We start from the raw sequence: 69,660 nt of genomic DNA on the forward strand, positions 1-69,660 counted from the left end.
GCAGTTTCATCCTTCGGGACATTCTGGGAGGTCGCACGGGGCTTCCCGAGGTGGGAGGGTCGGCCTAGGCAGAGGGAAGAGGTGTCTGCTGGGTTAGGGGAAATCCAGTCTTTCCCATCATACACGAATCGTGGAGGAACAAACAAGACAGCTTTGTGGGGCGGGAGGGGAAGTCGGAGAGAGGACGAGGCTCTCCTTCGCAGATGGGTGAAAAACCACAGCCCGCACTTGTCACCCACTTCCCCCCGCAGCTCCTGTGTCTCAGGGTCCCGGCAGGGCTGGCCCAAAGGACGGGTGTCTCACTGTATTCTCCATACCCCCCTCACCTGTCTTCCTGCTTTGGCTGGCAGCTGCTGGGCTCCAAAGCTTGGCATGCCCCTGCCTCTTTCCTTCCCTTACAGCGAGGCCTGTTTTCATGGGCAGCTGGATGGGCGCTGGTGGCATCCAAACCAGAGCCTGAGCGTCCTCTGCCCAGAGCTCTCCGCAGTTCCGGCCTTCATCAGGAGACTGGCCGAATGTCCTGACCCCCGACTCCGATCTCACCTCCTTGATATTCCTCTGCTTTCTCCCAGTCTGCCTTTGCACATGCCGTGGCCTCCGTCAGGAATGCGCTTCTTTGCTGTCTTACCTCTCTCTGATCACAGAGGCCCAGGTCTGAGGACCACCAGTAGCCTCCCCGGAATGGGGAGCCTCCAGAGGATACCCCTAGTGACAGGGTAACACCTTCGTTTTCGCTTTAGGAGAGTCATTTTATTTAAGCCACCAAGTTTGTGGTTATAAGTTACAGCAGAAACTCATGCACACCTCATTTTATTTATTTGTGTATGTGTGTGTGTGTGTGTGTGTGTGTGTGTGTGTGTGTTTTGCTTTGTATGCCAAAACACCCATGTGGAGGTCAGAGGAAAACTTTCAGGATTCAGTTCTCTCCTTCTACCAGGTAGGTTCTAGGGGTTGAACTCAGGTCCTTCGGCTTTTGCTGCAAGTACCTTCCTCAGCTGAGCCATTGTGCTAGCTCTTTTTAAAATTTATTCATTGTATTGAAGTGCTGGATATTGAACCCAGGGCCTCAAGAATACTAGGCAGGGGCTCTACCACTGAGCCAAGTCCCAAGCAAAAATGCATATATTTTTTAAAAGATTTATTTATTTATTTATTTATTTATTCTGTATACAGTGTTCTGCTTGCATGTGTCCCTGTAGGCCAGAAGAGGGCGCCAGATCTCATTACAGATAGTTGGGAGCCACCATGTGGTTGCTGGGAATTGAACTCAGGATCTCTGGAAAAACAGCCAGTGCTCTTAACCACTGAGCCACCTCTCCAGCCCCGCAAAATGCATATTTTGAGTGTCCCCGTCTGGGAGGCTGCCTCTCATCTTCTATCTAAATTCCGTTCCCTTGTGTTTGTTTGTTGTTTCCGGCTTCCAGGACACCACTTTAATGACTTGTCTATAGACTTTTCTTATTCTCTGCTTCCTGTCTGGGCTGCTGAAGTGGAGACCCTATTGCTTTCTTCAATACACACCTCTAAACTTTACCTGGCTCCTATACAGGCTTCATGGCCAACAGAGCAGAGTCCAAGGTTCTCACTCATTCATTCACTGGCCCATTTATCAAGTGTCTGTTAAGTACCAGTTGTTTGCCAGCACAGCCCTTGAAGCTGGGAGATACTGTGGGAAAAACACCTACTTCTCACCCCCATGTTCCAAAGCTCTAATTTCTTAAAGAAACTGTACTTAGAGACAGAGCCCAAAAGGGCATCGCTGAGGTCAAGTGGGGTCATAAAAGTGGGGTTCTGTTTGCATTGTGGCTCACACCCTTAATCCCAGCACTCGGGAGGCAGAGGTAGGCGAATCTCTGAGTTCAAAGTCAACCTGAGCTACAGAGTGAGTTCCAGGACAGCCAGGGCCACACAGAGAAACCTTGTCTTGAAGACCCCCAAATAAATAAATAAACACTAGACAAATAATCAAACTGAATAAAAGTGAGGCTGTGACCCAGTGGGGTTAGCATCTTTTTCAGAGAGCGTCGGCTCTTGTCCATCTTCTTTAGCCTCCCTGTCGATTTCAGAAGAGACCTCTGGGAGGCCAAAGCTTGACGGCGGCCCACGAGCCAGACAGGAGCCCTCACATGTGACCTCCCTCAGCAGCCCTTGGTCATGGACTTCTGGCATCCTGGACCCGGTCATGCATTTCAGTGCCTTGAAGTGCTCCAAGTCAGCCATCTTTGCCTGTGGGCATTCAAATGGTCAAAGAAAGCCCTGCCCCAGCCCTCTCGCCACGCTCTTGATTCTTGCTTTTTGGAGATAGGGTCTTTGGTAGCCCAGGCTGGCCTCAAACTTATTTTGTAGTCAAGGATGGACTTTGAATTTATGAGTCTCCTGCTTCACCACTGGAGTGCTGGGATTACAGGTGTGCACCATGACACCCAGCCAAAGAGACTGCTTCTTTTGTTTCATTGGGGTCACTCTGTAGCCCAGGTTGGCCTGAAACTTACTTGGAGCCTCCTGCCTCCTGGGACAACAGCTGTGCACCACCCTGTCTGTTTTATGTGGTGCTGGCTTTGTGTGTATGAGGCAGGCATTCTACAAACTGGGCCATATCCCCAATTCAGTTCTTGAACTTTATTTATTTGTGTGTGAGTGCGTGTGTGCGCGAGTATGTCACGGCATGTGGAAGACAGAGGACATCTCAGGTCAGTTCTCTCCTTCCACCATGTGGACCCCAGGGATGGACATCAGGATATCAGTCTTGACAGCATGTGTATTTACCCATGAGCCATCTGGCTGACCCCCCCCCCCCCCGCATTCTCCTATGTATGTATTTACTTTACTCCTCCGGGGTTCTGGAACATAGAGGAGGGCGTGGGGTGAGAGAAGATGGAGTATGAACAGTGGGGAAGCATTTTCGCCTTGGGAAGAATTCTGCAGCTGGGTGCGGCTGGGTGCGGCTGGGTGCCCCTGCCCTGCCAGCGCTCAGGAGACTGAGAAAGGAGGCCTGGGCTGTGTAGCAAAACCCTGCCCCCAAAGCCCAAAACAAACCAACTGAAACCCAAAGAAAGCCTCAGGCTGTCAATTGAAGAGAGAAGAAACCATACCTCTGGGGGCTTTGATCTCCTCCTGTGAGGAAAGAGCAGGCTGCCTCTAAAACACGCTGTGTGCGTGGGGCACTGGGAGCTCCCACCAGTGATTGGCAGCTGCTGCTGTGCAACCTCCTAAGGCCAGGACTCCCTCTCTGGGCAAGTGTGTCAGAATGAGATGACTTCTTTGGTTCTGAAAGGTGGAAAGAGGCAGCCTGGTACCAGTGCCAGGAACCCTCTGCTTCCCACCCCAGGTCTCTCCCCACACTGGCATTCCAACCCATAGAGAAATAATGAGGTTAGGCTTCCTTCCTTTCCTTGGCCAGGCTCCACAGGCTGCTGGGCCATTGTGTGTGTGGCCTCGAGGTCATTCCCTGTCCGGCCCAAGCCCCTACCTCTGGCAGCTACTTCAGAAAAGGCATCTGGAGATGGGGCTGAAGGAGGTAGAGGTATCTTGGAGGTGATTTCCATCTCTCCTTCTGGGCTGGTGGAATCTGAGGCTTCCAAGGGCCACCTAGGCTTGGCGGCTTCGGTGTGGGGAACCACTGAGCTCTCTGGGCAGTGGCTTCAGCCTGAGAGGTGTGAGCCTACTCCTATCAGGGCTAAAATCGGGACAATGGCCTCTCTGTCTCTCCCTCTCTGTCGCTGTCTCTCTCTGCTTTGGTTTCTGTGTTTTGCTTTCTTGGTTTGTTTTGCCTTAGTTTAGACAGACCTCATTGTGTAGCCCAGGCTGGCCTGGAACCCATCTAAGTAGACCAGGCTAGCATTGAACTCACAGAGATCCTCTTGCCTCTGCCTTCCGGGTTCTGAGATTAAAGGCATGCGTCACTGTACCCAGCCCAACACAGAGTCTTCTGTCCCTCAGGCTGACTTGGATCTTGATATATAGCTGACAATGACCTTGAACTTCGGACCCTCCTGCCTTCACCTCCAGAGTGTGTGTCACTAGGTTTATAAGGTGCTGGGGATCGAACCCAGGGCTTCATGCATGGTAGGCAAGCTTTCCACCACCACAGTACATCTCCAGCACTCCTCCCCCCCCTTGTTTCTCTGATACAGTTCTTGCTGTGTAGCCCTGGCTGGCCTCAAACTTAGAGCAATTCCGCTGCCTCAGCATCTTCAGGGTTGGGCTTACCCCATCACATCTAGCTATGATGTGTGCATTTCAAAAATATATTTATTTATTTATTTTTAATCTATGTGCATCAGTATTTTGCCTGCATGGATGTCTGTGTGAGGGTGTCAGATCTTAGAGTTACAGGCCTTGTAGTTGCTGGACATTGAACCCGGGTCCTCTGGATGAGCAGCCAGTACTCTTAACCACTGAACCGTCTCTCCAGCCCCAATGTGTGTGTATTTTTCAGTAAACATTTAGGAGCTTTGGGAAATGGAGCCCGTTTCAAACGGAAGCTTGTAGGGTAGAGTCAGAATCTTCATCAAGATCACAGGTCCTAGAAGCTGTTGGGAGTAAAATTGTGTTTCCAGGAGCTCACAGTAATTCAGGGTTGTTGCTGTTTTGGAAGGCAGAGTGGCTGGTTTTCATGACAAGTCCATTGAGTACTACACAAAATGAGGCAGACCTACATATATGGGAAGATGCAAGGCAGAAACACATATTATTATTGTTGTTTTCTCCCCCTCTACTGGGGATGGAACCCAGGGACTCATCCTGGGCAAGGTGCTCTACCACTGAGTCACACCCCAGCCCCTCACTGGGGGATTCTAGGCAGGTGCTCTACCACTGAGTCACACCCCAGCCCCTCACTGGGGGATTCTAGGCAGGGGCTCTACCACTGAGTCACACCCCAGCCCCTCACTGGGGGATTCTAGGCAGGGCTCTACCACTGAGCCACACCCCAGCCCCTCACTGGGGGATTCTAGACAGGGCTCTACCACTGAGCCACACCTCAGCCCCTCACTGGGGGACTCTAGGCAGGGGCTCCACCACTGAGTCACACCCCAGCCCCTCACTGGGGGGGTTCTAGGCAGGGGATCTACCACTAGGAGCTATACTCTGAGCCTTAGACAAATGTGTTTGCCTGTGGCTAAAGGTAAATACCTTCTTCCAGGTCATGAACGTCATTTGACAGTACTCGGGGAGGGTTTCTTTTTGTACATGTATAGCTTCTTCGGTCTTAGGAGGTAAGTGCTATGATGGTGCCTATTTTATGGATACAAAGAGCCTATTTCCCCAGCAGAGCTGAGTTTCAAGGTTTATATGTTTATTCCATTGCCCTGCACTGCCTCAGGAGGGACTGGAAACATTGACCTGCACCCCTGCCAGGAGTTGGGGGAACTACAAAAGCTGGTGCAAGGTTTATCATACTTCCAGCCCTGGGTTTCCATTGTGAGACAGAATTGACAGCAACCACGCATAAGGGATGTTACAGGAGCCGGTGAGGTAAAAGCACACCCTGTTCAGGTGGCACAAAAAAGCCAGAATCCCAGAACTTGGGAGATTGAGGTGGCAGGGTCAAAAGTCCTATACCATCGTGGTCTATATGGTAAGAACCTGCCTCAAGAAAAACAAATGAAATGGTGGGCTGTGTTGGCTGTGTGACTCAGTGGTAGAGCCCCTGCCTAGAACCCCCCAGTGAAGGGCTGGGGTGTGGCTCAGTGGTAGAGCCCCTGCCTAGAACCCCCCAGTGAAGGGCTGGGGTGTGGCTCAGGGGTAAAGACCTTGTCTAGTCTTCACAAGGTCTGAGGTTCATTCCTCAATAATGAAAAATAAAACTAATCCTATTATTCTCATTATTATTCTTTTGCAGGTTTGGAATCCAGAGCTAAGTGCCCTTCACCACAAAACCTGTCTCATGGTGACTGTCATTTATTTCGTGGACTGTGAATGAAGGACACTGTACTGGTTTGAGATGGCGCCTAGAGATGCCCAGAGGGATGTGTGACTTGGTCATGGGGACACCCGAGCCTCCTTGTACCAGGGATACAGAATCTAGCTTGACCTAGAAACTTTAGAGGTCTCCCTGTCCCTCTCTCCTTTCCTCCCTCTCCCGCTCCTGCTGGCCTAATTAGGCATCCACCCCTCACACAATGCCCGGTCCACCCAGCCTCAGCTGGCATCCCTGGTTGCCCAGGCTTTCGGGGTCCTGGTAATTGGCTGTGCTTCTGACCCTCTTGACTGTAGGTGAAAGGCAGAATTTTCAACACAGCATAGCAGAGGCTGCCAGCTTCCCACCTGACCAGCGATGAGATGACATCATTTGGAGGCATCAACACACCCAAGGGAAAGACTACACTTCCCAGAGACCCTTGCAACCAAGAAGCCTACAGCCATTTGGGCCCTTGAGATGACTGAGAAACGGAAGTCCTAAGCTAAGTAAGATGAAGCAGGAAAGTAGAAAGTTCTGTCGCTGAGGACTGTGTCGGGATTCCACTCAGCAGTGTGCTTCTGAGAATTTTTAAAATACGTGAGACAAATAATTCTATATCCATGTAACCAACTCCTAAAATATCAGCCCTCTTTTTTTTTTTTTAATCACTCTATCCTTTTTTTTTTGAATTTTGAGATATGGTCTCGTTGCATAGACTAGCCTGTTCCCTGAACTCCTGATCCTCCTGCCTCCAGCTCTGCTGGCATTACGAGCATGCACCACCATGATCATTGTGTTCTTGATGTGGCTGAAGTCTAGAAGGTACAGGATAGCCGCTTGAGAAATACTGTTCTCTGAGGGAAGCAGGCCTGTCTTAGGGCAAGGGTGAGGGCAGGAGTTACCCAGCGAAGAGGGTCTTCCCCTACTCCACACTTTTTGACTTTTTGTACCCAGAGAAGTCTGGTCCTTGTCCCTCCTGGGGAGCAGGACACCCCTCCATGTGACCTGCAGACTGTGCAAAAGCACCAGGCCCTGCCCTGGAACAGAGGGCGCATGGGCCAAATATCCCTAGGTGCACATGCTCCCATCTTGGGCATGCTCGGGGGTGGGAACCAAAGCAAGGGGCGGTAGCTGCACTTGACCCGGCTAGTGGCGGTGGAAGGAGAGGCGGACAACCATGTGCGATCATCCGGACGTTTATGGACTGGGCAGCTCTCCCACAGCTCGGCGCTAAATCTAGATGGAGACAGGATGGCGGGACTGCGGCCTGCATCCGTGCTGCAGGCGAGCGGTCCTGGGCTCAGGGGTGGATGCGGGAAGATGCTGCCAGAGCGCGTTCCTCCCCAGGTCTCTGCGGCCTGCGCTGTGGCGGCTGCGGCGGCGGCGGTGGCTACTCCAGGGCTGTGATGAAGGACCGGGGCGGGGACAAGGAGGTTGTCAGTCAGCAGGAGGACCCTCCCACTGCCCCGCCCACCGCGCCTCCCGCGGACCCCACCGGTCCCGCTCAGCCTGGGCCATGGTCTGGGGTCTGGTGGTGCAGGAAGGTAGACAGGTCCTCCAGCTGGACTGTGACAAAGGAGGCTGCAAAGGAATTCCCGGGTTCGGGATGAGCCTGAGCGAACCCAGACAGCCACTGGTCCTGGCTCAGGAACTTGATGTCTGAGTGTCTAGTCTGCTGCAACCGGCAAGACCACAGACTGTTATTCTCCATCTGGGAGTACCTGTCCAGAGCACCTGCCCTAGGGGCACGGACTTGGAGATCTCTGGGAATTCCTAGTATGATGGAGGAGACATGACCTTTGCGAGAGCTGGCTGGCAGCTCCGAGTCTGATGGAAGAGACAATGTCCCTGTCTCTGATGGAGGAGGCATGGTCTCTGACTCTGGGAACTCCCAGTCTGATGGAGGAGACATGGTCCCTGACTCTGGGAGCTCCCAGTCTGATGGAGGAGACACAGTCCCTAACTCTGATGGAGAAAATATGGCCTTTGATTCTGGGAACTCCCAGTCTGATGGAGGAGACATGGTCCCTGACTCTGGGAGTCCCAGGTCTGATGGAGGAGACATCTTTGAGTCTGATAAAAGAGGTTCTCTACTGTGGGAGCCCCCAGCCCGATGTGGGAGAGGTCGTTCCCAACAGAGAACCCTGTCTGATGGAGGAGACACACCTAGCAGCCTGCATCCTAGTGCACGTCATACATTTCAGGTTGGGGGAGCTGTAGTGTCTGAAGATGGAAACTTCTTGCCCTCACGCCAAGTCTCATGGGGGAGGAAAATACCTACATTCACCCCAACTCCCCAGTGTGGTGGAAGAGGCTGGATCCCCATGGCTTAGTTTTCCACTCACCTGAGGAGAAAAGATGCCCACCCTCACACGACACCCCTATTCCAACTGGTGTATACCTTATTTGAACAAGGAGGCCTCGGGTCTGTAGGAGGCCCCTCTACCCATCGTTTGAGAGGAAAAGCAAGGACCACATGGGGACACTCAGGTCAGACAGGAGAGGCACATGCCTGTGTCCCTCAGGCTTGTGAGGGAGGAGGAGGCCACCTTTGGGACCGCGTCTCCACCCCTCCCCCCATGCCGCTCACTCACGGGCCACCTGTAGCTCCACCTCCAATGTGTCGGTCTTGCCCTGCAGTGTGACGGTCTTGAGAGTGTAGCGTCCGGCATCCGTGAGGTTCAGCTTTTGCACCAGCAGCGAGCAATTGGCGAAGCCCACCTCCCGGCCCGTGTGCGCTGGGCCAGCGATCCAGTTCCCCGACGGCAGCTGGCTGAGCAGTCGGTTGGGCTCTGAGGCCGGTCCACGGTACCAGGCATAGACTAGCAGGTCCTTGGGGTAGCCCTGGACGGTCAGGGTCACGTCCTGGCCCTCCGTTGGTTTAGTTGGAACAGGTACAATCATCATGGCCACAACTGCGGCTGGAGAGAGAACCACCACCACTATCAGCCAGGTCTGCCCTGGGAGTAGAGTGGGGTCCTCCCCCTCCTTTGGCCAGCTCCTCCAGGGACAGTGCTCCCCATGAGGTGCTGTGAGACAGAGGATGGAGGTGACTTCCTGGGTGATCACGTAGACTTTCTTTCTCAGTGGTGCTTGGCAGGGGCACGTCTCCCCTATCTAGAGTTCAGCCTTGGGCGATGCTGCAGGTTGTCCCTCCTATGAAATTGGGAGACCCTAGAGAGTCTGGCCATGTCTCCTCCATCAGAGTGGAAGCTTCTAAACTCTAGGGGCCATGCCTCCCCTATCGGGTTAGAAATCCTAGAAAATGTGGCTGTGTCTCCCCCATCGGATGTCTGGGACTTCTATTCCCACAGCGTGTTATTTTCTGTGAGAGCAGCAGACCCAAGAATATGGGGATGCAACTCCTCCATCAGATCGGAAGACTCTAGAGGGGGAGCTGAGCATCCTGTACTACATTAAAAATTCTCACAAGGTGTGATGTATCTCCTCCATCAGATCGGGAAATTCTAGATTGTTTTTTTCAGGCAAGTTCAGGATTCTAGAGTCTAGGAAGATGATTCCATTGGTTTAAGAATCCCTCCAAGGTGGGAGCCTCTGTCTCCTCCATCAGACTAAGACATTGTGGGTTATTAGACTGGAACATTCTAATCAAGTTAGAGACCCCCAGAGTTGGGAATAACCATCTCAGAATTGCATCAGAAAATTTCCATAGAAAGTGGGGGGGCTCATACTCCCCCACCAGATTGGGAGTATTCCCAAAGTGGGACCTGTGTCTCCCCCATCAGACTAGGAAGTTTAAAGTAAAGTAGTATCATATCTCCTAATGACCTGGAAATTCTTCCCGGCTGTGCCTCCTCCCTTTGACTAGGGGTTTTTATGTCTCCTCCATCACTGCCTGGGAGCCCAAAGAAGGTGAGGCATTCTCTTCTCTTTGGCAGCTCCCTTGCTTCCCTGATCCCTCTGAGACCAGAGAAAGACCATGCCTCCTCCATCAGATCAGCTTGTTTCCCCGGGTGGGGTAATAGCCATCTCTCTGTCCTCCCTCTCTCTCCCAGCACCTGCCATAGGATTTCTGGCAGTTTGGGAGGAAGCAATCTTGGGGATGTTGCATCAGGTACACCCGCACATACCTGCAGGCCTTGGACACCCCCCACGTTGGCCCCGAGGTCATCTGGTCCACCCTGTCTCCAGCCAAGGCCCCTCACAGGTAAGACAGGAGGCACACTTACCTTTGGGGCGGCCATCTTTGCTCTGCGTGAAAGAGAGGTCCATCCCCACCCTTTGCATGAGACCCAGCCTGTTAGTGGAGGAAGAAGGGAGGGAGGAGGGACAGGACAATTCCCAGTGTCCCCAAGGGACAATGGACACTTGAGAAGAAACCCAGGTAGAATTATTAATGCTTTTTTTTTTTTTTTTTTGAGACAAGGTCTCATGTAGCCCAGACTGACTTCAAATGAGGGTCTCTAACTCCTGATCCTCCTGCCTCTCAAACACTGTGGGTACAGATGAATACCTGCATATCTCAAACACTGTGGGTACAGATGAACACCTGCATATCTGCTGTGGAATGAGGACTTGATGTTCAAAGTCACCATCCTTGAGGCATGAGCAGTGTTCCGTGGGGTCCCTCAATGCCCAGCCCCAGCACCTCCCACACACATAGAACAGAGGCGTGAAGACCGTGCCTCTGGTTGGGTTCCTTCATTAGCCAACAGCTACCCATGGCTTCCCAGCTGTGGTGCATGCGTGAGTGTGCGGTTCAGGTCTGTGTGTCTTGGGTTGGGCAGGACTCTCAGCGCCAGTGCCTTTTCTACCAACTGGGGTAATTACATGGAAGGGCATGGACCCTGGTGTTCCACTCTGCGCCCTCCCTCCCCCAAGAAGGAGACACGGGACTCACTTATCACCCAGTCTAACCTCAAGGCAGAGGATATGAGTCGCCGTTTGTTTTCTACCTGACAGGCTTTGCCTGCCTCGTTTTGCACCTAGACAAGAGAGGGGCAATCTGATATGTTTGCCACCTTGTCACAACCGGCCAATGAATCCAGTGCTGGGAATCCAGTTATCTTCTGGGAAAATGGTGACCCAGCAGAGGCCTGCCAGGCCTCTATAGAGAGCAGCTGGTCATCAGGCTGGGGCTGACTCACCAGACAGCTTGACCACCACAGAGGCAGAGCCGGACAGCAGGGTCTTGGAGTTCTTAGCAATACACGTGTATGTGCCCTCCTGGGCCACAGTCATGCTGCTGATGTTTAGGTGATCCTGACCATTCTTCAAGGCTTTCCCGTTGAAGGCCCACACGTACTCGGGCTCAGGGCAGGATCGGGACACACACCACAGGGTAAGGGAGGTGTTGAAGTCCACTTTAATGGTGCAGCCCGTCCGGGTGGTGGAATCTTGGAGGATAGCCACACGTTCAGGGCCAACTGTAGGGCAGGAGGGAGAGACACAGGACAGACAGGGGTGGGCTGGGAGGGGACAGAGGCATGCAACCTGGGTCTTCTTGTCTACCAGATTGGGTCCCTGGGGCTGGCGGGGCTGAGTACAGGGAGAAAGAACTGGAGACTGTCCTGATCACATCTTGATCTCTAACCCACTCTGTGATCTTGAGACTCACTTCCCCTCCTCCCCCAAGAACTCAAAACTCAGGGTTTTTTTTTTCATTTGTGAAAAGGAATGTGTGGATCCGGGCAGTGGCTTTTAATCCCAGTACTCAGGAGGCAGAGGCAGGTGAATCTCTGAGTTCAAGGCCAGCCTGGGCTACAGTGAGTTCCAGGACAGCCTGGGCTACACGGAGAGACCCTGTCTCAGAACAAAACAATCTATGTTCTATGTTTCAGGTTTCTCAGGTCCTAGAAATCTGTGTGTCTAAGATTCTAGAGCAGTGGTTCTCAACCTTCCTAAGGCTGCGATACTTTAACACAGATCCTCATGTTGTGGTGACCCCCAACATAAAATTATTTTCTTTGCTACTTCATAACTGTAATTTTGCTACTGTTATGAATCGTAATGAAGATCTGTGTTTCCTGATGGTCTTAGGCAGCCCCTGTGAAAGGGTTGTTGGACCCTAATGGGGTTGTGACCCACAAATTGAGAACCACTGATCTAGACTCTCCGGCGCTATAAATTGGTTCTAGGATACTGTTTCAGCTGGTGGTGTCATCTACATCGACCTGACATTATCAGCCATAATCTGTACTTCATGAAGTAACCGGTCAGGTGTATTTTAAGAGGGACCCTTGCTTCTTCCCCAGCCTGCTTGCTGTGTGACTGTGGACTCCTCCGCTTGGCCTCAGTCTCCCCATTTCTGAGATGCGATACCGGGTGCCTCGGAAGACTCACAGTAGACAGTCAGGTTCAGGGGCTCGCTGCGGCTGACGCTGACCGGGTTCCAGACCTCGCACTGGTAGGCGCCCGCCTCCTCCCTGCGGATGCCATGACGGGTCAGCATCCTGCCATCGGGGGACAGGCCCAGGCGGACAGCAACAGGCAGAGCGTCACCGTTGAAGAACCAGCGGACCTCAGCTGGGCTGGGGCTGCTGCACACGAGGCGAAGGGTGTCCCTGCGCTCCACCAGCGCAGTGTCGTTGGCCATGACCGTGGGAGGTGCCAGGATCTCTATTGGGGGAGCGAGAGACAGAGGGCGAGGGGAGGGCACCTCCTGTCCCCGGGGCAAGAAGCAGCGCCGGGCTGTGCTTCTGTACCCCAGCCATAGTGACAAAGAGTGGCTTTAGAAGACAGATATCATCCTGGAAGCCAGAATGGAGAAGGTGAGCAATTCAGTGTTATTTTAGGCACCCCCCCCCCAACACACACCCTGTTTAAAGAGGCTGGAAAGATGGCTCAGTGGGCAAAAGATCCCTGGGTCCCACATGGTGGGAGGAAAGAACTGACTCTCCAAAGTTGTCCTCTTACCGCCACATGTATTGAGTGTGTGTGTGTGTGTGTGTGTGTGTGTGTGTGTGTGTGTGTGTGTAGATATATATTTTGCTTCTGTTCATCAAAGGAGGGGTGAGGAAGAGGGTGGGAAGTCCCAGATGTGTTGCAAGGGTTGGCTCACCATAGACCTGCACGTGTCCGTAGCCCACCTCCGTCTGAAACTGCCTGTTAAGGGTCTGTATGATATAGGTGCCTGTGTGTCCAGGCAGGGCACCATGGATAGCAAGGCTGCCATCGGGGCGCACAGCTTCCCGCCCTGTGTGGGCCGGTCCAGGGGTCTCGTCACCAGTGCTGACGATGTAACTGGCCACCAGGAAGGTCAGGCTGAGCGTGGGCCCTGCATACCAATTGTAGGCAAGCAGTTCCCCAGAAAGCCCATGGACCACCAGCGTGACATTGTCCCCCTCTGCAGGTTGGGCAGGCTCAGGGGTGATGGAGATCTCAGCCCCGGTGTTCAGCATCCACACTGAGAAAGAACAGAAGGGGCAGGTTGGATTGGGTAGGATTGGCTTGTCACCTCATTTGACAGGAGTTGACTGGGTTGGAGGTGACATCCCCAGTGTCAACAAGGTCAGATACAAGCAAGATTTGTGCCTCCCATGCCCACACCTCCCCCTGGGATAGAACCCAGGGCCCCATCCATGTTCCTCACTGGGGGATTCTAGGCAGGTGTTCTACCTCTGAGCCACACCCCAGCCCCTCACTGGGGGATTCTAGGCAGGGGCTCTACCGCTGAGCCACACCCCAGCCCCTCACTGGGGATTCTAGGCAGGGGCTCTACCACTGAGCCACACCCCAGCCCCTCGCTGGGGGATTCTAGGCAAATATCCTGCTACGGACCCCAGCTCCCACCTGTAGCCCTCTGCCCTCAACATCTCAGTCACCTAATTTTGAGCAGGGAGTGGAGTCTGAACTTTCCTATGTGATGGAGAAGGCTTGTCTGGAAGTCCTGATCTTCCCACCTCAGTCTCCTCAGTGCTGGGATTCAGGGATGTACCAACAGGCCAGGCTCTGAACACCCGAGCATTCATGGAGTCTATCTGCAAAGCTCTATGGAGCGGCCTCTTTCTGCACATACCTCCATTTTCTCAAGGTTGGTGATATGAAGGAGAATTCTACACCCTATGCCCTCCAGCCTGGCATCTTGCACCCAGCAAGTGCATGGCCAGTGCTCTGCAGAGTGAAATGGGACAAGGGGGCTCCCCATGAGAGGCCCTGGGGTGAGCCTCGAACAGGCCCCTGGGCTCATGTAGTCAGCTGCATCTGTGACCTTGTGCTAATGTCAGGGGCTGCCCAAGTGTTTTACTGAGCCTGGGGTACTTCCTCTGTGTGCACAAGGGCCTCCCCAGAGACAGCCGAGATCTGTGGGATCCCTGCCTCCCTTTCTCTCTCCTTCTTCTTTTCTATAGTCTGTCCTCCATCACCCAGGTGTCCCATGCCATCCTCGACATATAGCAGAGGATGGCCTTGAACTTCTGATCTCTCTGCCTTCACCTCCTGAGTGCTGGGTGTCTGGGCACTTATCACCACACCCAGTTTATGCTGTGCTGGGTATCAAACCCAGTGCTCCCCCCCCAGCCACACCCCCAGCCTCCTCCACCCCTTTTCTGCAAACAGACAAGTCCCAACCAGTAGGGCTGGTCCTTGCTGCTTCCTTCTTTTCTGTACTTGGCTTGCTCACATGGTGGCCCTGATGTTTCTCACATGACACACACTTGCAGGCCTGGCCTGGTTTCCAGTCCCTTCCTGGTTGGGAGAAAGTGGTTGGTAGTGACAGGTTCTGGGCTTAGGGCAAATGTCACTATGTGTTGTGAGACCCTGGCCAGAAAGTCACCTCTTCGAGGCCTGGTTTTCCTCTCTAGGAAGTCAGGCCACGAGTGAACATCCCTCTCAAGATGGATGCTAACAGGTGGAAAAGATCTGAAGTAGGTAAACAGTAGATGTTAATTGGTCTTCCTTCTAAGGACATTAGATAGAATGATCCTGTCAGCTAGGCCCATTTACAGCTGAGTAAACTGAGGCTGAGGGTAGAGAAGCAAAAACCAGGCATGGTGGTCACACTCAGGAAGCTGAGGCATGAGGACTGTCTCAAGTTTGAGGCTAGCCTGGGCTATATAGTGAGAAGACCTTGTCTCAACAACAACAACCAAAAGACCTCACGTGTCCTGGGCCTGGTGACACACACTTTTAATCTCAGCACCAAGGAGGCAGAGGAAGGTAGACCTCTGAGGGTCCAAAGCCAGCCTGGTCTACACAGCAAGTTCCAGGTTAGCCAGGGCAACAGTGAGACCCTGTCTCAAAAACAAAAGACAACATAAGGGTGCTGGGGGTACAGTTCAGTTTGTAGAGTGTTTGTTTAGCAAGCAGAGAGCCCTGGGTTCAATCCCCAGCACATAAACCTGGCATGAAGGCACATACCTGTAATCCCAACACTAGGGAGATGGAAGCAGAAGGACTGGAAGTTCAAGGTCATCCTCAACTACAAAGTAAGTTTAAGGCCAACCTGGGCTATAGGAGACCTTACCTCAAAAGCACCTAAACCAAGCCCAACCAAGGGGAGTTTGGAATCCCTGCCACTAGCCAACTTGCTTTGCTCAGGCTGTGGGACCCTCTAAAGTCCCCCTACTGACATCTCTCAGTGGCAGTCTCTAGCCTGCCCTGCAGGCCTCCCCTCAAGAGCAAACTGCCCCAGAGGGAAGCAAAGTTGCATGCTGGACATCTGGCTCACACCTTCCCTCCCCCCAGCAGGGGTTCCTCTCTCTGTCTTTAGCCCTTGGAGGTGCAAGCTGAGGATCTAGGGAGTGGGGGACCCTTCTCGCTCACCACTGAGGAAGAGCCAGCTGCACCAGGCCAGTGGCATCTTTCACCCCAGGTTGATGTCGGAGATGGTTGGTGGTGACGGCGTTCCAGTCTCAGAGGCCCTTCCTGGTTGAGGCTTGGCTCGGTCTGCCACTGGACCTGGGATCGGTCGGCAATTTGGAAGCGGGGCGGATCACCGGAATTTGGAGGGATCGAGTCACAGAAGATCTGGGGCCCTGTTTGGGCACTGGGATGGGTGTGGCAAGCACCGGCCAAGGGCCATGACCTGGCCAGGCCTCCTGGGGCAGCTGCCTAATCCACTTTGTGCCAAAGGCCCAGATTTGGTACCGAAGAGGAGAACCAGGTCACCAGCCGAGAGGGAGGGGAGGCACACAAGAAGATTCTGGGGCAGTTCTTGACCACCATGCCTATGGCCTCACTGATGCCCAGTGGGGTCAGCGAGGGGCACAGGACAGAGACTTCTGCTCCTCCAGCCTCAAGACTCCAGGGAGTGGACAGTGTCACCACAATGGATGGCACAACTCTGTGGGGTGGGAGTCTTTAAGACTCTCCTTTGCTTGGGAGGTAGAGGCAGGAGAAATTCCTGAGTTCAAAGTCATTCTCAGCTGTAGTGATGAAGAGACCAGCATGGGCTACAGTGAGACCCTGTCCTAAAAAAAAAAATCAAGAGGGAAAAAAGACTTGTTTGTTTGTTTGAAACAGGGTTCCATGTAGCTCAGGCTAGATTTGAATTTATTATGTAGCCAAGGATGGCCTTGATGGCCTGATCTTCCCACTTCTACCTGCTGAGTGTTGGCATTCTAGGTGTTCGCCACCAAGCATGGTTGCTGTGGGCTGGGAGTGGAACCCAGGGCCACGTGGATACCTGGCGAGGGCTTTACTCTCAAGCTCCGACCCTCCTTTGCTTTTCTCTCTTCTCACTCCGTGTCTCCTTCCTTCCCCTTTGGTTTTATTATTATTATGGAAGGCAGGTGGCACGTGCCATCACATTCACGGGGACCAGAGGACAACTTCTGTCCCTATCATGTGGTTACCGGGAATCAATCTCAGGTTGTCAGACTTGGCTGCAAGTGCCTTTACCCACCTAGCCTCCTTGCTGGTATTTCTTCCCTTTTGTTTGTTTGTTTGTTGTTTTGTTTTGTTTTCCAGACAGAGTTTCTCTGAGTATCCCTGGCTGTCCTGGAACTCACTCTGTAGACCAAGGCTAGACTTGATTCAGAGACCCACCTGCCTCTGCCTCCTGAGTGCTGGGATTAAAGGCGCGTGCCACCTCCACCCCAGGCTTTATTTCTTAATTATATGACGTGTTGTGTGTGTCTCTGTGTGGCTCTCTGCACGTGAGTGCAGTTGCCCGTGAAGGTGAAGGGCAGAGAGAGGCATGGGAGTCGCTGGAGTTACCCGTTGTGAGGCTTCCAATGTGGGTGCTGGGAACTGAACTGGGGTCCTCTGCAAGAGCAGTCTGCCCACTTAACAGCTGAGTCCCTCTTTCTTTTATGGCACAAGATCTCACTGTATGGTTCAGGACGGTCCAGAGCTCATTCAGTAGCTCAGACAAGCTTTAAACACATGAGCCCCCTGCTTTAGGCCCCTGAGGGCTGGGATTACAGATGTAAACCACCACATCTGGCTCTAATTCTACTTTCTTGTCTTTTTCCTTTCCTTCCTTCCTTCCTTCCTTCCTTCCTTCCTTCCTTCCTTCCTTCCTTCCTTTCTTTTCTTTTGTTGCTGTTGTTTTTGATTTTTCGAGACAGGGTTTCTCTGTGTAGCCTTGGCTATCCTGTCCTGGAACACCACTCTGTAGATCAGGCTGGCCTTGAACTCATAGAAATCTGACTGCCTCTGCATCCCGAGTACTGGGATTAAAGTTGTGGGCCACTATGCCCAGCTTATTTTCTTGTCTTTATCACATTTTATTTATTTATTGTTGAGGGGAGGGTGTGAGATGCTCCTGATAACTTGTAGAAGGAGTCAGTTCTCTCCCTCCATCCTGTGGGCTCCAGGAACTGAACTCAGGCCATCCATCAGGCTAGGTGGCAAGTGTCCTTATCACTGAGCCATCTCCTCAGACTTTTTGCTTTTCTCCTCTCTCTCTCTCTCTCTCTCCCTCTCTCTCTCTCTCTCTCTCTCTCTTTTCCTTTGGTTTTTCAGAACATGGTTTCTCTGTGTAGCTTTGGAGCCTGTCCTGGATCTTGCTCTGTAGAGCAGGCTGGCCTAGAACTCACAGAGATCCGCATGCCTCTGCCTCCCAAGTGCTGGGATTAAAGGCTTTCTCTCTTTTTTTTAAATTAAAATTCTACCGTAGGTGCATAGGTCTTTTGTCTACATGTATGTCTGTACAGTGCCCGTGGAGGCCAGAAGAGGGCAGCAGATGCCCTGTAACAGGAGTTAGAAATAAGCCAGTTGCCTTGTGGGTGCTGAGAATTGAACCCAGGTCCTGTGGAAAAACAGCCTGTGCTCCTAACCAGTGAGCCATAGCTCCAGCCCATCATTTGCATAACATTTGCAAAACAACGATCTAGAGGTGACTAGAGACACACACAGACTGAGCATGTTTTAAACCCTCTGCCATTTATAGGAAAGCCTTGGGCAACTGGATTTTAGTGTCTCTCGGGGCTCTTGGGGCCAGTATCCCTTCCAAATAATGAGGGGCAGCAGTCCTGACCCCATGTGGGTCCTGGAACACAAGCATGCAAATGTGTGGTGCTTACAATCCTGCCTGGTGTACAGTAAGCGCTCCATAAAACATGAGCTCCTTCTTTCCACAAATACTGAATGTGCGCCTACTGTATGCCAACCTTTTCAACGCTGCTGGGAGAGGTTAGTGAGAAATGATCAATAAGTCCCCGTGCTTGGCAAGGACCAATGAGGCCAAATGTAGAACCAGCTGGGGAATGTGGCTGGGTTGGTAAAGTGTAAGTGATAAGCCTTGGGTTCAGTCCCCAGCCCTGAATAAACCAGGTGTGGCGGCACATGCCTGTCATCCCATCACTCAGGAGATGGAGGCAGGAGGCTCGGAAGCGTGAGGTTATTTATCTTCAGCTGTCTAGAGAGTTCCAGGCCAGCCTGAGCTACTTGAGACCCCATCTCAGAACAACAGAAAAGCTTAGAGTTTAATGTACTCCAGTCACCTCAGCTCTCCAGAATCTGATGCGGGAAGATCACTGTGAGTTCCAGGCCTGCCTAAGGTACATAGTGAGACCCTATCAGAAAAAAAAAAAAAAAAAAAAAAAAAAAAAAAAGCAAAAACGAAGAAACCCCCTCACTTCACTGGAAAAGCAAAGCCCCAAAGAGGGTCTGGTCTGCCCCTTGCAGAGGGGTGGAGGGAGGAAGCCAGACAGAGACCTTGGAGGTTTGGGCAGCATGTTACAAACAGCCTACGTTGATGGCTGTGGGTGCTGGCTCCTCTGAGCCCTTGCAGCCTGCTTCTGGACAGGGGGCCATACCTGCAGCTCTCCTGACCTGGCTCCCGGCTCCCTCCTGAGAATCACTCTGTCCTGGGCTGCCCTCAACAAGGCGGGGCCGTATAGAGGGGGAGGAGGCCTGGGGAGGGCTGGGGGTGAGGGCGGAGGCTGGGCTGCTGATTCTGGTCTCCCCTCACTTCAACTGTGACCTTATCTCACCCCTGTCTGGCCCTGCTTCCACCCTGCCGCCTGAGTACTGGGACTGAGTCCCAATTGTTATTCAGAATGGCTCCCCGATGTCCCAGGCGCCTCTCATTCACCTTGTCCCAAATTGACTTTAGTGTCTTCCCAGACCTGCCCCTGTCCCTGCTCTTGTCCAGGAAGATGCCACTGCCCCCCTGAGACTGGAAGAAGAACCTAGGTCCTCATGTCTCCCCGGCTCCATCAGCGCAGAGGCTGCCATGGCTCCACAGCGCCCTCTGCAGAATGCAGAAACCTCACGGTGGCTGGTGAGACCCTGTGCGCCCACGGAACCAGCCTCCCGGAACCCCCCAGCCCCGACGGTCAGCGCCCTGCGCCCCCTCCCCGACACCTCTCTCCTTTCATCCTTGGACGCCCTGCCCCAGTTTTCTGTCTACCTTCCACTCTACACAATGCGTCCAAGCTGACTGCCCCTTCCAGCAGGCCCTCCCCGATGACCCCAGAGTGCCCGCATCACACTGTTCAGAGCTTCGTCCTTCTCCTCCCTGCGCTGTGTCCCCACAGTGTCCCCAGCGCTGTGTAGGGGTTCAGAGTGCTTCTGGAAGTTGACACCAGGTGTGGATGACACGGAGCTGGGAGTCTCCAGGGAGGCCCAGGTTTCTGGGCAGAGCTACCTTTTGTCCTAAGCTGTGTCATGGCTTCTGGTCCCCAAAGCATCACATGACTCTTCTCTGTCTGCTGTCCTTCTGCTCCCTCCTCCCTCCCTGGTGTTCCGCTAATAGGAACCTTTTTTGTTTTGTTTTTTGAAATGTTGTCTGTGTAGCCCAGGTTGGGCTTGAACTCACTATGTGTCGAGGATGGCCTTGAATTTGTCATCCTGCAGATGTGTTGGAATTATAGGTGGTTTTATACAGGGCTGGGAATCCACCCCAGGGCTTCTGGCATGTGGGCCAAGCACTCCACCCGCAGAGTGACCCCCAGGCTCTGGGGGAGCCCTTTGAGTCTACGCAAAAGCTGCAGTTGCTGCTGTGTTTTGCTGTGTACTTGCCCAGGGCTATGTCCAGGCCCCAGGCTGCTCTGTGACCAGAGCTGTGGGTGGCCGTGACCTAGACTCTTCTGAGGTTAGAGATGGCGCATCTGGGCTGCTTCAGGCTGAGCAGTAAGGTGCAGGGGTGGGGTGGGGTGGGGTGAAGGGTTGGGGTGGGGAGTAGGGGGGTAGGGGGCACGTTGGTCATTTTCCATTTGACACAACTGAGTCCCTACCGTGTGTGAGCAATGTCCAGGACACTGGGGTCCCTGCCTCAAACAGAGCAGACAACTTCCGGCTGAGGAGTCAACAGAAACAGACTGACTAGAACGTTACATTAGAAGGAGATTTTTTTTTTTAAATTTTGTTTTTGTTTTTTAAATAAAGCCTCCCAGAACCCAGGTGGCCTAGAACCCACTGTGTACCACAGGGTGACCTTGAACTGCCTCCAGCATCCACCTCTTGAATGACGGGATGACCGGCACACATCACCCCGCACCGGCTTTCCCTGGGGCTGAGGCTCAAACTCGGCTCTGTGCTGGGCAGCACTGTGTCGAGCTGATGGAAGCTCCTGGCCCTTTTTCTCAGTTTCATTTTTCTCTTCTTTAGACAGGGTCTCTGTTGCTCTAATCTAAGATGGCCTTATAATAAAAAAAACCCAGAGCCAGATATCTGCATGAAAGCTGAAAGATCAGAGAAGCAGAACAGCCAGCCACTAGTTCTTACCTCTGTGAAATCCTCAGCCTAAAGAGAGCAAGCCCCTGTTTCCTCACCCCTTATCTACCTTTCTCTGCCCTGCCATATTACTCCCTGGGATTAAAGGTGTGCACCACCACTGCCTGACCTCTGTGTCTAATCTAGTGGCTGGCTCTGTCCTCTGAGCTTCAGGCAGGTTTATTAGGGTACACAACATATCACCACAGGGCTCACTGTGCAGCCAGGCTCTGCAGGCCTGGCAAGCCTGGAACTCACAGAGATCCACCTGCCTCTGCCTCTGGAGGGCTGGGGTCAAAGACAAAAGATTTGTGCAACCACGCCCGGCCCATCCTCTTTTTGAGGCAGGATCTTGCTACATAGCCCAGGCTGGCCTTGAATATGGGGCCAACTTCCTGCCTCAGTTTCCAAAGGTGCTGGAATGATAGGTACAGTGTGGTGGTGGTGGTGGTGGTGGTGGTGATGGTGGTGGTGGTGGTGGTGGTGGTGGTGGTGGTGGTGGTGGTGGTGGTGGTGGTGGTGGTGTGATGGTGGTGGTGGTGGTGGTGGTGGTGGTGGTGGTGGTGGCGACACTGTTACTGTCCTTTTATCCAGCCCTCTGGTTCCACCTCCTAAATCCCGTGAGGTAAACGAGGCCTAGGACCACTGCCTTAAGCTGCTGGAGCAGCCTGGTGCAGAAGCACACACCTGTAGTCTCAACACTAGGGAGGCTGAAGCAGGAGGATAGCTGCCAGTTCGAAGTCAGCCTGAGCTACACTACAAGTCTGTTTCAAAACAACAACAACAACAAAAACAAACAAACAAACAAAAAACAACAACCAAAAAACAAGAACCCAGAAACAGGGCCGGTGAGCTGGCTTGCTGGGTAAAGGCACTAGCTGCCAACCCTGATGACCTCAGCTCTGCCGTTGTCCCCACACAGCGAAAAGAGAGAACTGGCTCCTACCATCTGCCCTTTGACCTCCACACCCACGCCAAGATATGGGCACGAGCCCTCCCCCAAGAGATAAAAATGTAACAGAAGTTTAAAAGCAAAACCAATAACAACAAAAAAAATCATTCTTCAAACCCAAATAAAAACGGCAAGCTCACACACACACACACACACACACACACACACACACACAGAGCAATCTTTTTGCCTTTGGGGCCATTTGAGGACACAGTTCTGTGCCCTTGTTTTGTGGGGCCCCCTTCCCCAGGCCTGTCTTCTCTGCCACCTAGCCAGTTCCCTGGGGAGTTCAAGGTTGGAAGTGGCTCTGCCATCTCCCTCCTAGTCAAGACCCTGCCTACTTCTGACTTACCAATACTTCTGTAAACCTGGAGTGTGTTGGGGAGGTTCTAGGTGGAGACACTCGTCCCACTGAAGCAGGTGAAGAGTCCCCCCGCCCCCGTTTCCTTTGTCATGTAGGGCAGCTGAGGACACAGGGCAGGGCAGAATTTTGTAAACCGGACCTAGGGGTGTGTCTCCCCAAGAAGGCTGGAAGGTAAGATCCCACAGGTCCCAGCTGGGCCAGGAGGCTTTTAGAATGCTCAAAGGGACCCCAAGTCCCCTCCATTCCTCATCCTGAAAAGAGCATCAGGTGCTGGTGGCACAGGCCTGTCATCCCAGTTATTTGGGAGACTGGGGTAGAAAGATTGTATATTCCAGGCCAGCAGAGACAATTAAATAAAACCCTTTCTCAAAATAAAAAGTAAATAGAGGTATGGGAAAATAACTCAGTGGTAGAGCCCCTGCCTAGAGTCCCCCAGTGAGGGGCTGGGGTGTGGCTCAGTGGTAGAGCCCCTGCCTAGAATCCCCCAGTGAGGGGCTGGGGTGTGGTTCAGTGGTAGAGCCCCTGCCTAGAATCCCCCAGTGAGGGGCTGGGGTGTGGCTCAGTGGTGGAGCCCCTGCCTAGAATCCCCCAGTGAGGGGCTGGGGGTGTGGCTCAGTGGTGGAGCCCCTGCCTAGAATCCCCCAGGGAGGGGCTGGGGTGTGGCTCAGTGGTAGAGCCCCTGCCTAGAATCCCCCAGTGAGGGGCTGGGGGTGTGAGACAGTGGCAGACCACTTGTTTAGCACATACAAAACTTTAAATTTTGTCTACATTAAAATACATACACACAGGTACACACAGGCATGTGTACACACACAGGCACACACACATGCACCCCTGATCTCAGCCAGACAGGCAGGTGGGTTGGAGAAACAGACCTCTCTTTCCCACCCCTTGGCATCTCTCCACTGCTCTCCTTGCTTGGGGGTTTCCAAGTCATTTAATCACCTAGCAAATATTTACTGTGTGCTGACTCCGTGCCAAACTGCCGGGGACGCAGACGGCGGACAGAGCTGTTCTCTTATTGTGGCTAAATCTTACTGGAGGGACATGAGCAATAATTTTTTAAGTCCTCTATTTAGTCTATATTATCAGAGAAAGATTAGTCAAAGTACCATAAGACAGATGATTAAAATGGATCAGGAGGAGAGGGAGGACACAGGTCATTCTTCTAGCCAGGGAGGTCAGCAGATGCCAGAGGAAGTAAGCTGAGACCTAACTGAGGTGACAGGGAGCCTGTGGGAAGCGTGTTTTCCAATGCATGGTACAGTAGATGCAAAGGTCCTTAGGGCAGCCTGATTTAGGGACGATATTTAGTATCATACTTGGTCCAGTAAGGTTCCCAAGAAGTTCAGATCTCACTATTGTCCCCACCCTGTCCCCTAGCCCTTCACCTGGAGCAGCAACACCAATAAACACTTGTTTTGTTTTGAAAATGGAACAATTCATCAGGGTCAGGTTAAACAAAAAGGTGCTCACCAGGTGGTGGGGCACACCTTTAATCCCAGCACCTGGGAGGCTGAGGCAGGTGAATCTCTGTGAGTTCAAGGCCAGCCTGGTCTACAGAGTGAGTTCCAGGACAGGCTCCAAAGTTACACAGAGAAACCTTGTCTTGGAAAAAAAAAAAGGTGCTCATATAAATATGGTAATAATTAATATATGGGAAGAACTAATGAAATGGAGTGTCCCTTAGGGCCGGGGAAATCCAGTCTGGTACACAGCAGGTGCTCACTCAATGCATATTGTGCATATGAATGAGGAGGCCAAATGAAATGTGTTTGTACATGGCCTTCCTCCCATCCTTGGCCGCCACCCTACCCCACCCCAGCTCACCAGCGACCTGGACCTCAGTCTTGGCCTTCATTGTCCAGGCAGGGTTGATGGTGACGGCCACTTGGTAAGTGCCGCTGTCTGAAGGCTGGGCACCTCGGAGCAACATGGAACCATTGGGGAAGCCAATGATGTCTCGTTGTCCCATGGCACTGCCATCCCTTTGGGGCCGCAGTAGCCCAGGGATGTAGGAGAACAGCCTTGTGCCTCCATTAGTCTCTTCCCCCAGGTACCAGATAAAGTCCTGGACAGTGCTGGGAACACCATGAAGGGACAGGAGAAGGTCCTGGTTCTTTTGAGGCTGCTCTGGGATCTTCTGGATGTGGAGGGCTGCCTGGGAGCCTTTGGGCAGCCAGAGAGCCAGGATCAAGGCTGTGGGAAGGTATGGAGAAGGCCTGAGTCTGGAGGGAGGAAAAAACAAAACCCTCCTCTCTACAGACTCTCAACTGTAAGCAAGGACTCTGAGGGCTACACATCAGAATCAATGATGAGATTGATTAGTGATGTCTGCTCTGGGTGCGGGAATAGGAATATAGGCACAGATGTCACAGGACTGCCACCATCAGGTTGTTGTTGTTGTTGTTGTTCCCCCCACCCACCCCTGCCCCAGATGCTTTGTGGTCTGTTTGTAAACACTTAGATGCTCTGAATTCACTCATTCAACCAATATTTTTGTTTTGTTTTTGTATTTTGGGGTCAAGATTGCACTATACAGCCTAGGTTAGCTCCAACTGTGATCCTCCGGTCTCAGCCTCCAGAGTGTTACCATTCCAGATATACACCATTGTGCCTGGCTCTTCCCCAGATTTTTATTGGAGACAAGGTCTCAAGTAGACCAGGCTAGCCTTGAACTGACTATGTAGTTCAGGATGTCCTTCTACCTTCCAAATGCTGGGATTCTAGGTGTGACTGACTCACCAGTCGGGTCCGGCTCTCTCTAGTCCCGCACCTCCCTCCCCAGAACACAGCAGGGAAGCAAACACAAATTCCTCCCATCATAGTTCTGACATTCTAGAAAACTCCATAGATGAAATGTGGATGGAGATGTGATTCTACTGTCCTGTCCTTCTTGCCCCTCTGCCCTCCGAGTTTTTTCCTCCTTACCTGAGAACAGGAGGCCCTTTGAGAAGCAGCCCTGGGTCTGGGTAGGAATCTCCATCTTGTTTCCTATACAGATGTCAAAGTCACGGAGAACCACAGGGTGGGGGCTGGCTCTCTGGAGAGTGAAGTTCAGTGGGGCATCCCGGTAGGTGCCTCAGAACACAGCCAGGCTGTGAGGCCCGGGAGCCCCAGCCTCCCCTCTCCTAGTCCCAGCCTCCTTGAGCTGAGATGACTCCTTCCTTCTGTAAGTCTCCACCCATGCCCTGAGATGAAGGGCTCACTCTGGTTGGACCAGTCTTCCAGGGTAACCCAGGACTTCCCTGGCCTCCACTCTCTTCCCACTCAGCCTGGAAACAGCAAGGCGGATCCTGGTTGAGCAATCCCTCCCTCCACTACTTCCCCCAGAAGCCAGGATGGGGGAAACTGAAGTTCAGGAACCCCGGGGGAGTCAGTGAGTAGCAGAGACGTTTTATCCGTGGTGGGTTCACTCTATTTACTTCTCCTTTTAACACTTACTTATTGTGTGTGTGGGGAGGTGGGTTTCTCCCTCCACCATGTGGGGCCTCAGGGACGGAACTCAGGTCATCAGGCTGGTGGGAAGCGCCTTCATCCTCTGAGCCATCTTGTCAGGCCATGCATAGTTCTGTTTGTTTTGTTTTTCCCAAAAGTATTCATCCTCCCAATCCAGACCTAACGTGGCCTAAGAAGGGTGCCCCCTGCCTTCAGTCTTCCGTGCGGTCACCCCCCCTGCCCCCGCAGACCCATCCCCAGATAAGGCTGTAATCAGGAGAAGATGAAAAGCCCAGGGGAGGGGTTAGGAGAGCCCCGGGGATGCGCCTAGCCTGAAGGAGGTGATGATCAGGCATCAGGAGAGAAATGTTGGGTGGGTGAGGTGCCCCACACTACCCAGCTCACGCAAAGGGACTGGGGCTGAGCTGGCCAGCCAGGTGCATCATGGGAACTGTGAAATCTGGGTCAGCGAGGCACTGGGAAGGGCTACATGAGGCAGTGAGGCCAACAGGTGGGCGAGGCCGGTTCTCTAGTTCTGCTATGTTTTGAGCTCTGCCTGGACTGAGCTTGGGGTGGAGACTTGGGGCTGTCTCAATACTGAAATAGTAAGCCGAATTGGCTGTCTATAGAAAAATAGAAGAAAAAAATAGAATTAACTAAAAATATTTAAATGGTAGGAGAAAGAGGACAGGAGGTATGGAGAGTCAATGTGATCAAAATGAATGCTGGGGCCAGGGAGATGGTTCCGCACAGGTGAAGACGCTTGCCACCACGCCTGAGGACCTGAGTGCTGTCCTCAGGACGCACATGGTGGAAGAAGAGAATCAAGTCACACAAGTTGTCCCCTGACTTCCATATCCATGCTGTGGGTGGAGACAGACAAAAGGACCTCTGTGAGTTCGAGGCCAGCCTGGTCTACAGCGTGAGTTCCGGAACAGCCAGGACTACATAGAGAGACCCTGTTGTAAAGAAAGAAAAATTAGATTTAGTTCCTCCAACCAGCCATTTTCAAGTACTTGCCAGCCACATGCATTTAATGAGGACCACATTGGACAATGCAAACATAATGTTTCCAGAAGGTTCTATTGAAGAGAGATATCTAGAGATCGGAGGCAGGCAGCGCTAGGCGTTTCTGCTCTAGTGAAACTTCTGGTCCTGTAGGAAGAGAGCACCTTCGGGTAGGGGGCAGTGTGCTTGTGAGTCTCCTGGACACCTGTCATGAGGTGGGCGGGAGATGGTGGACGGTATCTTTCAGTCCCCATATTGGGACAATCAGGAATTGTGACCTTTTTTTGTGCCTGGGTTACAGGTGAGAGTCACCACACCCCATAGGGCTAGGTGGGCAGCCCTGCCAGGAGCCCTCAGCACCTCTGTTTACCCACCTGGCTGCTGGCACTTGGGGCAAGCCGCGTCCCACACCCCTGAGAAACATGACCCCCTGCTGTTCGAGCCTGGAGTAGCAGCCAGAGCTGTACCTGAGCAGCCCTGGCCTGCAGTCACTGATTTTTAACTTTGTCTTTGGACCCATTTGGACCCGCCCACCGCACATGCCCCAGCCTTTCAAAGGAGCTGCAGACCCCTGCCTCTCTACAGCCGGAGGGCTTCGCTGTGGTGTCCACAGGATGGCATCCTGCCTCGATCCTGCTGCTGCAGTGGGGTCCTGTTTCTGTCTGCCATGGAGTGGGTGTAGACAATAGCAATTTTACTGTAAATCTAGAGCCGTGGTTTCTCAACCTTCCTAATGCTGGGACCCTTTAATACAGTTCCTCATGTGGTGGTGACCCTAAGCCATAAAATTGTTTTCCTTGCCACTACATAACTGTAATGAACCATGATGTAAATATCTAGTATGCGGGGTATCTGATATGCAACCACTGTGAAAGGTCATTCGACTCGCAAAGAGGTCATGACCGATTGTCTAGAGGCTGTTTCCAGAGGGGGCTGGAAAGATGGCTCAGCACCCAAGAGCCCTGGCTGCTCTTGGAGAGGACCCTGCTTCCGCTCCCAGCAACGACATGGCCCTCACCATTCTCACTAACTCCATTTCCAGAGGACCTGGCGCCCTCTTGAGGCCTCCATGGAAACTACACTCACCTGAATGGACTTGCACACACTTGTGAACAGAGTCAGGCTGGGGAGGGGTAAAGTGCTTCCTTTGCAAGCTTCAGGAACTGAGTTCGAGTCCCAGTACCCACATAAAAAAGCCATGTGCTGTGCAGTTTGTAAACTGCACCGGGAGGTGAGGACAGGAGGATCCCTGGGGCTGGATGGTTGTCAGCCTAGCTGAATTGTGAGCGTCAGGCCGGTAAGAGGCCCTGTAAAACAATATAAGTAATAAAGGCAGATAGCCAGGCATACACACACCTTATTATTGTTATTATTATTATTATTATTATTATTATTATTATTATTATTATTATTATGTGGAGCTGAGGATCGAACCCAGGGCCTTGCGCTAGATAGGCAAGTGCTCTACCATTGAGCTAAATCCCCAACCCCTACACACACCTTTAATCCCACACTCTGGATGCAGAGGCAGGCTGACCTCTGAGTTACAGGACAACCAGGGATATGTAGGGAGACCCTGTCCCCAAAAATTAATTAATTAATTAAGGCGGCGGTGGCGGAGGAGGAGGAGGAGGAAGTCAATGTTTATCATAAACATTTTGATGATGAGAACAGAAGAAGAGGCAAACCACTGAGGTCAGAGGGCAAATGCCGAAGGAGGCTGATGGGAGGAGGGTTGGCTTCTTCCCCGGGTCTGAATCTTGAAACGATGGCTGGAACGCAGCAACCGTCTGGGCACCATCTGAGGTGGATACCAGTGTGTGGAGGGAGACTGGATGAAGAGCAGGCAAGCTGAGTCACGTAGGGTGCCTTAGCAGAACCAGAGAGCCCAGCTCCTGTCAGCCCCAGTGTAAGGATACTGTACATGCGCAGCTTGACACCTTATTATGTCATCAGCTTGCAACTGCATCCCAGCCCAAAAGGCCAGACGTGCACTCCCACGCGCGCGCTCTCTCTGTCTCTCTCTCTCCTTCTCTTAATAAAGCTCTAAAAGGTATCCCTGGGTCCTGTCTCGGCCAGCCACGAGCGCCGCCCTATACCCTTACACCCAGTCTGTACATTACTTAAAGAACAAAAGCATTTATTTATTTTGTGTGTGTCCATACTTGCCATACTGCGTGTGTGGCGGTCAGAGGGCAACTTGTGAGAGTCGTGGTTCTCTCCGTTCATCATTTGGGTCCCGGGATTGAACTCAGGTCCTCATGCTTGGTGGCAAGTACCTTTACCCGATGTGCCATCTTGACGGCCCCAACATGACATCTTATATAAAGTGATCTTTCAAGATGGGTGGTGGTGGCGGCGGTGGCGCACGCCTTTAATCCCAGCACTGGGGAGGCAAAGGCAGGTGGATCTCTGAGTTGGAGGTCAGCCTGGGCTACAGAGTGAGTTCTGGGACAACCAGGGCCACACAGAGAGACCCATCTTGAAGAAGCAAAGAACCAAAGAAAAACAAAACAATATTCATGCAGGCAAAACATATAGCACTAAATAAATCTAACAAAATGTTTTGTGGTGTTAGGAATGGAACCCAGTCCTTCACGCCCGCTAAGCAAGTGCTCCATCCTGAGCTTCCTGCCTAGTGTCCCAAAGGCCTTCTGTTTGCTTGAGAGTGTAGGAGGACAAAGGCCCTGGGCTCACAGATAAGCTCTGGGGAAACCAAGAATGTTAAACATGCTGGGTTGTCACCTCAACTGCAGAGATGGAGAGTCTGATTTCTGCCCAGAAGGCTGGGAATGGAGGTGGCTAATAGTCTAGGTGACCTTTGCACCATCTGTATGGCCAGGGGCTTCCCCAAGCAGAACTGGAGCTGGCTAATAGTCTAGATAACCTCTGCACTATCTGTATGACCAGGAGGACAACAGATCCCCCCCCCCCAAAGGCCCTTAAGATAACACATGTAGCCTATGTAACAGGCTTTCAGATCTTAGCGGTCACTCAGCCACTGGAGTTCAGGGCTCACCCTCCCATTTGCGCCGAGTGGAACTCAGAGGCCTCCTGATACTTGAGACCCCGCTGCCCTTTCCACCACCTGGAGTCCGCAGAATGCAGACAGCTACATCCGATGTTACACCTGAGTTCCAAGGTTGGGCTGGCATGGGTCAGCCACCTCAGCATCAGCTAGGCCTCTGCTGCCTTAGGGCTTAGGCTTTGTTTGCTTGTTTTCCCTCTGTATTAGAACTCTGGTAGAATCATTATATCTAGGGTAAACATCAGAATGAATAGTTGTTTTCACTGTATCTAGGGTCAACATCTGTGGGCTCCCCAACAATGACAGGGAGACTTATTAATTATGAAAGCTCAGTGGCTAGCTTAGGCTTGTTACTAACTAGCTCTTATAACTTAACCCATTTCTTTAATTTACATCTACCACGTGGCTCGTGGCTGTACATCTCCTGCATATCTTGCCTTTTCTCTATCAGGCTGGTGACTCCACCTTTCTTCTTCATGGCATCCTCTGTGCCTGGAAATCATGCCAAGTTGTTGTCCATTCAGGTTTTTTTTTTTAATTTATTAAACTAATCAGAGTAACACGTCTTCACAGTACACAAAAGGATTACCCCACAACAAACATCAGAAGGATTAGTTGTTTTCTAGAAGTATTTAGGCCTTGAAGGAATCAGAGTAGAAGAGAATGATTGTTGTCTGTTACCTATAGAGTCCTCTTTCCGAAGGAGCTTTGCAGCCTGGCCATGGCTGCTGTGGGATGTTCTGTATGTCAAATGTGTTGTTGCTCTGATTGGTTAAAATAAATAAAGTGCTGATAGGTCAGTAGCCAGGCAGGAAGGATAAGGTAGGCGGGACAAGGAAGAGGAGAAGGCTGGGGACAGGAAGGCTGAGGGGATAGACTGCCAGCCGCGGCCATGACAAGATGTAAGGTACTGGTAAGCCACGAGCCACGTGGCAAAGTATAGATTAATAGAAATGGACTAAATATAAGATTAAGAGCTAGACAATGGTAGGCCTGAGCTAATGGCCAAGCAGTTTAAATGATATAAGTGTCCGTGTGATTATTTTATACGTGGGTTATGGAACCACGGGGGCTTGGTGGCACCTGGAGAGGCACTCTCCAACTACACATGGCCTTGGTCACAAGACCCTCATGGCACACCTCCATATCTTGAATTATTGGGTACTGCGAACACTACACAATAAGGACTAAGGTTTGGGGGCTGTGATGTTTTCTTTCAGAAAACATATAGATCAGGAGCTTTAGGGTGAAGAATTTGTTTTCATGTAAAAAGCACCTTGGGTGTAACAATCAACAAATACGCCTTTGCACGGGCTGTTCAAGGTTCAGTTCCCAGAAACGGCTCCTCCCTGCTGCCACCGAGCCTGAATGGCATCTTGGAGTGACTCTCTTTTGCTGATTGTCCCGAGCAACACACAACACCTGACACCCTCACAGTGGAAACGCCCCAATATAGATTGCTCAATGGTCCCTTCATGGGGATGAGCACAGGCCCAACTTCTAGTACAGATCAATGACACCCGAGTGCTTTCTTCATTGACTGGCGAACTTTCTTGAGGTGCTGGTCATCCAGTACATGGTTGGCATCGTCTTCTGCTCACCTAACCAATACTTAAATGAGTGCTTTGCTTTCATGAGAAACCGACTATAGGAGTGAATTTTAAAATTTCGGGCCATGTCAACGGGGCAGGCTTAGCCCACCTATCACTACTGAGGATTTGGCTGTTTGAACTCCTAGCCTCCCGCCCAGGAGCGTGTCTGCGCTGGCAAGACGCTCAGTCATCCCAAGGCCTTGCGTCCTCCGTAATCCGCAGGCTGTGTGATCAAGTAATTTGTGTGCAGTGTGATCACGCAATCTATGTGCGTGCATGGATTAGCTACGTAAGCCCGTATGCGCATGTGCAGGGGCAACCTATAAAAAGTGGGTTCCATCTCCCCCCTCCCCTCTCTCCCTGCATGATCTTTCCATAGGCCTAAGCACCCCCTTCTGTTCCCCTTCCCCTAATAAACTCTTATAGTGGGCTTTGTTGTACCTGGTGGCTTTTCCTGCATGGTAAACAGCACCGCTTAATAAATAACATTGGCTCCGTTCTCTGCGTCGCTACCTGGAGACCCTCAGTTAAACTCTACAAGAAAGCGAATGCCTGAAGCAGGTTGTTAGCTTAGTAAACAATGCAGCTTCTGAAGCAGCAGTTCATGGGATTAACCCTTGACTTCCTCATCAACTACTTACCCTTCTTTGCTGTCCAGTCAGGGGCTCCCCGGAGCTCCCACAACCAGGACTGGAGGTAGCTAATTAATAGCCTAGATGGGGGGGCTGGAGAGATGGCTCAGAGGTTAAGAGCACCGACTGCTCTTCCAGAGGTCCTGAGTTCAATTCCCAGCATCCACATGGTGGCTCACAGCCATCTGTAATGAGATTTGGTGCCCTCTTCTGGAATGCAGGGACACATGCAGACAGAATACTGTATATATAATAAATTAATAAATCCTTAAAAAAATAGCCTAGATGACCACTGTGCTATCTGTATGACCAAGACCACACCAGATCATCCCCTCCGCCCTTAAGATGACACATGTACCCTATCTGCCCACGTTGTGTTGGGTCCCGGTACTACACAAATAGCAGGGAATATAGTAGACCAAAAATCTAGGGGCAGAAGCAACTTTCATTCATAACACTGCAGAAAAGAAAAAATTCTGACTAGTCAGGGCTACAGAGAATAATTTGACTTTATAGACCCCCCCAAAGGGGCTACATATTTCCTCCTATAGTCAGGGGGCACACACAGGGCAGAAAGCACATTTGGAGATTTAAAGCATCGTGGTGCCACAGTATTTGGGAGTGCCGACTGGAGCTGATGGTAAGAGATTGAACTGGAGGATTTATGACATTCCAGGCGTTTCCATGTCCCGAGACTTGGCACTGTATGGGCACCCCTAGGGTCCCAAGGGAATCCGGGATTTATGACTTCTGATTAGAGGCATTAGTTCAAAATGTTCACATAGTCATGGGTTCTATAATCATTCACTCAAGGATGGAATGCAACCCCTCTGTGACTCCTGTATTACCTGGATGAGTTTGTTGGGGTATATAAGATGTAGAGGAAGCGAAGAGAACAGAAGAACAAGGAGGGAATGGGTAACAAAGAAGGAGACCATCAAGAGAGTGTGTGAGTGTCTTTTTCCCCAACCCCTCAGACAGAAGTCTAGTTCACACCAACGCTGTGGGTTTCCCTTTGAGCCCTGTGCCGCCGGAGGACCAGAGAGGACCAGCCTCCAGGCAGTGATACAAGGCTGCTGTTTATTGAAGCATGCACACAATGACTCCGAAATGGAGCCATCCTCACCCACAGAGGAACGGGTAAAGAAGAGAGGGTAAGCCCACAATGGGGATCTTTCCGCAGCAAAGAAAAACAAAGTTACACCATTTGCAAGAAAATGGATACAACAGGAAAGAATCACATTAAATAAATTGAGTCAGCCTCAGAAAGACAGATGCATTTTCTTTCATTTGTGGTTCACAGATTTTTAAAAAAAGCTTAAATAAACAATGTCAGTAGTTAGGACATAAATCAGAATGGTATCTTGGGAGAATTAAGGGGAGGGGATAAGGGGCAGGGTATGTTGAAAACAAATAAGTTAAAATAAATTAGATCATTCTTGATTACATAGTAAGTTTGAGGCTAGCCTGGGCTATATGAAACTCTGTCTCAAAAAATATATATATAATCTATACAGCTTTTATAAATATATATTTTTCTTTACTTCATCAAAAAGGAGACCGGGAAGGGTGTGGCAGCATACACCTTTTACCCCAGCACTTGGAAGGTAGAGACAGACCGATCTCTATGACTTTGAGCCTAGCCTTGGCTACACAGTGAGACCTTGTCAAGAGAGGGGAGAGCCCTGATAAAAAAGAGTTTCTGAAGTTGAATCTCAGTGGTTGAAGTCTTTCATCTAGAACATTCTATATGGTCCAACATGAGGTAGAGGATTTATCTTACCGAAGGAAAGACTCCAGCTTTTGTCCCAGTCTCTAAAACTTGTGTGTTTGCTGGTCTGTGTATACACAGGGCTTCACTCTGTAGCCCAGGTTAGACTCAAACTTCCATCGGCCCTCCCGCTTGCTGGGGTGACAGGAGTGGGCCACCACACTGGGCTCATGAGTGCTTTCTGACAATGTGGCATTTACTAGGGTCCTGGGAGACCCGCAAACTGGTGACGCTCACCACACTGGGTGGCCAGTCTCTCGGGAGGCTTCTTCATTTATCTGCGTGAGGTCCGGCTGTTGAGGCTCCACATTCTTTAGTTCTGCACTGTCACCTCGTAATACTATTCATCTCTATGTCCCTGGGACAGTCGCCGTTGCTCACAGAGGAATACTGGATGGGGACACCAAACATCAAACCTCAGTCAGGGCCTCTCTCGAATAAACAGTCTTCCCGGCGAAGGGTTCAAAGAGCAGGCCCACTTGCCCCTAAGCAGTGGCCGCAGGCACACAGGCAGGGCTGAGGAGACAGGCCCGCCTCACAACCTCAGCCCTCTGGAGTCGGAGGCAGTAGGATCAAGTGTTAGAGGACAGCCTAGGATACACAGAGAGCCGTTGTCTCAAAAAACTGAGACAGAGTTGGATGCAATGGCACACACCTGTAATTCCAACACTGGGGAAGATAGAGGCAGGTAGACCAAGAGTTCAAGGCCAGCCTTGGCCAGACAGTGAGTTCAAAGGAGAGCCTGATCTAAAAAAAAAAAACACAAAAAACAAAAAACAAAAAAACAAAAACAACCCCCCCCCAAAAAAAAACAAATAAAAAACAGGGACTGGAGATGGCTCAGAGGTTAAGAGCACTGGCTGCTCTTCCAGAGGTCCTGAGTTCAATTCCCAGCAACCACATGGTGGCTCACAACCATCTGTAATGAGATCTGGTGCCCTCTTCTGGTGTGCAGGTGTATATGCAGACAGACCATTGTATACATAATAAATAAATAAATCTTAAAAAAAAAAAATCCCAGCACCCAGGAGGCAGAGGCAGGGGGAATCTCTGTGAGCTTGAGGCCAGCCTGGGCTACAGAGCGAGTTCCAGGGCAGCCAGGGCTACACAGAGAAATTCTTTTCTCGAAAAACAAAAAACTAAAAAGAGCAGAAAACAAAAAAACCATAGTGGGGATGTGTGTGCACGGCCCCGATATCCCCTCTAGAGACACACTCAGCATGACCCAGCCTCCAGATCCCCACCAGATCCCATCCCCTGAAGTCTCCACGCCCTTCCAGGGGTACACAAGCTGGGGACCTGGGAAGCCCCCCGGCTCCCGATGCCACACTGCAGCCATCTGACCCTCCTTGAGAAAGTCCCAGAAAACAGGTCCCTGCTCCACTCAGACCCCTTGTCTTCCTCCCTTGTGCCTCTGTACTCACCTCCTGACTCCTTGAGGTTCTGGACGGGGGAGATCGGCCTGGAGAAACAAGAGACCGTTAGAAAGAAAGGGGCTCTGAGAATCATGGGGAGAGAGTGTCTAGGGCTCTGGGAATCATGGGGAGAGAGTGTCTGGGGCTCTGGGAATCATGGGGAGAGAGTGTCTGAAGGTGGTCAGTCCTCTTCAGCCTCTGCATTGATGCAGGACAGGGAAGAGCCAGGTATGGTGATGCACACTTTAGAGGTAGACCAGTAATTCAAAAGTCATCTCTCAATACATATAGAATTTGAGGCCAACCTAGATTTACATGAGACCCAGTCTCAAAAAGAAAAAAAAAAAAAAAAAAAAAAAAGAGGCCAGAAAGATGGCTCAGTGGTTAAGCACACTGGCTGTTCTCCAGAGACCTGGATTCAATTCCCAGTACCCACATGGCAGCTCATAACCATCTGTAACTCCAGTTCCAGAGGACCTGATGCCCTCTTCTGGCTTCTGTGGGAACTGTATGAACGTGGTGCATAGACACACATGTAGACAAATAACATCCACGTGTGTTAACAAAACAAAAGAAAACATAAAGCCGGGCGTGGTGGCGCACACCTTCAATCCCAGCACTCAGGGGGCTGAGGCAGGTGGATCTCTGTGAGTTCAGGGTACCCTCATCTACATATTGGATCAGCTTGGGCTACAGAGTGAGATCCTGTCCCAAAAACAAAATTATTTGCTCAAGGGCCCAAATTCCATCTCTGTCCTTTAGCGCTGGTGTGACCTAGTGACTTCACCTCTCTGTCTCAGTCCCCTCAACTACCTAGTGGGGTTAAATGAAGGCTATCTCCTTTGTGAGAAGGGAGCTGTAGACACCGGGGACGTGGCGGAGAACGAGGCAGACAGGCCCCCCTTTGGGAGCATTGATAATGACGATGATGATGATCACGGCAGCTAATGTCCCCATGTGCAGCTCCCAGACAGCAAGCGCCGCGCTGACCATGTCATGTACACTGGCGCATGTCATTCCACCCTTCTGACAGATGAGGAAACTGAGTCACAGAGATGAAGTCACTTGCACCCTCCTTACCCCGGACATAATCACTAAAACAGGGGCTATCGTTTAGGTTTATCTTGGAGGAGGAGTAGGCTCTGCCATGTAGCCCGGGCTGGCTACTCACAATCATCTTCCTGCCTCCACCTCCCGAGCGCTGGGATGACAGAGGCCCGTGTCACGGTGCCCATCTTAGAGCACGTCATCCCAAAAGGCCCATGTGCTAAAGGTCTAGTTTCAATGCGAGCTTTCAGGAGGCTGTGGAACTGTAGGAGGCAGAGCCTAACGGAGGGAAGGTAGGTCACTGGAGTGTGACCTTGAAGGGATTACTGGGACCCTGATATATTCATTCTCTCCCCCACTGCCTCTCTTTATGTTGTGGTTGTGTTGTTTTGTATACATGCTTTGGGTTTTTGAGGCAAGTTCTCCTGTAGCACAGGCTGACCTGTGTAGCTGAGGCTAGTCCTGACCCTGACAGTTTCTGCCGAGCCCTCTGTGCTCACGGTCCACTGGAAGAGACACTCATGTCCCCACACAATGATCATAAGGACTGGGCGAGGCTGGCCTGGGTGAGATCGAAGGTGGCGTTCTGTGAGAGGTCAGAGAGGGTTCTGTAGAGGGGAGGCAGAGCCCGAGTGACTTTGTGTCAGGCTTGAGGGGAAAAGCCAGTCACGAAAAGGCCTTCTATGACTGATAGTCACTCTGCAGCTGTGTGGCTGCACCAGGCAGGTCGGTCACTTACAGCATACGTCCCTTCCTACACACAGCGCAGGCCCCTGTGCAGGCCACAGTGGCCTTCAGAGCTAGTGCTTAGAGAAAAGTGTGGTCTGTGAAAAGTGAGGGGCTGGGGTGTGGCTCAGTGGTAGAGCCCCTGTCTAGAATCCCCCAGTGAGGGGCTGGGGTGTGGCTCAGTGGTAGAGCCCCTGCCTAGAATCCCCCAGTGAGGGGCTGGGGTGTGGCTCAGTGGTAGAGCCCCTGTCTAGAATCCCCCAGTGAGGGGCTGGGGTGTGGCTCAGTGGTAGAGCCCCTGCCTAGAATCCCCCAGTGAGGGGCTGGGGTGTGGCTCAGTGGTAGAGCCCCTGCCTACAATCCCCCATTGCCATTGAGGGGCTGGGTGTGGCTCAGTGGTAGAGCCCCTGCCTAGAATCCTCCAGTGAGGGGCTGGGGTGTGGCTCAGTGGTAGAGCCCCTGCCTACAATCCCCCATTGAGGGGCTGGGTGTGGCTCAGTGGTAGAGCCCCTGCCTAGAATCCCCCAGTGAGGGGCTGGGGTGTGGCTCAGTGGTAGAGCCCCTGCCTAGAATCCCCCAGTGAGGAGCTGGGTGTGGCTCAGTGGTAGAGCCCCTGCCTAGAATCCCCCAGTGAGGGGCTGGGAATGTGGCTCAGTGGTTGAGCCCCTGCCTAGAATCCTCCAGTGAGGGGCTGGGGTGTGGCTCAGTGGTAGAGCCCCTGCCTAGAATCCCCAGTGAGGGGCTGGGGTGTGACTCAGTGGTAGTGCCCCTGCCTAGAACCCCCCAGGGAGGGGCTGGGAGTGTGCTCAGTGGTAGACCACCTGTTTAACACACACAAATCCCGGACCCCATCTCCAGTACTTCAAAACCACAAGCAAAAGCAAAACACTAAGACTTCCTGGCTGTACTGTGGAGGAACTCTACCATGCTGGGGACATGTGTCTCTGGATGCTCGGGAGCAAGGCTGCACATAGCAGGGACTCCTTTGCAGTGGCCCTGGCAAGTGGGCGGGGGAATGTACGGGGTGGGGGGTGGGGGGGAGAGACTCACCATGCTTGTACCACAGGAATACAACGAGTATTATGATGGGCAAAGCTATGCCAACACAGATGCCAGCGATGGAGCGTGTGCCCAAGCCTGAATGTGGCTGCACAGGATCCCCTGGAAAATGGGAGAGCAGGTGACACAGTTACCTAGCTTTCACATCACCCCTGCATCTCTGAAACAACCCCCACACGTCCTGTGGGGAATCGCATCTCCCTCAGGCCACAGTGCTCGGGAGTTGACCGCATTTTATGAGTCCTCCAGTGGGGTGTTTGTCTGTTTTGAGATGGACGCTCCTGTAGCACAGGCTGGGCTCAAACTTGCTCTGTAGCCAAGGAGAACCCTGTATGCCCATTTCTCCTCCCTCTCTCTCCCCCAGCACCGGTAGATGGGGTGCTGCAGTTTGAACCCGGGGCCTCCTGCATGCTAAACAAGCAGCTGAGGTTTTCATCACCCCCCCCCCAACCACCACCCCCACTCTAGCCTGGTCAATCGGAACATCCCAGCCTCCCTGGCTGCTGTTACTGGTCCAGATGTCAGATGCGACTAACAGGGACCCATGAGAGCCAGCTGGGGACTTGGGGTAAAGCTACTGAATGCAATGTCTTCCCTCTGAGGGAACACCCTGCCTGATATTTAACCCATCATAAGGAAGGCAGGGTTAGGTAATGTGGGTTGACTTAAAAAAAAAAATTGACTATTACTTGAGACAAGGTCTCACTCCATAGCCCAGGGTGACCCAAACTGCTTTAGCCAGTACTGGATTACAGCTGTGCACGCCCACACCCGGCCTCAGAGATCAGAGATGTCAAGAGAACTCCTGGGTGACGTGTCTAATATGCCTGGGGAGGGCTTTCTGAGCCTTTAGGTCAGAGGCATCCCACACCTGCCCCAGCCTGGGCTGATGGAATCCGTGACCTATGACCTGCTATCATTTCAACCCCCACCCCCAGATCCACCCCAGGGGGCCATCCTGCTCTACCCTCCCCTCCTGGTCTGAGGACATCTCACCTGTAACTAGGACGGTTACTTGGCCCTGCCCGGACCCTAGGGCGTTGGTGACATTGCAAATGAAGGTCACGTTATTGATAGTGTTGTCCACGGTGGTGATTAGGAGCCGCTTGCCCTGGGCCTTGGTGGTATTGGGCAGAGAACCTGTGGTCCTGGGGGAGACAAAAGGGTGAGCAGGCGGCCTCGGCTGATGGGGCTTCCGTGATGTAGACCCGACAGCAGACTTAGTCAGGCTTCCAGGCTCTCTGGCTGTTCCCCAAACGGCCACCAGAGGGCGCGCACGAACCCAATTCCACTTCCAGGGCTCCCAGACCCAGGCCTCTCTGCAAACCCCATGTTCCAAGCGATGCATGCGCCCCTCCTTTTCAGCACCTGTTACTCTCCCCTGTGCACATTCACAGGAACCTCCCACTCCACACACCAACACCCCATTTAGGCCTTTGCAGAAGCGACGGCTGAGGGACAGAAATACATTTGCAAATGACCTTTCTCCTCAGGAAGAGCTATCTGGCCTCCTTCACTCCTGTGGTCCCGCCCCACTGTTTCTACTGCAAAGCAAACTCGCTTTCCTATTCCCCACCCTTGTTTTACCTGTCGCAGACATTTCCCTGGCTTTCTGTATGAGTTTATTTTGCTTGGTGAGGCAGAGTGCTCAGAACCACTGGGACTTTGGTCAACCCTATGCACCACGCAGGGTTGGAGGATGGGCCCTGAGAAAACACTCAAGCAGGGAAGTGGGGGGCGGTGGAAGTGTGGAGTTCTGAGTACTCGACCTTCGGGACAAGGTGGAAGTATTCGCCATCTATCCAGCCTCCCTTGGATAGACGGTAGCCGGCACAGTCTAAGAGTGAACGCTTTTATGTTTGTTTAGTGTGGTTTTTGAGACAGGGTCTTGCTGTGTAGCCAAGGGTGGCATGGAACTAGCAATCCTCCTGCCTCAGCCACTCAGTATGGAGATGACAGATATGTACCACCATGCTCTGCATCCCCCTCCTCCTTTTTTTTTTTTTTTTGTCTTGAGGCTAGAACCCATACTAAATAATCACTGACCTAGGAGCCACACTCCCAGCTCCTCACTGGGGGACTCTGGGCAGGGGTGCTACCACTCAGTCAGGCTCCCAGTTCTGCAGATCAAGTCTGTGATGTCAGTTCCTTCCACTGAAAACTGGTAAATGAGTGTGGGTATCCACAGACTGGCTAATGCAGTCTGGTCACCAACCACCATGGCATGATCACATGGTTAAAATAATATAAAAACAGTCTGTTGTATTTTTAGAAAGGCTTTCACCATGTAGACCAGGCTGGCCTTGAACTCGAGACCCACTCACCTCTGCCTGTGGAGTGCTGTGGTTAAAGATGTGTGCCACCACACCTGGCCCTAAGGACTGGTTAAATAACTGATGACAGATATGGAATAGAATCTAACAACATTAAAATATGGGCAGTGTCTGAGGCAAACAGGTCATCAATTCCTCGGCCACACCTCCAGTCCCAGAACTTGGGAACCTGAAGCAGTAGGGATGGCAGCGAGTTCCAGGCCATCCCTGATGAGGTCTACATAATGAGACTGTCTCAAAAAGCAACAGATGGGGCCCGATGAGCGGAGTTCGACCCAGGACACACATGTTGGAAAGAGACAACCGACTCCTGCAAGTTGTCCTCAGAACCCCACACGTGCACTGTGGCAGTGGGGATACTCTCCACAACATAAGCAAATAAATGTAATAAATAGTTTTTCAAAACACCAAACTCGGTGCAGTGACATATTAGTGGGAGAATACTTGGGTTGGATTTGGGGTTTGTGTTTTTTTTTTTTTTTTGAGCATTCATTTGGAAAATTCCTATGACTATATATTTGAAAAGCTTCTCTACCAAGATGTTGGAGAAAACAGGGTTGTGAAACTATGTACTTTTAAAAATGTTGTGAAGATGGTGTGAAAGTTGTGGAAACTGCTCCTGGGGCAAGATTATAGTTGTTGGGGACCAGAGAAAAAGGCGTGTGTGTGTGTGTGTGTGTGTGTGTGTGTGTGTGTGTGCATGTGTGTGCGTGCGTGTGTGTGTGTGCGTGTGCGCGTGCGTGTGTGTGCGCGCGTGCGTGTGCGTGCATGCGTGTGTGTGTGCGTGCGTGTGTGCGTGTGCGTGCGTGTGTGTGATTAACCAAAGACACAGTAGCTGCTTTGGGAGGTGGGCAGCTATACATACCCCAGTACACACACTGTTTTTGCTTCTAATAAACTGTTTAAACGTTCTAGAATAGTTGAGCCAAATTATTTTTGGAAAAAAGAGAAAGAAGCCTAATAAAAACTATGTTATTTATACATTTGGGCAGGTGGCAGAGAGCTTGCCTAGAATCTCCCAGTGAAGGGGCTGGGGGCGTGGCTCGGCGGCAAAGTGTTTTTCTAGCGTGTATGAGACCCCGGATTCCAGCTTGCAATGAAAAAAAAAAAAATCACCCTTTTCTTTCTGTTTTTTCATTGGTGGTTTTTCCTGCATGTATGTCCATGTGAGGGTATCGTAAATAAAGATGAGGTCTTTATTTATGTGGGTGCTGGGGATCGGTCTCAGGTCCTCACACTTGAACCATAAGCACTTTTCTGACTGAGCCATTTCCCAACACTCCTTCCCTCTTCTTACACCCTCAGCCTCTTTGTGAATTTGGAGTTTCTATTAGCTAACTTCTTCATCTGTGCACTGGAATAACTGGTTGGCTTCAGGGGCGGGGCAGCTGGGATGACTGGCAGGCTTCAGGGGCCGAAGGGGCGGGGCAGCTGGGATGATTGACAGGCCTCAGGGGCCGAAGGGGCGGGGCAGCTGGGATGACTGACAGGACTCAGGGCCGAAGGGGCGGGGCAGCTGGGATGACTGTCAGGCTTCAGAAGTGGAAGGGGCGGGGCATCTGGGATGACTGACAGGCCTCAGGGGCCTCAGGGGCGGGGCATCTGGGATGATTGACAGGCTTCAGAGGTGGAAGGGGCGGGGCAGCTGGGATGACTGACAGGCCTCAGGGCCGAAGGGGCGGAGCAGCTGGAATGACTGTCAGGCTTCAGAGGTGGAAGGGGCGGGGCAGCTGGGATGACTGTCAGGCTTCAGAGGTGGAAGGGGCGGGGCAGCTGGGATGACTGACAGGCGGAAGGGGCCGAAGGGGCGGGGCAGCTGGGATAACTGACAGGCTTCAGGGCCGAAGGGGCGGGGCAGCTGGGATGACTGACAGGCGGAAGGGGCAGGGCAGTCTGGAGCCAAATGGCTGGGGATGAAAGCAGACATCTTTGACTTGCTTCTGTCCTCTGAGGACTCACTCAGGGACTTGCCAGTACTAAGCTATTGCCCTAGCATTGTGTGACCTTTAACCTGCACAGGGAAGGGGAACCCCAAAGGGTGTGGTATAAAAGAAATACCAGGAGAGCTAGGAGCCGTGGTCTGGAGCAGTTCAACTCAAAAAATCCCCAGTCACAAGATGAAATTTTTACTGGGAATATAGAATGATTCTACCTGTTTTGATTGTATTTTTAATTTTTTAAAAATTTTATGTTCATTGGTGTTTTGCCTGCATGTATGTTTATGTGAGGACATCAGATCCCCTGGAACTGGAGTTACAGACAGTTGTGAGCTGCCATGTGGGTACTGGGAATTGAACCCAGGACCTCTGGAAAAGCAGCCAGTGCTCTTAACTTCTGAACCATCTCTCCAGCCCCTATTTATTTATTTTTGAGACACAGTTTTACTGTGTAACCCTGACTGTCCTGGAACTTACTATGCAGACCAGGCTGGGCTCCAACTCACAGAGATCCACCTGCCTCTGCTACCCAAGAGCTGGGATTAAAGGTGTGCGCCACCATGCCCAACTCTTCTGTATTGCTCCTGTATTCTCCCCTCTCTCAGACTGTGGGTTCTGACCCCAGCCCTCCTCCCGCACAGCCAATCCCAGGTCCCTGTCACTTACGTGCTCCATTTGTAGATGGTAGGGTCTGGTTTGCTGTGAGCCTCACAGGTCAGGGCCACCTCAGTGCGACCAACATACCAGTTGTTGTCATAGCCAGAGATGGACACCTCAGGTGGATCTGGAGAGAATGGACACTGAGGCTGAGGTCTGAACAGTGTCTCAGGGGCCCCTCTCCTGAGCAGCAGGCAGCTTGGCAGCCTTGGAGATCAGCCCATGAGGGATAGGGCTGGGCATCCTTTGTCAGGGGGACACAATGGGGACTTCCCACCCAGATCCTTCCTTTAACTGTTTTCCTGGAACAGGCCCTGGTTTGTCCTGGGTGTCATGTGAGCCGACCTTTTTGGACATTCCAAATACAGAGGAGCACATGCAAGGCTCTGAGAAGTCCTGGAGGAGAGAGCCCAGGGTAGGTAACGATGGGAAGGAAGGTGTGCAGAATCTCTCAAGCACGTGTGTAGGAGCCAGGTATTAATCACAGCACTTGGAAGGCTGAGGCAGGAGGATCATGAGTTTGAGGGCAGCCTGGGCTGCATTGGGAGATCCTATCTCAACTCGTACCCTGAAAAATGATCTCACGTTGATATTGTTGATGGGCTTGGTAGAGACAGGGTACAGGACAGAGAAGTAGATGATATTGAATAGGAGGGTAGCTCATTCCTAGGGGAGCCAGAGCCAAAGACATTAGGGGGTAATAGTAAGATAAAGTTAGTAAGACAGGTGTGTGTGTGTGTGTGTGTGTGTGTGTGTACATGTAGGAGCTTAAATCCCTACAGTCCTACATGGTAACCACCATATTGGTTATAGCCACACAGACTTTCAGGGCTTCAGAGGTGGCTGGTCTGAGACACACAATTCTGAAGATTTAGTCCGGCAAGAAAACGTAAAACAAATTTTAAAAAATTAACCTTTTGGATATTTTGGATTGGGCAAAATCCATTACGAGTGTTAATTGGGTTTGGGTTTGTTTCTGAGTATGTCACAGCCCAGCCCAGCCTCAAATGTTCCTCTGACCTTAGCCTCCTGAGTGTTGGGTTCCAAATATGCACCATCACACCAGATTTACATGGTCTCATGTAGCCCAGGCTGGAGTTAAAGGTGCTCCTATCAAGTCCTAGAATGACTTTGAACTTCTGGCCTCCACTTCCTGAGTGCTGGGATTATAAGTGTGTGCTACCACACCAGGCTTATGAGGTGCTGGGGTTCAAACCTACGGCTTTTGTGCACACTAGCTGAGCAGTCTACCAACTGAGCTAGATCCCTAGCCCTCCTCTAAGGCGCTGAAATAAGATGGTCATTAGCAAATCTGAAACAGACTCCCTGGCTCTGTCTATGTCGATGAATCTGCAGGTTGCGATGTCGACCAGGCTAGGCAGCTAGGCGACAGACCCTGGGCCCACAAAGTGTGAAGCTCCACCCTCAGAACACAGCTAATGACACGTGGAGAGGGAGTAGACAGTCCAGAGATGAGCCTGTGTAGACAGTGCCGGGAAGTGTAGACTACCGTGGAGGACCACGTGAACACTGACCGGGGTTCAGTGTTAAACTGTGGGCGGAGTCAGCAGAGCCAGCCCACGGTTGGGACAGTGGGACGTGAAGGGCAGATTGGCATTTGGGGGCAGGGGGCCATGGTAGGCAAACAGTGGGTGTCTTAGAGAACCAGAGTAGAAAAAGCAAGGGGGGCCCATGAAACAGAAACAGTGACAGCTCCCCACGCCGGTGGTCTGAGGACCGGGTGCAGCCGGTGATGAGATTAGTATAGACAGCGGGGAGATAGAGGCAGCCTGGGTTTCGTGCGCGTGCGCAGGCACTCACAGAGCACGGAAAGCGTCACGGTTCGCAGGTCCGGCTTGGAGAAGGTTTCATGCTCCACCCGGCAGGTGATGTTCTTGCCATCCACCTGGCTCGAGGGCACCACGGAGAAGACGCTGGCGACTGTGAAGGTGTCCTGCTGGGGCTCCCGCTCCTGAGTTTCATGGATGCTTCCGTTCAGGTTTGAGAGCCAGTGGATTCGCGACGGAGGGCGACCACCCGTGGAGATGCATTTAGCTACTTCCTGCAGCGCCGGGGTGGGGGAGGGCTTCAGGGCCTCTGCAGTGGTTGTGGGTCGGGCTGTAAGAACCATTGAAGACACATCACTTCACAGGCCGTTCAGCAGCAGGAGGAAGAGGGCCCTTTACCCCCCTTTATATTTATGATGATGATGATGATGATGATGATGATGATGATGATGATGTTTTTCGAGACAGGATCTCTCTGTAGCTTTGGTGCCTGTCCTGGAACTCGCTCTGTAGATCGGGCCTGCCTCTGCCTCCCCAGTGCTGGGATTACAGGCCTGCGCCACCACCGCCCAGCCCCTCCTTTTTATTTTTAAGCTCATGAGCTGCTAGTTTCAGGCTCCTTGGCAGTGGGAATACAGGTTCCTGACACTACGCTTGGTGTTGAAGGCGCAATTTAAGGGTTTGGGATGGCCAATTTGAAATCCTAGCTCTCGGCCGGCACGATGGTTCAATGGATAGCGGTACTTGCCGCCAAGCCTGACAGCCTGAGTTCAATCCCCAGGACTCACAGGATAGAAGGACAATTGCTGTAGCATGTACTCTGACCGCCTCATGTACATCATGACACATATGTACAGGCACACAAATGAAATATAATGAAAAAAAAATCTCAACTCTGTTCCTGAAGAGCCAGATAGATGTAGACAAGTCTATGTCAAAGGGAGGTAATAAGAATACACAGTGGGCTGGAGAGATGGCTCAGAGGTTAAGAGCACGGGCTGCTCTTCCAGAGGTCCTGAGTTCAATTCCCAGCAACCACATGGTGGCTCCCAACCATCTGTAATGAGATCTGGTGCCCTCTTCTGGCCTGCAGTCACATATGATGTATACATAATAGATAAACAAATAAATAAATAAATAAATATTAAAAAAAAAAAAAAAAGAATACACAGGTCGTTGAGCGGCGGTGGTGGTGGTGGCGGCGGCGGTGGTGGCGCACGCCTTTAATCCCAGCACTTGGGAGGCAGAGGCAGGTGGATCTCTGTGAGTTTGAGGCCAGCCTGGGCTACATATAGAGTTTCAGGTCAGCCAGGGCTACATATCAAGACCACATCTCTACAAAGGTTTGGGCCTCTGGGGTGCAGTGTCTGTAATCCCAGTACTTGGAAGCAGAAACTGGAAGATCAGGTCACAGTCATCCTCAGCTACATCGCAACTTGCAGGCCAGCCTGGGCTACATGGATCCTGCCTGGATCTTTTGACTTGGAGGATATGTCATGTCCCAAGGGTGTCACCCAAGCCTTTTTTTGCTTTCGGCTTGCTCCCTGCTCCTCTGCCCCGGGGTTCCATCTCCTCACCCCAACACTTACCAAGCACCTGCAGCCAGACGGTGGCACTCTTGCTGCCCGAGGGGAATGTGGCAAACTGACATTCATAGTTGCCTTCATCATCAGTACGTAAGTGGGAAATGGCCAGAGATGCGTTCGGTGAATCTTTGTCCAGACTGGAAGCACAGAACCTCACCCTCTCTGGGTCTGTGATGCTGGGCCCCTTCTTGGGGTGGAAGACAGCCACGGTAGAGCGGGAGCCATCTAGATTCCTTCTCATCCAGGTTACCTGGGTGACTGTTATCTCATTCTCCGTAGGCGTTAGACTACAGACCAGGGTGGCGGACTCGCCCAGCAAGCCAGTCACATTGGTGAGCGTATGCACGGCTACACTGGAAGCTGCAAGACCAGTGTTATTAGTTCAATCCATTTATCTTAAAGATTGATTTGTGTGTTAATTTGCTAGCATGTATGTATGCGCACCACATGTGTGCAGTGCCCATGGAGGCCAGAAGGGGGCATCAGATGCCTCCCCTCCCCAACTTGAGTTACAGAGGGTTGTGAGTCTCCCTGTGGGAGCTGAGAAGTGAACCCAGGTCCTCTGCAAGAGTAGTCAGTGCTCTTAACTGCTGAGCCATCTCTTCAGCTTATTATTATTATTATTATTATTATTATTATTATTATTATTATTTGAGAAAGGGCCTCAGTATATAGACTGGGCTGGCCTGGAACTCACAGAGATCTGCCTACCTCTGCCTCCCAAGTGCTGGGATTAAAGGCGTGCACCAACACCCTGGGCTAGAGGCACCACCTATAAATGGGTAAATGGAGGCACAGAAGGTTTTACTAGGGGATCACATAGGCATACTATGACAAAGTGGATTTGAACCTGGGCCAATCATAGTCACTCCACTAGGCCCTCCGTGAGACTCTTTATGTCTTTAGCCCAACACACAGTAGGCCCTCCACACTAGTTGAATACAGTGTCAGGCATCCCCGATGGCAAGGATAATGACTTCAGAGTTAAGTTCTGGGAATCCAAGCACTGCCATGATGAGCCGTGAGCCACCACCTCTGGCAATACTTTCCTGAAGTTGCAGCCCTGGGCCAGCAGTTCGCCTCACCCCGAGCTCCCTGAGGTGCCACCCTCCCAAACAATAGGGCCAGTCCTTCAAGGGGCACCGCTTAGCACAGAGCTCCTGCTTGCTCGTGGACAGCACCCGGACTTGCTCAGTGGTAGAGCCCGGCGCCAGAATCCCCGAGTGAGGGGTTGATTTCAGTGTCCAATCCAGCACAAGGAATGAATGAGTCACGGTGGCCGGGGTTGAGGGGGAGAGGCCATTCCTCACGGTGCCACAGCGGGTGTGGCACCAGAAAGATTACCGGACATGAGTCACCGTGATTTCTCTTAGGCATGGAGAGGGACATCAGGGTTTTTATTCTGGAGCTTAGGTTCGCCTGAAACTCCGGGCAAGCCCTCTGCCTCATCCTCCCCGGTAACTGGATGGCCAGCGTGCCGGATTTTCCTAGAATCTTTGTCTCGGAATCCAGACATAGGACTCTGGGCCAGGAAGAAGGGATCAGATGGCCCGGGGTGGGGTGGGGTGGGGTGGGGGTCCCCCCCGGTGCTCACGGGTGGGATTACTTACCGGCTCTCCCGAGCGCGCAGCACAGCAGCAGCAGCAGCAGCAGCAGTAGGGGCAACCGTGCGGGAAGAATGCGGTGATCCATGCGGTTCGGGAGCCGATTCAGCTCCTCCTCGGTTCACACGGACGGCGGAGGCCCTGGGACTTGCACCCAGCCGCGCTGAAGCAGCGAGATCCCACAGAAGTAAATGCTCGAGGCGGCCAGAGAACCGGAGCCCCCGGCCGGCACTGCCTAGTTAGGGCCGCGCAGGCGCTTCCAAATCCAACCCCGCCCCCGCCCCCGCTCGGGGTGGAGCCGGGAAGCTGGTGTGGATTCCAGCGCCCAGCAAGCTGCCACTGGAGGATCCCTGGGCTTTGTCAGGTGGGTCCGGGCTAAAGTGAGATCTTGTTTCCACCCACAATTAAAACAACAACAACAACAACAACAACAACAACAACAAAACCCAAAAACAAAAACCCAAAACAAAACAAAAACAGAAGAGCGGCGGCAGGGGAGGGCGCGCGCTGGGGAGGAGGGGACCAAAAGGAAGCCAGGGCTCGGGACAAGCTACTTGAAGCCTGCCTGTCTCAGGCAACTAACTAGTTAAACCTAGTGTTATATAAATCTCAGCGCTTGAGAGACCGGAGGCAGGAGGATGAGAAGTTCAGAGTCATTTTGAACTACATAGCGAGTTTGAGACCAGCCTGAGCCGTATGAGATCATCTTGGATTTTTTTAATTAAATAGGACAAGTTAATTTTATTTTAAAAATAAAAATTAATAAAATAAATGTAAATCAAAATAGTTTAAATTTTATGGGTGAAAAAAGCCTCTAATCCTAGAGCCCTAGAGGCAGAGGCAGGTAGATCTGTCAGCCTGGTCAACATGGGGTGTTCCAGGCCAGCCAGGACTACAATGTGAAACTTTGTGTCAAAAAGAAACAGGGTCTCATTCATATAGCGCATTCTGGCCTCAAACTGAATTCTAGGCCAGTGGTTCTCAACCTTCCTAATGTTGCGACTCCCAATACAGTTCCTCATATTGTGGTGACCCCCAGCCATAAAATTATTTTTGTTGCTACTTCATAACTGTAATTTTGCTACTGTTATGAATCATAATATAAATATCTGATAGGCAACTCCCAAAGGGGTCACAACCCACAGCCTGAGAACCAACCGCTGGTCTAGGCTAACCTTGAACACTGGATCTTCCTGATGTCACCCCCAAGTGCAGGAATGATAGATGTGTCCCCACAAGGCCAGCTCAGGGTTAATTTCTGAAGGGATCGGAGGGGCAGGTCTCCTGGAAATCTCTGGTTTTTTTCTGTGGCATTTCCACACTGAGAGCCTGTGGCCACTGTGTTCCTCCTCTGACCATGGGGGTTTCCTTCCCCTGGGTCTCCCCATTGCTGTGGCAGAGACGCAGATCTTAGGGAGTTGGAAGCCAGCCTGGTCTACCTAGTGAGTTCCCGGACAGCCAGGGCTACACGGAGAGACCCTGTCTGAAAACCCACCCCCTCCAAAGGAAAATGTTCTGTCAGTCCCCCACTACCCCATCCTGTAAGCAGACATCAGCATCTGGTCCTTTCCCACAAAGGCTGCTCTGTGATTGTGTCTCTGGCCCTGCGTCTTTCTTTCTGGCCAACCTCACACGCAGCTTTTGAGCTTACTGAAGTCGAAAGAGAAAAGTCAGATTCCTGGGGAAGCTCACACCAACCTTTACATTTTTCTTCCTCCTCCTCCTCCTCCTCCTCCTCCTCCTCCTCCTCCTCCTCCTCTTCTTATTTTTTGCTGTTTGTTAGCATCTGTTTCCAAGTTTGATAGATTCTAAAACTGCTTTTCAAAGAAGTGTTCACTGTGTGTGTGTACCTTAGTGTGTGTTTATCTATGTAATGTGTGTATATAGGTATAGTGTCTATTAATGAAGTGTGTGTGTAAATGTGCATGAGTGTGTGTGTGTGTGTGTACCTTAGTGTGTTTTTATCTATGTAGTGTGTGTATATAGGTATAGTGTGTATGAATGAAGTGTGTAAGTGTGCATGAGTGTGTGTATCTATATGGTGTGTGTATATAGGTATAGTGTGTATGAATGAAGTGTGTGTAAGTGTGCATGAGTGTGTGTGTACCTTAGTGTGTGTTTATCTATGTAGTGTGTGTATGAATGAAGTGTGTAAGTGTGCATGAGTGTGTATGTATCTATATAGTGTGTGTATATAGGTATAGTGTGTATGAATGAAGTGTGTGTAAGTGTGCATGAATGTGTGTGTACCTTAGTGTGTTTATCTATGTAGTGTGTGTATATAGGTATAGTGTGTATGAATGAAGTGTGTAAGTGTGCATGAGTGTGTGTGTGTACCTTAGTGTGTGTTTATCTATGTAGTGTGTGTATATAGGTATAGTGTGTATGAATGAAGTGTGTAAGTGTGCATGAGTGTGTGTGTGTGTATCTATATAGTGTGTGTACATAGGTATAGTGTGTATGAATGACGTGTGTGTGTATGTATGTCTTGTGTGAGTGTGTATGTATGAGTAGTGTATATGAATGAAGTGTGTGTGTGAAGGGTCCAGAAATAGAAAGACAGGAGTGTACAGATAAGATAGTAATATAGGAAGAAGACAGGAGTATAGAAATAAGATAAAAATATAGGAATAAAAAATTATAAGCTTAAGAGTTGGAAGCGGTCAGTAGACCAAAGGTAACCTTTAATGAATTCTGCATGACAACCTGCATTGTTTCGGATTCCCCCTGCTGTGGGAACCCAGCTATGCCAGGGAAAGTCACAGGTTTGGGGCGAACATCAATTAGCTGTATCAGAGAAGACTGCGGACTTCTACAAACATCAATTAGCTGGTACCCTCCAAAACTGTGTTAGCAGAACGGTAAATCCTAAAATGTAGTATGTCTCTAAAAGTTTAACTTTGAAATTGTAAAAATTCTTTTGCCCTGCCTTATGCTTACTTCTTACTATAAAAAGGGGGCGTTAAACCCTCAATTTACCACGAGTTTCAGAATCCCGAACTCTGGCTGTGGTCTCAGCTAGCTGAAAAGGATTTTGTGCCCCATAGTGATTTTTTTTTTCTGGAATAAAGTTTGCTTCTGGTTTCATAGACTGGTGGTCTATCCCTGATTTTTTTTTGTGTGTGTGTGTCCTTGTACCTAACAGTGTGTATGAGTGTATGTAGTGTGTGTGTGTATGTGTAGTGTGCATGTGTGTTTGTGTACACACTCTAGTACTTGTGTGTGTGTGTGTGTGTGTGTGTGTGTGTGCGCGCACGCGCGCGCGCGCGCGCGACAGGCACCCATGCACGCCTTGGTACATGTGTGAAGGTCTGAGGACACCCCTTAGTTGTTCCCCCCTCCACCCTGTGGGCTCTGAGAATCCAGTCATGAAGGGTGTGAGGGAAGTGCCTGGGGTGCCACAATAACCCTGGTTCCCTAATTCGAATTGTTATTGTCTAAATGAGTAACTCCACCATTTCCTTCCTTCACTACCCTTCCATTGGAGACCTCCAGTGCCCTTATCTCTTCAGTTGCCTGCCTAGGTCTGGGTGGGTTTGGCCAAGCGAGCTGGCAGAATTGGGGGTGGGAGCAGGTTCCAGGGTCGGTGTGAACCCGCTAATGCACGTATGAATGAATAAAACCAACTTGGCAATGTTCGCTGTTTTCCAGGGAGATTAACACAAAGCCAGGGTATTTTTGATTTCTCCGTTTTCCTCAAATACTTCTAAATCAAATTAATGTCACTACGAAACCTGAAACCGTCTGAAGTAACAAATGATTTTTTTTCTCCCATTTCCTCTGGTGAATCTGTAGTTTCTTTTGTCTGACTTCTTGTCAGCCCTTCTCTCTAAGCTAGTGAGAGAGTCTGGGCTTTGGTTAGGTGTCTGCCACTGATCCGGGCTCTACTCTGAGGCTGGCTTTTCCCACTGTGTGAGGGAGATCAGGAGAGTGAGGGATCAATGTTTCCCTGTGTTTTCCCGGCTGAGCTAATCAGGTCCGGCCAACCTTATTTCTGGAACTTCCTTAGAAGCCTATTACCAGTCCTACGGTACTCTCCCTGAGTCTCCACGAAAATAAATTAATTAGTTAAATATATATTGCATTTTATCTATTGTGTGTATGACCAATTTGAGTGTGGATATGATGAATGACTGGAGAATAGAGGTTAATGAACGTGAACAGCAGTAAAGAAACCAAAATAGTCCCTCCCTGGGTGAAAAGGGAATAGTTTATTCCAAACTGCCAAGGCTGTCTCCCAGGCGTCGGGGGAGGTGGTGGGTGGAGGGGAGTGGGGGGGGTTGAGGGGGGGGGTGGGAATTCTACTGGGTTCTAAGGGAGTGGGTACCTGGGAGGAGTGGAGCCTGGGGGCTGGGGTTCGAAGTGTATAACAAGTCCTTGTGAGTAGGGCTGAGAGAGCCCGGAGGCTCCTAGCATGAACCTCCATGTGCTGGTGGTACTCACCACTGGTCTAAGAGAAGAGCCGCATGTCCTTTTTTCTAGAGATAAGGAGAATGCCTCCTGTGGGCAAGTGGGAATCCTGCTTTCCAAGTCCCCGAGGGAATGCTGGCTTTTTTCTGACAGAATTTGGGAAAAGGGGTTTCGTTGGACTGACAGTTATTTGCCAGAGTTGGCCCTTTCCTTCAGCATGTGGGTCCTGGGGATTGCACCCAGGTCATCAGGTTTGGTTGCAAGCATCTTTACTCTCCCGTCCCCCGAGAAATTCTTCTATGACTGGATTCGAGGTCTCAATAAACAGGGGAGGTGGAGGAGGAACAGAGTTAGATCCCGGAGGAGGGAAAGGCCACATAGTAGCGAGTATGTAAGTATTTTTAACAAACTAGGAAGCCAGGGGCTGGAGAGGTGGCGAGGTGGTAAAGAGCGCCTCTTGCTCTTCCAGAGGACTCCAGTTCCCAGCATCCACACTGGCCAGCTCAAAACTGCTTATAACTAAAGGTATTTGATCCCAGCACATGGGACGCAGAGGCCAGCGTGAGTCTATAAAGTGAGTTCCAGGACAGCCAGAGCTGTTACACAGAGAAACCCTGTCTCTGAACCAAAAACCACCTCCCCACAACAAAACAAAACAAACACACAAACAAAAACCTTCTTAGAGCTCTAGCTCTTGGGGATTCAGTACCTTCTCCGGCACCTGTACACTACCTGCAGCCATACATACAGATACCCAGGCATAAATTAAAGAAGGAAAAAGAAAGAATAGGCAAAAAGCTTGGAGCAAAGCAGTTGACTGTCCACCAAACCAAGGTGGGTCTGGTCCTCAGAAGTATATCACCCGAGAAGACAATTTTGAGTTGTCTGGGCATAAGGGGCACAGGGGGGCCCAAGCTGGTACCTGACACCAGCTCCCATGACTCCTTCACTAAAAACGGATCATTCTAGCGGCCTGACACTGGGCGTCAATGCCATCAGCAGAAAACACAGCTCTCACCTCATAGAGAATGGAGAGAGTTGGTTCTGAAGCCAAACATGAGTGACTTTGGCTTGGGAAACATGGATTCGGCTGACATGATCCAACAAATGGGTTTCATGCGAGGCATGGTGGCGCACGCCTTTAATCCCAGCACTTGGGTGGCAGAGGCGGAAGGATCCCTGTGACTTCCAGGCCAGCCAGGGCTACATGGTAGTGGAAACATCAGGTAGGCATGAGCGACAGCTAATCTTGCTTGTCGGTGTGATAGACCTTGGTAAAGGAACCTCAGCTAAGGTATTGCCTTTATTAGACTGGCCTAGAGCCCTGTCTAGGAGGCGTGTTCTTGATTGCTAATGGATGTAGGAGGACGCAGTCCACTGTGGGTGGTGCTATCCCCAGGCAGGAGCAGGAGCCAGGGAATAAGCCAGTAAGTAGCATTTCTCCATGGTTTGAGCTTCAAGCTCTTGTCTTGAGTTCCTGCCTCTGTTTCCCTCCATAATGGCCTGTCACAGGGGAGCTGATTGGCTGCTTTCAACCATGGTGTTTATCATCGCAGCATGAAGCCAACAAGGACGGAAAAACGGGGAGAGCTCCGCCATAGCTCTCCGATGCTGTCTGGCGGCATCTTCAGTGCTGGAGTTGGTACAAATGGGTGATTTGTAAAGATGGTGTGTTCCTAGAGGTTCCATGCGATGGTCAAAAGGAAATTAGATCAGACACAGACTTGGGCAAGGAATGGGCGCTATTAAGGGGCTAACGGTAGCTGGTGGGGATTTGGCACTGGATCTGCAACATTCTAACTCTCGACAGTCATGAAGTTAGTCATAATTGTAGAATCTTTACATGGGTGTGGCTTTTTAGTGTTGGGGAACGTCAGTCCCCAGAGCATTTTCGGGAGGAACAGATCGGGTTTGTGGCGCTCCTGTGACTTTGATGTGGGCTTGTTGGTGGCGGTACGGCAAAGACACAGCACAGGACTGATGCCACCAGCTCGAGGAAGTCGTTCACCTTGACAATTTCGGGACCAGCCAGCGTGGAGCAGAGTCAGTGTTTATTAAAGATGACGGGAAGGGCTGACCGGATGGCTCAGTGGGTAAAGGCACTTGCAACCAAGCCTGAAGACCTGAGTTTGATTCCCCAGGACCCACGTGATGAAAGGAGAGAACGGACTCCAGCAGGCTGTCCTCTGACCTCCACATGGTGTGTTTTTACTTACTTATTTTCATGTGTGTGAGCGTTTTGTCTCTGTGTGTATCAGTGCCCCTTGTACATGCCTGGTGCCTGAGGAGGCAAAAAGAGGGTACCGGGTCCCCTGGAACTGGAGTTACAGATGATTGTGAACTGCCGTGTGGATGCTGGGAACTGAACCTGGGTTCCCAGGAAGAGCAACCAAAGCTCTTAACCTCTGAGCCATCTCTCTTGCCCTTAAAATTGTTTTAAGTGTTTGTGTGTGTGGAGGGGGGATGCTAGGGGTAGAATAAAGTATTCCTGGGAGTTTGGATATGGGTTCCCAAGGAGAGTTGTGTTTGATTGTCTCCACAGTAGCCATATATATGATTTGGTGGCTGGCTCTCAATGTCCATTTCAGAAGACCGAGAAGAATGTTTTTGGTTTTATCCTTTTGTCTCTCAGGCTGGTCCCAGACTCCTTACGTAGCCGAGGATAACCTTGAACCTTTGATCCCTCCTCCTCAGTGCTGAGACAGCAGGCAGGCATCATGATCAGACCTGGTTTCTACTCCGCTGGGGGTCAGAACCCAGGACTTCCTGCATGCTAGTTAAGCACTGTCTACAGACTCACGTTCCCTGCCCCATACTGTTGTTAAAACGTTGTTAGTATTCATCTGTGTGCCTGTGCTATGGTGCACATGTGAAGGTCAGAGGACAATTGTGGGGGCAGTTCTTGCCGTTGACCTTGTGGGCTCTAGGCATCACACTCAGGTCAGCAGGTGAGAGGCAAGCCCCCGGGCCACTGAGCCATTTCAGCCTTCCTGTACAAGAATTCTGTGCTCCCTGGGGACTGTGGCTGGCTCTGCTGTGACATGCGCTCTTCCGCACAGTGAGAATGTCACTCATGTTATGCCGCATAGACCACTCTCATCATCAGCCAAGCAGAGGGCTCCCCTGTCTTCAACTTGGATTTGAAAAACAAGTACAAGGCTGGGTGTGGCGGTGCACATCTTGAATTCCAGCGCTCGGGAGGAAGAGGTGGGAGGATCTCCAGGTGTTCGAGGCCAGCCTGGTTTGCAGAGTGAGTTCCAAGACAGCCAGAGCTAGGTAGAGAGACCCTGTCTCCAAAGAAAAAAATCACTATACTGTGAACCACAGAAACCTTTTCTGTGTGTGATGCATGGTGGGTTAGCGGCCTCGGGTATTTTGTTACAGTCCTTTAATGCTGACCCTGTACAGGTCTGCATGCTTGCTTCTGCGTCTCCTCAAGACTCTGTGTTTGTGATTCAGACGGTAAAGTGGTTGCTGTGTGTGCAGACATGAGGACCTGGGTTTGCTCCCCAACACCCAGATAAAAACCAAGCAAAGCAGTAAAGTATGCTGGCCTGAGAGACAGTACGCCTATCTCCTACAGATGTGATGGTATCCGCCCTGTGGCTTCCTGAGTTGCTGAAAGGGCATGAGAGCTTGCGGTTTTAGAAGATATTGCCGAATTGCTGACAGGAGCAGCCTGTGTCGGCAAAGCAACAAGTGAGGCCCTCTACTCAGGTGCTCCAAGCTGGCACAAAAATTCAGATGCCTGGGCCAGCGAGTTGGCCCATCAGGTTTTAGATGCTGATCTTTTCCCAGAAAGGTGCAGAGGTCTAGGGATACAGGAAAGAGAAACAGAGGAAGAGGAGAAAAGGAGGGTGGGAGAGAGGGTGGGGGAAAGACAGGAGAAAGGAATGAGAAAAGGCATGAGATTTGACTCAGCGCTGTGAGCCTAGCACTCGGGCTGAGCCAGGAGATCCCTGCGCAGTGGGAATTCCAGCAGAGCCATCGAGTCTAGGACAAACATTAGAACAAAGCAGTTGTACCTAGACCTTGAAGAAATCCTGGTGGAAACAGTGATTGTTCTCTGTGATTTACGGAGCTGTTTTTCTGAGGGAGCGCTGCCTTGGCATGAGACGGTCCTGGCACACCTGGAATGTCTTGCATTATTGAGTACTGTGAACAGTGCACACTAAAGATTGAGCTGTGAGTGTGTGTGTGTGTGTGTGTGTGAGTGAGAGAGAGAGAGAGAGAGAGAGAGAGAGAGAGAAAGAGAGAGAGAGAGAGAGAGAGATGTTTTCCTTCAGAAAAAGGGTAGATTAGGTCTTTGGTATGAGGAACATGTACCAAAAACAAAACAAAACAAAGAAACCCAAACAATTTTTGTGCAACAATCAATAAACACACTTCTGCCCAGCTGGCTGTTTGAGTTCATTGAGACTGAACCCCTCAGCTGCCTCAGAGCCTAGATTACAATCTGGGGTGACTCTTTCTCAGAACACTGACCTTCCTGGGCTACAGGGTCAGCTGAACCTTTTTTGGGGGGAGGGGGAGAGGAAGAAAGGAGGAGGAGGAAGAGAAATAGGGTGTGATCCTCTCTCTTCCAATTCTGCCTCCACATTTAACGGCCGCCGCTCCTAAGCAACCGGGATTTCTTACCCCCCACCTCCATCCATAAACTAGAGGATGGTCATGTCCTGTGCTGACGTTACTTAGAAAAGGCAGGCTGGGGAGGTAGCTCAGTGGATAATGTATTCACTGGACATGGGTGTGTGCATTGTGATCCCAGCACTACTGAGGTAAGATGGAGGTGGAGACAGGGCAGACCTCAGAGGCTCATCAATCAGCAAGGTTGAAATAGAGAGCAAAGACAAACAGGAGACTGCCTCAAATGATCTCTGTACACACAGAGACAGACAGACAGACTCACACATACACTCACACACACATATATACACAAACACATCAGATAAACATACACTCATACACACATACACACACACACTCACACACAGACACACATGTACACTCTCTCACACACACATATACACAGAAATACACACATACATTCTCATACACATACACACAGGAGCACACACACTCTAACACACAGACACACTTTAATGTGTAAAAAGTTTCCTTTCTAATAGTTGCTTATCAAGCAGAAATACTGAGTACTGATGGTTTCCTGGGGCAGGAAGGACAGGAGATGTGAAGGGCTATGACGGGAAAGGAACCCCTCACCCCAGAGTGTGGTTGAAGTCTGAACACCTGAGAGTTGAAATTTTTGACTAAACTAAAATACATGGTGTAGAATTCCTACACAGAGAAAGGACTTGCCCATATTTCAAACAAGAATGTTAAAACAGCAAGAGCCGGGGTACTTGGGAGGTGAGACAGGTGGATCTCTGTGAGTTCGAGGCCTGCTTGCTTGCAGTTTTTAGAAGGTTAGTCCATGATCATTGTGGGAGTGGACAGGCACGGTGCTAGAGCAGGCGCTGAGGGCTTTACCTCTTGATCCTCAGGCAGTGGGCAGGGGACTGGGCCTGGCCTGGCCTTTTGAAACCTTCAAGCCCACCCTCAGTGACACACCTCCTCCAACAAAGTCACACCTCTTAGTCCTTCCCTGCCAGGAGTCCACCTCCAGAGGGGTTCGGGTCCCAAAGAGGAGGTGTGGAGTCTGTGGTGTCGAGGGAAGGAGACTGACACCATCTGAGGGTGAATCAGGATGCCTGTCCGTTGATTGAAAACAGGCTCCACTTCACGTACTCTAGAATTGCGTCATTGTTGAACCACAAGCAATAGTGAAAGTGGACTGAATGATTTTGGGGTGAAAGTGGTCATCAATGTCATTACAGCAGTTTTCTTGAAGCAAAAAACAAAAAACGTTTGGCAAGATTCTAAGTGCCTCTTGTCCTCTGAGGTTCAGCTAGCCCGGCAGGTGCCCTCCCACACTCCCTCCGCACGCACGCTCTTACCTTTGTGGGCAGGAGGTGTCAGGTGTGACTCCTGAGAAACAAACCTGTATAAGCTATTCTCATTCTCCCAAGGGCGTGACGAAGGTCTGGACCGAGGAGCACAACAAGCTTTGTGATTTCCAAATTGCATTCCTTTGTGCCTTCGTCTAGAATATGGGCCTGTTCTCCATAATCTCCCCAAGGGGAAGTCCCGACTTACTCTTTTTCCATTCTGATTCCTTCACTTGTTTGCTCCTGTATATGTGGCAGGACGGATCTAACTTCTTAACAGAATCTGCTGGCCGTGGGCAGACTGGATCTTATCATTCATCCAGTAAGCCGCCAAGCCTGGGCATTATTCTACACTTATTAACTGAACTCTTGCTCTCGAGGGCCTCCGGCTCTGGCTCCGGCCCATTATTTCTGTCAGTTGTGTGTGGTTTTCATTCCTGGGACCAGGTATGCCCAGTTAGTAAATCTTCTTTTTTTTTTTTTTTAATAATTTATTTTTTTAATAATTTATAATTTGCACTGGTATTTTGCCTGCATGTATGTCTGTGTGAGGATGTCAGATCCTGGAGTTAGAGACAGTTGTGAGCTGCCGTGTGGGTGTGGGAATTGACCCCGAGTCCTCTGGTAGAGCGGCCAGTGCTCTTAGCCGCTGAGCCATCTCTCCAGCCCCAGTTAGGAAATTTTTAACGTCTCTATTCCTGGTGTAATGGGGGAGGGGAATGCACAGTGGGGAGTCCTGTGTGGGGAGTAGGCAGACTTATCATGCTATGTGGTTCCGTAGTGGCGGGGATTTTTTTTTTTTCTAAAGAATTATTTTGTCTAAAGAGACTGCCATTGTGTCCATTTCATCCTTCACCAAAGCTTGCAGAAATTTCCCAGTGGAGAAGGCATAAGGGAACTCCCCACAACACGCAGTGAGAAGCATTGAAAATGAAAGTGAAAAGGTGGGTGGAGGGTTGCCATCGCAATGTGGAAATGCAGTGGTGGACACGTGGGCCACACCACTTCCCAAACAGTTCGTCAGCTGGGAGCCAAGCATCCAAATGTAGGAGCCCATCTACGGGAGGTGCTCTCATCCCGCCCCCACAGCAAGCCGGTGCTCTGCAGTCAGTTCTAAGCCAGCCTGACCTACATGAGCCAAGTGACTCAAAAGCCAGAATCGGGCCAGTCAGATGACTACATGGGCACTTGTGGCCGAGCCTGACAATCTGAGTTCGATCCCCGAGGCCCACCTGATGGAAGGAGAGAAATGACCCTTAAAAACTGTCCTCTGACCCCCACACGTCCCTACACACACACACACACACACACACACACACACACACACACACTAATTGAAAAAACCCAAACCCAAATGCCTTTTAAACCATGTAATTTCAGAAGCCACCTTCACCGTGTATTTGGGGGATGGCACAATGGCCCAGCGGTTAACAACCCCCTGCTCTTCCACACGACCCCAGTTGGGCCCCCAGCACTCATGTCAGGTGACCCACAACTGCCTGTACCTCCAGCTCCAGAGGATCTGACACCTCTGGCCTCTACAGGCACTGCACACATGTGCACAAACACATGATAGAAAAGAAAGTGTTTTAGAAGTTGTATCAATCACTGTTGAGACCCTCAGCCTTCTTTCTTTGAGCCTGCTCCTCTACCTTGGGTGTGTCCTATCTTTTTCCCAAGTGGCTCTCTCAATCTGTTAGAAATCTTTTCTAGAGCCAGCAAGATGGCACGGTTGGAGCCCCAGAACCTACCCGGGGGAGCTGGCCTGGAATCTCAGCATGGAGAAGGCATGAGAAGCAAGCCTGGAGAAAGCCAGTTATAGGGTCTATCGGGGCTGCTGAGTTCAGAGTTCAAGTGAGAGACCTTGCTTGAAACATGAAGATGGGGGGGGAGCATGGAAGACTTTCAGTGTCAATGATGAACCTCCACATGCATGCCAGACACATGCAAACACATACACACATACACCACACACACATACACATGCCCAAAAAAAAAAAAATCAGCTGGGTAGTGGAGGCACACGCTTTTTTAATCCCAGTGCTCACTCGGGAGGCAGAGGCAGGCAGATCTCTGAGTTCGAGGCTCACCTGGTCTACAGAGTGAGTTCCAGGACAGCCAGGGCTACACAGAGAAACCCTGCCTCAAAAAATAAAAAAAAATATCAATCAATCAATCAATCAATCAATCAATCAATCAATCCAGCTTTAGTACTTGGGTGTGGTCACACAGGCAACCAAGGGAGTTAAAGGTTAGCCTGGGCTACATGAGACTTGTCTCAAAAAACAAAAAACAAGTGGGGGAAAAAAACCCAGAAACAAAATAAACAAACTCTAGGCTCCTCTTTAGTGGAGGTCTGAAGGAACTCCTCAGGCTGGGTTGTTGGCCTGTGTCCTGCTCCCACTGTCCCTCACCCTGTCTCACCTCGATGGACACTCCTGGTTAGCGTCAGCTTTGGTAGGCTCTACAGAGAGTTCCACAGAGGCTGGGGAAGTGGCTCCGTTGTAGAGTACTTGCCAAGTGAGGGCAAAGCCCGGAACTCCATCCCAGCACCTCCTGCATTTGGTGAGGAAATCCTGCACTTGGGAAGTGGAGGCAGGGGGATCAGGAGTTCGAGGCTATTTTTTGGTCTGGCCTACAGGAGAACCAGTCACAAAATAAAACGAAGGAAGGAAGGCAGGCAGGCGAGGTCCAGCCAATGCGAGGCACCTTCTTGCTGCTAACTCTCATAATCTCCAACGCAGACACAGCTGTAACAATCCCCGGTCCCTCTCCTTGGCACACCGTTGGGAGGATAGGTGGAGATGGGGTGAAAGCTTTTGTTTTCTTTCCTGCAGCGGAGGTGAAAAGTTCTAGAATTCAAACCAAGCAGCTCCTCCTGCCTGTCCTCCCCCAAAAGCGGCGGCTCCGAAGAGTGGTCACACTTTCCACATTCCTTTCCAGTGACCTTTATAATCCCTTCCTTTGAAAGGCAAGAGGGAAATGAAACTCTTTAGGGACATCGATGACGTGAGGGGGGGTTCCCAGCTTCAGGCTGTCCCCTTTCCTTCTTACAGACTGTGAGGGATGACAGACCCCTTTTTGCTGGTGCTCCTCTGTGGCTGCTGGGAATCTCCCCTTCTGCTCTGGCTTGGTTGTGGTGGTCACCTCTCTTCTTCTGGGAAGCCCTAAAGACCCCTGGCTGTGGAATCAACAGCCGCTGGGCTTCCTTGTTCCAGCTCTTCCTGGAAAGGCAGAAGGCTGAGGGGCACAAGGACCCCGTGAGGTTCTCAGGATCTCTCCAGAAACTCCATTTACAGGAAACTCCATTATGTAAACCTTTCGACACCCGACACGACACCCGAGTGACTCTGTGTTTACCTTAATGAACTGCAATTCCATCCGAGGCATTTCAGAGCAGAAGGGAGCTATAAATAGTTGCATGCAGAGGCTGAGGATGTGGCTCTGTTGTAGAGTGCTTGCCTAGCTGCAGGAAGCCCTCCTTTCCGTCCCCCCAAAGCGGCAGTGACTCATGTCACAGCACTCCCCTTTTCCAAAGGTCTCAAGTTCAGTTTCCCCGCACCCAAGTCAGGTGGCTCACAGCCCCCTGTAACGCCAACTTCAGGAGTCTCTGAGGTCCACTTCCAGCCTGAGACACGGCACTCCAGCACACATACCCATGCAGACACACATCCAGACACATAATTTAAAATAAGATTTAAATTTTTTGTTGTTGTTGTTTTTTGAGGCAGGGTTTCTCCGTGTAGCCCTGGCTGTTCCTGAAACTCCTTCTGTAGACTAGGCTGGCCTCGAACCTGCAGAGTTGCACGTGCCTCTGCCTCCCAAGTGCTGGGATTAAAGACATGTGCTACCACTGCCTGATTAAAAATTTTTTTTAAAGACTAGAATTTAAAGAAAATATTCTCATGATGGAAGGGGGCAGGAGACACTTGAGGAAGAGAGGCTGGATGGTGAGAAGGTAGGCTGAGAGTGTAGATAGGGGAGGGGCTGGGAGAACCATCACCCCAGGACAGAGCTGGGCTCTGAGAGTCCTGTGTGAAGACCTCGTGAGGGCAGAGGCCATGCCCGTCTCAGTAACAAGTGTGGACCATGGATCCTGATACCTAGTCACTACTGGAATGAATCCAGATTGTGAAATCGGGCAGGAATTTCTTCTGTGTCTCCCCCTCACAGCAGGCCCTGAACTTGTCACAGAGTTCTGATCTCCCTCTGGGGATGTTAGGGTCAGCAGTTCACCCCTCAAAGGCCACCACTCACACATGCAACCTGCAAGAGTGAATTCTAGCATGCAGGGGTCGGCCACACAGCAAAGCGGCAGCGGACCCGAGGGAAGCCCGCAGTCTCCTTTCATACACTGCTGGGGGATTCCAGGGACAGATAGGTCGTCTCCCGCAAACACGATTGGCTAAGCAAGCAACGGTTACACTCCTTTGGGTAGGCAGTAGCACCTTTGGACATGTCAGGGCAAGCCCAGACTGGTATCAAAAAGGGGAGGTGGCTTGCCGGATCGGCCCTTTTCTGACTGGCTGGCTGCAGCCTGGGGAGCGTGGGGGTGGGGGCTGGAGCGTGGGGGTGGGGGCTGGGGGGGGGCTGGGGGGGGCTGGGGGGGGCTGGGGGGATCGGGCTTCCAGCTCTGAGCCCACACTCGCTTAGGTACCCTGCTTCACTACTGTTGGTTTTATTTATTTTATTTTTTTTAATATAGCTAACACTGAAGTTTATTCATAGAAACGAACAATTTTTATACAGAATATATAATTCTGTACCACTAGATCATCTTGACTTGCAAACATTTCGCCGTTTTTAATGCACTCTTCTAGTATAACTTTAATGATACATCTGTCTGTACCTAGGTTTTATATAGCAGTCTCATTAACCTTCATTTGAACCTAAAATGGACAGTAAATTACTGTTGGTTTTAAATGTGGCGCTTTTACTCTGTAAAGGTCAGGAGGCATGGCAAAACTCAGTGTCAGAGCTTTATGGGGGGAGGGGAGGCACAGAAGAGAGTGTGACCAGGCCTGTGAAAGACACGTGCAGGGAGCGTGTGGGGGGGGGGGGAGAGCAGGAGAGAGGGGAGGAGCCTGTGCCCAGCTTTTTAAGGATTCCCCTGCACATGCGCATGTGGGCTTATGGAGCTATGCCGTGCATGTGCAGATTGAGTGACCATGTAGTGCAAAATGATGTAAGACACAAGACCCCTTGCTTGGGTACTGAACTGCGCATGTGTGGCTATATAGCTGGAGTGGCAGAATTCTAACAGTGCTGACTTTTTGCTTATTATAAAAAAGTCAGGTGAACAGGAATAGGGGCATTGTTTCTCCTGAAAAACTGCTTCCAGCTGACTTGGTGGGTGTTGGTTAACTCTTGGGGAGGGGTAGGGAAAGGGGCTTCTGAGGTAGTTAGGCATCCTGGGATGGTGGATTGTCATCTGCTGCCTTGGACCTGTCCATCACCCCTCTCGGCCTGGGACTCTGGCTGCTTGAGTTTGAGAGGGTGCTGGTGAGACAGAGAAAGCTTAGCAAAAAGAATTATTATTTTTATTTTTTCCTTGGGAGAGGGGTCCCAGGGTGAAGGAGGGGGTCCTGGGACCAGGAAAGTTTGGGTTGCACTTATCTGAAGCAGATCCAACCTGTCCAGATGGATTCAAGCTGGTTTCTGGAGCTTAGAAAAATTTTAAACATATTAAGAAGCAGCCATGAGAAAATTAAAGTCTCGGGCCGGTGACCATTGTAGTGTTTGGTACCCTGCTTGTATTGGTTAGTGTTAATGAGAAAGAGAGATTGGAACATGTTTTTAATTTTTACCTGAGATAAGCTTTATCAGGGACAGATTATTTTAAGGTACCTGTTTCCTTTATTAGTTTAGCATCCAGGAGGCACAGGTGATCAATTTCTGAAAGCATTTAACAGTAATAGATAGTTATATTAAAATCTGTTTTTGCAGAGCTCAGGCCCTTTTGGGCCTGGGGGTGTAAATACCTTTGGACTGTTACTGTTCCTCACCACCTGGGTATACTTGATGGTACTTGGGCTCCAGCTCTATGGTAATCCTGTGACAATTAGCTGAGTAGTTAATTAGAAGAGGGAACCAGGAAGAGAAAAGCTTGTGAGGTGAGACCTCATTCTTCTGGAACTGGGGAAAAGGCAGTGGATTCTGGTGTCCTCTGGGACTTGAGAGAGAACAGGACCCTGTCTGTGTCCCTGTGCATGGGAAGTACTGCTTACAGGTCTGGAGTGAGGCACATGGAGGGAGCAATGAAATGAAAGTTCCTACCTTAGCTGGAAAATCTTCCCATTAGGTACCCCAGAGAGTACAATTAAGTCTAGTGAGGCAGGTAAGGCTGTCTCCCTACCCCAACAAAGGGAAATGAGGAGAGGTGGGACCCCAAAACTCCCTCAGGATGGAGTAAATGGCTTGGTGTCCAACAGGAAGGAAACGGATCGCTCCATGCTGCATCTTGGGTTCCCTATGAGCCCGTGGCCAAGCCTAGGAGGTCTGTTGGAGAGGTCTTTGTTTAATGTCCCCATGCCACAGGGTGCGTGAAGGCAGTCAGCTGACCAGTTATCTCTCTGGGTGGCACTTTGAACAAGGCTCCATTGATGGCCCGAGGGGCAGGGTGCACACTAGCCTGAGTGGCTTTTTCTAGCACACATTTAAAACAGGGACGTGGAGACCCTTATGCAGCCACTTAGATCAACTGACAATTCTGTTCATGGGCTTTCTCATCTGTCCCATGGTACCTTAAATGGCACAGCTGAAACATCCGCCTGTGGGGCCAGTGAACCCTTCTCCAGATGCTTAAGTTAGTCCTGATGTCTGGAAGCTCTGGGAGACAAGAGACAGATTTTATTCCATATCTTGAATTAATTTTTTTTTGTTAGTTTGCTGGTATGAGGCAGGCTGTAAACTGATCTCTCGCTAGAGAGCCTTCAGGATTATTATGATCCTAATGTGGGTCCTGATTGTAAACTCATTTGCATGCATGCTAGCCTGCTTCCAGACCTGTCTGTGCTTCTCAGAGCAGCTGGGAACGGGTGTCAGTAAGAGCAAAAGTGGGAGCCAGAGTCGGCAGGAGCGTCCTACCTGGTACCAGAGAGCAGAGGAGGTCAGAGAGGTCAGATAGGCGGAGGTTCTTTGGAGTCAGAGATTCCTCATGTGGGCAGGAGAGAAAGAATCAGAAAGGGATGGTTCAGAGTGTGGGGATAAGGTAACTCTTCTCATTTGTGCGTTTGCTGGCAGAAGTTAGATAATTCCTGTGAAATATTGGGGTTCAAGCAGCTGTTACATGGACATATTTACATAAAATAGGGATATTTAAGGCATTTCTCAGAGAAGGAGTGGGACCAAGAGGAGGAAGCCAGGAGAAAAAAAATAACAAATGAGATCCAAGACTCCCATCTCCGGTGTCCCCGAGAGTAGATAATCTGTGGACTGGCATAAAATATCAGCACAAATTACCCAACCCTTCATCAAGGGAGGGGCAAGGGCTGGGAGCCTATGTACTGGAAGACCCCCCCCCCCAAGAGTCCAACAGCGTTCAATGCTTCGTCAAGAGAGAACAAGTCATGGTACTCAGGCTGAGGACCCCCCTGGGGACTGACATGAGAAATATATCTCAGGCTACAATCGTGAGGAATGGTAAGGGATTGGAAAGGGAAAACTCACCAATCTAGGCAGCTGGTATGTTGTCCGTAGCAGTACCGGCAGCTGGGCAAATGAAGAAAGCAGGCAATTGTAGATCCAAGAAACCTCAGTACAGGGTCCTGGACACAGAGTGCTAGGAGAGCCTACTTTGCATGGTACCAAATGTTGGTTTTAAATGCGGCACTTTTACTCTGTGAGGAAAGGTCAAGAGGCACGAGAAAACCCAGTGTCAGAGCTTTATTTGGGGGGGGGGGGGCACAGAAGAGAGCATGACCAGGCCTGTGAAACACACGTGCAGGGAGGGGGGGAGGAGAGAGCAGGAGAGAGGGGAGGAGCCTGTGCCCAGCTTTTTAAGGATTCCCCTGCACATGCGCGTGTGGGCTTATGGAGCTATGCCGTGCATGTGCAGATTGAGTGACCACGCAGTGCAGGGATGACATAAGACGTAAGGCCTCCTGCTTAGCTCCTGAACTGCGTATGTGCAGTCATGCAGCTGGAGGAGTGGCAGAATCCTAACAACTCCTGCTGGGCATGGGCTCTGCCACCTATGCCACTGGCGGTCTCAGACTGCTGCAGATTAGGAAACACATGCAGAATTACAGAGCCCCTACCTTCTGGTTGAAGCTTCCAGCAGACATCACTAATCAATACATGTGCTCCTCTGGTGGTCACAGTGGCAGACATCAGTAATCAATACAACCACTCCTTTTTGGCATTTACACTGGCAGATATCACACTTCCTGATGCCAGCACTCCCAGGACACACAGACGAGTTCCCAGAACACTTACTATACTAAGTACTCTTAAGTAGTTGCTACAGGTCTATTAAAAACAGTAGCTGGGGGTTGGAGAGACGGATGGGGGGCTGGTGAGAGCATGTGCTGCTCTTGCAGAGGTCTCAAGCTTGGTTTCCAGTACCACATCACGTGGCTCACAACTGCCAGTAACTCCAGCGCGCGCACGCGCACGCGCACACACACACACACACACACACACACACACACACACACGTGCGCGCGCGCGTGCACACACTTAAAAATAAAATAAATCAGCCAGGTAGTGGTGGAGTATGCCGGCACTCGGGATGCAGAGGCAGGAGGATCTCTGAGTTTGAGACCAGCCTGGTCTACAGAGTGAGTTCCAGGACAGCCAGGGCTACACAGAGAAACCCTGTCTCAAAAAACAACACAACAACAACAAAAAACTTTTAAAAATGTATTTGTCTTGCCTAGCACAAAGTAGACGTGAAAAATATGATGGAAGAGAGACTGTGGGCCAGAGTTACAGCAGACCCGGCCTGGCAGACATGGCTCCTGCATTCTCCCGCCTTCTCTTAGACGTCTGCTGTGAGACTTCTGTTTCCCCTGGAGACATAAACAAATGCTTACTCACCCATTGGGAATCAATGACAGAAAAAAGTAAGGATACCACCTGTCTTAGGGTTTTTATTGCTCTGAAGAGACACCATGACCACAGCAACTCTTATAAAGAAAGTATTTAATTGTTGTGGCTTGTTTACAGTTTCAGAGGTTCAGTCCATTATCACCATGCTGGGGAGCATGGCAGTGTGCAGACAGATGTGGTGCTGGTGTTGAGAGTTCTACATCTTGCAGGGAACAGGAAGTCGACTGACACACTGGGCAGTATCCTGAGCATAGGAAACCTCAAATCCTGCCCCCATAATGACACACTTCCTGCAACAAGGCCATACCCACTCCAACAAAGCCACACCTCCTAATAGTGCCACTCCCTATGAGATCATGGACGTCAATTACATTCAAACTATCACGCCATGGAGTCCAACTTGGTGAACCAATGGGCTTTATTGGAGTTAGTTACAGGAGTAATGGTGAGGGGTTACTTACAGCAGCAGAAATGACTCAAAGACAGCTCATCACAAAAGCCCACCCCAGCATGAGTGACAGCTAGCAGAGCTGGGAACCTGCAGCACCCTGCACAGCCTGCTGGCAGTTCAGCAGGGTGGGGAGTGTCCTTCCCAGGCCCAGCTGGTCTGAGAGTGACTCTCAGGTCCATAATGCCCATATTCTCCTGGGGAGGAGAGGCCTCACAGAACTGCCAGTTTTGGGGAGTTTCCAATGCCTTTGCTCACTTCCTTAGCTTGCTCAGTCAGGTTTCCTGCAGGACGGAAGGTCTCATCTCCCTGAGAACATCCTATGTTTTACTTCCCTTTGTCCTAAGAGGCCTCCCTCCAGATGCCCCCCTCCAACCCCCCCTTCTGTCCTGGAGACTCAGAACCGACCGGACAGGATGGACATCATGGAGATGTCACTCAATAACCAGAACTTTGGAGAGATATGGAAGAAGGGTCTGTAGGTGGGTACAAATGAGGACTGCAGGCCAGGGAAGTGCCGAGTGTGTTGGGATTTAAATAAATATTAATTAATTAATTTATTTTTGGGTCAGGGTCACTTTATGTAGCGGCTGTCCTGGAACTCGCTATGTAGATCAGGCTAGCCTCCGAACTCACAGAGATCTGCCTGCCTCTTGGGTTAAAGGTGTGTACCACCACTATCCGGCTGTATTTGTTCTTATTTATTTAGAGACAGGGTCTAACTAGGTAGCCCTGGGTGGTCTGGAACTCACTATGTCACTGCCTTCTTCGGGAACACTAGCTACTCAGAACTTACTGAGCTGTGAGGAGGCAGAAACTGGCTATACCCACCTTTTTCTGCATGTTTCTTTTGAATTGTTTAAATTGTTTGTTGTTTGTTTTTGTGTGTGTATTGGAATTTACTTAGAGATTTGTTTTTATTTTTCAATGTTTTACTTAGGTGTATGAACACGTGTCTGAGTATATGCCACGTGTGTGGGTGTCCACGGATCTGTCATGCATTTATCTAAATTGTTCTATTATCAATAAAAACTCGAGAGTCAGACATTGGGCTAAACACCTGATAGATCAAGAAAGCAGCAGAGGAATGACCAGCAGACCCTCTCACCATACTTCCCAGATTGGAAAGCCCGTGAATATTTCTAAGCCCCTCCCTCCTCCTTCCTGTGCCTCTCTATTGTATCCTGGGTCCTCCAAAATCTCTATGGCTAATTGTCGTGAGCTAGATGCTGACTCTGGCCCCTGATTCAAAGTTAACTTTATTAAGACTCTCAGAGTGTCACAGTGTGATCAAATATCCCTGCAACAGACCTGAGCAAAGGGAGTGGAGTCCCCTGGCACTGGAGTTAGAGGGTTGTGAGCTGCTAGATGTGGGTGGTGGGAACTGAACTCTGGTCCTCTTCAAGAACAGTAAGTGCTCTTAACAGCTGAGCCACCTCTTTATTCTTAACTTTTTGTTTTGTTTTGTTTTGTTTTGTTTTGTTTTGTTTTTGTGATAAGGTTTCTCTGTGTAGCTTTGTGTCTTTCCTGGAACTCACTCTGTAGCCCAGGCTGGCCTCGAACTCACAGAGATCCTTCTGGCTCTGCTCCTGAGTGCTGGGATTACAGGCGTGCCCAGCCCTATCCTTAATTTTTTAAAATTTATTTCCTCCTCCTCCTCCTCCTCCTCCTCCTCCTCCTCCTCCTCTTCTTCAACTGGGTCTCACGTAGCCCAGACTGGCCTGAGACTCACCATGCAGCATGTAGACTGGTTATGAGTTAGACACCAGCTTGGGCTATAAAGTGAGACCATATCTCCAAAACCCAAATCAGCCATACCTGAAGAGCCCCGCACAGAATGACTGATGCCAGTCACAAGAGCACCATGGGTTTCTGGGGGCCTGCCATGACTTCCCCTTGTCT

The 69,660-nt window shown here is 50.9% G+C and overlaps 3 protein-coding genes across 3 annotated transcripts; all 3 read right to left on the reverse strand.

Moving 5' to 3' along the window:
* Window positions 1–7,082: 7,082 nt before the first annotated feature.
* Ceacam16 (CEA cell adhesion molecule 16, tectorial membrane component) lies at window positions 7,083–15,815 on the reverse strand. Its single transcript, XM_036183042.1, has 6 exons — window positions 15,626–15,815; window positions 12,924–13,268; window positions 12,206–12,481; window positions 11,011–11,289; window positions 8,497–8,823; window positions 7,083–7,303 (listed from the first exon to the last, which is right to left on the reverse strand). Exons 1-6 carry the CDS (start codon window positions 15,660–15,662, stop codon window positions 7,293–7,295), a joined length of 1,275 nt encoding a protein of 424 aa, XP_036038935.1. The 5' UTR covers window positions 15,663–15,815; the 3' UTR covers window positions 7,083–7,292.
* Window positions 15,816–19,669: 3,854 nt separating this feature from the next.
* Window positions 19,670–25,267, reverse strand: Ceacam19 (CEA cell adhesion molecule 19). Its single transcript, XM_036193934.1, has 4 exons — window positions 25,213–25,267; window positions 24,112–24,480; window positions 22,270–22,381; window positions 19,670–19,856 (listed from the first exon to the last, which is right to left on the reverse strand). The coding sequence occupies exons 1-4, from the start codon at window positions 25,265–25,267 to the stop codon at window positions 19,670–19,672; spliced, it is 723 nt and encodes a 240-aa protein (XP_036049827.1).
* An 8,211-nt stretch (window positions 25,268–33,478) lies between these two features.
* Window positions 33,479–48,319, reverse strand: LOC118581152 (poliovirus receptor-like). Its single transcript, XM_036183116.1, has 8 exons — window positions 47,908–48,319; window positions 46,301–46,657; window positions 44,746–45,042; window positions 42,934–43,051; window positions 38,994–39,145; window positions 37,989–38,099; window positions 35,175–35,212; window positions 33,479–34,140 (listed from the first exon to the last, which is right to left on the reverse strand). The coding sequence occupies exons 1-8, from the start codon at window positions 47,987–47,989 to the stop codon at window positions 34,078–34,080; spliced, it is 1,218 nt and encodes a 405-aa protein (XP_036039009.1). The 5' UTR covers window positions 47,990–48,319; the 3' UTR covers window positions 33,479–34,077.
* Between the last annotated feature and the right edge of the window lie 21,341 nt (window positions 48,320–69,660).

Source organism: Onychomys torridus, chromosome 1, assembly GCF_903995425.1.
Source record: "Onychomys torridus chromosome 1, mOncTor1.1, whole genome shotgun sequence".
Lineage (NCBI taxonomy): Eukaryota > Metazoa > Chordata > Mammalia > Rodentia > Cricetidae > Onychomys > Onychomys torridus.

Excerpts from the sequence above, each read along its gene's own strand:
- Ceacam16 (XM_036183042.1), bottom strand. The coding sequence starts at position 15,662 with ATGCCACTGGCCTGGTGCAGCTGGCTCTTCCTCAGTG. Across the intron at positions 12,482-12,923 it reads CGGACACGTGCAGGTCTATG|AGATCCTGGCACCTCCCACG; the intron begins GTGAGCCAACCC and ends CTCCCCCAATAG. Across the intron at positions 11,290-12,205 it reads CCTGAACCTGACTGTCTACT|TTGGCCCTGAACGTGTGGCT; the intron begins GTGAGTCTTCCG and ends CCTGCCCTACAG.
- Ceacam19 (XM_036193934.1), bottom strand. The coding sequence starts at position 25,267 with ATGGAGATTCCTACCCAGACCCAGGGCTGCTTCTCAAAGGGCCTCCTG. Across the intron at positions 24,481-25,212 it reads AAAGGGCCTCCTGTTCTCAG|CCTTGATCCTGGCTCTCTGG; the intron begins GTAAGGAGGAAA and ends ACCTTCCCACAG. Across the intron at positions 19,857-22,269 it reads CCAGGTTTACAGAAGTATTG|CTCCGTGTCATCCACACCTG; the intron begins GTAAGTCAGAAG and ends GGAGACTCCCAG.
- LOC118581152 (XM_036183116.1), bottom strand. The coding sequence starts at position 47,989 with ATGGATCACCGCATTCTTCCCGCACGGTTGCCCCTACTGCTGCTGCTG. Across the intron at positions 43,052-44,745 it reads CGTGACGCTTTCCGTGCTCT|ATCCACCTGAGGTGTCCATC; the intron begins GTGAGTGCCTGC and ends CATTCTCTCCAG. Across the intron at positions 39,146-42,933 it reads ACCATCTACAAATGGAGCAC|GACCACAGGTTCTCTGCCCA; the intron begins GTAAGTGACAGG and ends TGTCTCCCCCAG.